Here is a 72,089-nt window from a genome sequence, read left to right as displayed (position 1 = left end):
GTGGATTGTGGGTCTGATTACATCATGTGTTGTTCAAATTCAGATATGAACCCAGACATATTCCATTTATAAATTAGTACATATGGGACATATTAGAGTTCAGATCTGAACCTGGACAACTTGAAATTTATGAAATGAGTCGTAATTTAAAATGAGGTATTAGAAGGTATTTTCACCAAAAATTGGGTTTTTACAAAATACCTCAGCCCGCAAGCCCACGTCAAGGGTCCTCAATCTCTTGCGAGTCCCTAATCTAAACTAACAACCGGGGATCTAACTAAACTAATATTTTTTAAATGTTGGAATAATTTTAACCAGATTCCAGCTGAAATCAACGTCTGCCACGGATGGCATCCACCTGCCACGATAATGCCCCCTCAGGGCTGCAGAAGTAGTCGGCATAGAGTTCCCGAACAGCTAGTCCAGCTGTTCCAGGTCGTCCAGGCCGGCTCAGGTCTAAACTGACAGGAGAAGTCATATTTAGGCCCAATTCTGCATCTGTGGAGGCATCATGGATCCTGGTGAAGTTGTGTAGCAGTACACAAGCCTGTATCACCAGGGTGGCATTCTCCGGATTCATCTGTATAGATGACAAGAATACTCTCCACTTACTGGACAGTATTCCAAAAGCGCACTCCACATATCGACGGGCGCGAGTCAAGCGATAGTTGAAGATGCGCTTCCTGTCATCTAGATCGCGTCTAGGGAAGGGCCGCATCATGTGGGGTGACAATGCGAATCCTTCGTCTGCCACGATCACAAATGGAGCCGGCGGACCTGCAGATCCGGGCAGTCTACTGGGCTCTGGCAGGGCAAGCTGGTTTGTCTGAAGCCGTTCACCCATTCTGGAAGAACTAAAGATGCGGGCGTCTGCAGTGCTCCCATAGGCCCCGATATCCACAATTACAAACCTGTAGTTACTGTCTGCAAGGGCCATCAGAACTACAGAAAAATATTGCTTGTAATTGAAGAACCGGGACCCTGAGTGAGGCGGCTTCTTCACACGGATATGCTTACCGTCCAGTGCCCCAATGCAGTTAGGAAACTGCGCTGATTGGTAAAATCCCTCGGCGATCCGTAGCCAATCTTCCGCCTTGGGGGTGGGCATCACCGCTTCTCTGAGACGCTGCCATATAACTTTACAGGTATGACAGACAATCCCAGAGATTGTAGAGATTCCTAGTAGAAACTCAAAGTGCAGAGAAGCAAATGAGTTACCAGTAGCAAGGAATCTGAAAGAAAAAAAAAAAAAAAAAAAATTTGTTTGCTAACAATCATTTGTAAAAATTATTATATTAGATATTAGATATATTCATTTTAATAAGAAAAATACACTTACCTCAAGGTGACTATCAACCTTTGCTCTGGAGATATACAGCGCCGCATACTTGTGTCCTGGAAACTGAGGTCAGGGTGGAGAGAGACCAGAAGATGGTCAAAAGCCTCCATGGACATACGGCAGTAAGATTTGAACTTATAGGGGTCCTGTCGCAGGTCATTAAATAATGTGTGGAATTGACCTTTCTGAAGTCTCTGAGCAATAATCGGATGGACCCAGTGTCGTCTCCTCTTTGTCCCCGGCTCTTCGTCCAACATAGCTGATTGCCGTCCGAATCGCCGAGAAATAAGCCAGTGAAGGAGTACATTATTCAAGTCTTCAGACATGACGATCGGTGAGATAACTGTCGAAAACTAAGCGAGCAAGGCAGAGATTTCTAACACAGCTCCTACTACACCAATAGCACAATAAAATGGCACCTGTTCTAGAAGATGTCCTCTGTTTTCACCACTTTTTTTTTTTTGGTACCCTAGCAACATCTTTTCCTCCTCCTCTTTTTTGTTTTGAGAAAAAAAAAAAAAAAAACGGAATCACGGAAACACGGAACGGATTCGGAAGCACTTTATTAAAAAAACGGAAGGTTGTACTGAAAAACGGATCCGCAAAAAACAGGAACGTTTATCTGGAAAGGTAAAAATACTGACGTGTGAATGCACCCTTATGTAACTTACCCCCTCTAGCTGACCTGTCCATTACAGTTAATAGCACAATGCTTTCTCCAGTCTCACAGGCCCACTGCCTGGGAATAACATTGGATTCTGCCCTGTCCTTTAAGCCACACTTACAAACCCTCACCCCCAGCTGCCGCTTTCAACTTAAGAACATCTGTTATATTTGCGCCCTCCTCACCCCTAAGTCAACTAACATACTAGTGCATGCTCTCGTCATCTCCCACCTGGACTACTGCAACATCCTCCTGTGTTACCTCCCATCCACCACTCTCGTTCTCCTCCAATCTATTCTCAACTCCACTGCCTGGTTAATCCACCTATCCACTCATTTCTCCTCTGCCTCCCCCCTCTGCCAATCCCTTCACTGGCTCCACATTGCCCAGCGAATTCAGTTTAAAATACTTACAACTACATATAAGGCCATCCACAACCTGTCCCCTCCTTATATCTCTGACCTGCTTTCTTGATACATCCCCACACATAATCTCAGATCCTCACACGACCTCCTCCTCTGTTCTCCTTTTATCTATTCTTTACACCATCGACTACAAAATTTCACCCATACCTCTCCCTTACTGTAGAACTCACTACCCCAACACATCAGACTCTCCCCCAACATCCAAACTATCAAGAGTAACCTGAAAACCCACCTATTCAGGAAAGCCTACCATCTGCAATGAGCATGCTGCCACCACACACTCACCTATTGTGTTCTCCCCTTCCCTTATAGATTGTAAGCTCTAGTGGGCAGGGTCCTCTACCCCTCTGTACTAGTTTGTTAATAGTTTCTTGTTTATTGTATTTTTATGTTTGTGTAACCCATCTGGATGTAAAGCGCAATGGAATTAATAGAATAATGAATAATAATAGTAATAATAATTAGTACTGGGGTCCTACTGGGGTCAGGGGCTATGGGGCTACATAACTATTGGGGCACTATAGGGGTCAGGAGTTGCATAACTACTGGGGTGCTATAGTGGTCATTGGCTCTATTGGGGCACTATAACTACTGGGGCACTAAAGTGGGCAATATTATTACTAGGGGCAGTATAGAGCACCTAATTTCTACTGAGGCACTATAGAAATGCCTTATTACTACTAGATGCACTATGGTGGCATTATTATTGGGAACACAATGGAGTGCACTACAACTTAGGGCCCACTTTTGGGGACAGTATTATTATTATTTGGGATATTCTAGAGAGAATTCATTACTAATGAGGGAACTCAGGTAGAAAATTATTGCCATTAGTGGGAATTTTGAATTACTAAAGCAAAGATATCTATATGGTATTGTTTTTTGGTAAGCTTAGCATTTGGGGGCATTGGGGAGCACAGTGAGCACAGTACTGAGGGTAGCATTAGGATAACACTTTTAGGGTATTAGAGTGGGGAGGATGGTAGGAAAGAGAGGAATCTAAGATGTCTGTTTGGCAAACTCTACAGAGACGAGAAGCAGCTGGAAGAAGTTGCCATGGGAGGAATGGAGAAGATGGGGAAAGAGATCTACATTAGGCACTGAGGCACTGGATGTAAGAGGTATTTGGTGCTGAATAGTCCTGCGTGTTTGGTAGTTCTCAATGTAGTATTCATCTAGCAACTAAATTATGTCTTTAGTGCTAGGACAAGTGGTGGTGGGGAAACGGTTGATTCAAGATTATGGCATTGGGGCTTGTACCTCAGATTTTTTGGGACCCTGGCAACACCCCTGGCAAGCGCTGTATTTTCTATCCATGCTGGCGGACACATCAGAGATCAGACTGTGTTTTACATAGACATTTTAGTGTAAAAATTTAATTGTTGAACAAGTTATTATATGCCTAGTTGAAAGACAATTTGCTGCAAACACTATATTGTTGTATCCGTGTTAGTGGATGCATCAGAGATCAGACCATGTACAATTTGCTGCATTCACTAAATTGTATATCCTCTCTGTATTAGCGGATGCATCAGAGAACAAACCATGTTTTTCATAGCCATTTTAGTACAATAATTTAATTGTTGAACAAGTGATATTACAAGCGTAAGCTACATAGCCAATGACTTGCTATAGTGCATCAAGCTTCAAAAATCCCATTGGATGTCGCCTTGCCAACTCGAACTGGGCTAGTTGGTCAGCAACAATGGTAATGGGGGGGGGGGGGGTGGAGACATTATAGATGCTCCCTGCATGGTGTACTTGATGAATTTATTCATATAACTCTTTCTGAAAAAGTACAGTGTGTGCTGTCCATGTTCCAGGATACTGCCTTCGTATTTGAGCTATTCTTATGCTGGAAAAAATGCCCTCCTGGACATGCAGCAATAGAACAGTCTGCCATTGCACTGCTTGATCCATGACATTCCAACTCCCTGGAATTCCACTTTGCAGATCATAGAGCATCTGCATGAGCAGCATAAGGCCATAAATGATTTTGTCATGCATCAGACCACCTCATCAGGGAGCATCTGAAGTTTTGAGGTATGGCTGTGGCAGCTTATCAGAGACACGTGTCACATAGTTAGGCCATTTGAGGAGGCCACTAGATTTGTCATAAGGGATAATTGTGGCATCACCGCCCTTGCCCCCTGATATTTATTTTTTGGAGCAGACTCTCACGCTGATGCAACAAGAGATGGTGGAAGAATAAAAGCTTACTTATTTTGCTTGCTGCCCTGTAGCTGTTCATTCCCTATAGCCACTACTATTAACACTACACATCTTCTACTACTACCACTACCACTAATACTACTATTACTACTACTACTAATACTACTAACACCAATAGACAGCCAATCTACTGCCTTGTATGTTCCATGCTACGCTGCTATCTTTAATATCCTACCCTTTCCACATCCACACTGCACTGCTGCTCCCAGTTAAATGGCAGAATTCTTCTAGGCTCATTCATGAGCAACTTTTTCCTCTGACAATGAACACTTGTGCATGTCGTATGGGCAAGCATTCTGACCTCGTCCATTAACGCCATCAAACATGAGTCTACACATAGCTATGTATGTCATTGTTAATCACACATGCATTACTATTGCTGTCATTGCTATCATCCTGGAGCTATATTTTTTATTTTTCTGTTGACATATGAGGGCTTGTTTTTTGTGGGATAAGTTGTATTTTTTAATACCACCATTTAATATTTCATAGAATGTAGTGGGAAGTGGGAAAAACATGCACTTATGCCACACTTTTTAATGGGTTTTGTCCCTATGGTGCTCTGTATGTGGAAAAACGAACCTATGCCCTTTACTCTCTTCCCTGTGCCCTTCACTCAGTATGATTACAATGATAACACATGTGTAGGTTTTTTGTGTTTTAATACTGAAAAAGTAATAAAAACATATATTTTAAATATTAAATAAAAAAATTTAATCACCATATTCTGACCACATAACTTTTTTATAGTTATGTCTACTGAGCTGTGTGGGGGCTCAGTTTTTGCAGGATGATCTGTAGTTTTTATTGATACCATTTTGGAGTGTGTGACTTTCTAATCATATTTTATTTAATGTTTGGGGGTAAAAGAAGTGATGAAAAAAATGTTGAATCGGCCATTTTGAGATATATATTTTTTTCCATAATGCCATTCGCCGTTTGGGATAAGATTTTTATATTTTAATAGTACAGACACATGCTGGCTAACATAGGAACTGCAGCTATAATACGCTGGATCTCTTCAGAGAGACTCAGCATATTAGCATTATTGACCGGCATTCCCAATCGCCGCATTTAACCCAGAAGCGCATCCGGGTTTTTTGCTATTTATTGACCATAGCATCTATATGCTTAAATGCCAGCGATCGGAATCATTGCCAGTCACATACATTAGTCATGTTTTAAACAGCAGAGACCCACCGGCTTAGACGCCCGCTGCACACGCTAGCCGGCACCATGTTTAAAAAACCTCCTAGCATTGTACATGTACAACGCTGGGAGTCAAAGGGTTAAAACATCATTTTTCTAAGCAACTATGGCATATATGAACATGGGACCAAAAAAGATGCCTTCAGCTGCCAAGCTCACTTCCAATAGGTCAGCCAGTTACATAGGTACAAATCTGCTGACAAATGCCTTTTAAGGAAAGCCTACAATAAACTCTTATACCCCTATACTAACATCTGAGTACTTTAAGCCCTTGCCAACTTCTCATTTCTCCTTCCAGAATCCTCTCCCTCCTCTGTACCAGTCTGTCACTCAGTAAGCTCATGTTTACTGTGCTTTTTACTGTACTATATTGTATTTGCAATCCTTTTCATATATCATTCACTTTGTTGCTACTGTAAATGCTACATATTTTCTGCACTCAGTTCTTCTCTATGTCACATGTAAAAAAAGAAAAAAAAAAGTAGAATATATAGGAAATTAAATATCAAAGGACTGTATGATATTCCTATTCCTTAGAAAAGTATCAAACTATTTGCATAAATTATTCAAAAGGGAGTTTCTAATTAAAAGTACATGGAGAATTGTGAATGTTGTAATCAAAGTGAACTTAATCCTATTGTAAGCTCACCAGCTTTGTTGAAAGAAATTCCAAACAACCTTGTTACTTTTGATAACTGTAAACCACTGACTCATGGCCCCTTGACAGCTTGCTGAGCATGTAATAACACTTCTCTGTATTTGGGGACTGGCTTAGCTGGCTTTACAATAGATTATTGTGGAGGCTAAAGTGAAATGTTATTCTTTTCTCTGCCTCTCAGTAATTAAGGTTGCATTAATGGCACTAAACACAATGCTGCCCCAAAGAGAAATACTGTATATAATGCTTACATAAATATACTGATTTGTGTTATTGTGATGATCTTACCATTATTTATTTTCTGCAAATATTATTATTTTATTAATTGGAAAGACCTTGACACTGAATGTATCTTAATCATTAATCTAAACATGTTGCCAGATCTGTTAAAGTGAACTTGTCATCATGAAAATGTAATGTAAGTTACATGCATCAAGCAAGCAGATTGTTTTATAAGTGTATAGAGTTAGCCAGCTCACCTCATGTGGGTGTGAAGGATTCAGGCCACTTCAGCCTTCCAGGAAATTTAGATGAGAGCAAAACCAACACTCCATAAAAATGTAATAAAATATAACATTTATTCCATACTTGCATTTAGGACTCCTCCAGGTCCTTAGTCATCTATGTTTTAAGGACCTAAAGGGGTCAGAAATACGTCAGATGGTGTGCTACCTCTGAACTTGGACATGATGTATTGCAATTTTAACAAGTATGAAATAAAATATTTTATTACATTTTTCTGGAGTTCTGGATTTGGTTCCTAGTTACAGATTGTTATATATTTTTGTGGGAAAAGATTCAGTTTAACTTGTATCTTATACACTTAAATTCCTCCTTTTGAAGTAAAGTAAGCTGTCCTTTCAGTGATTGACAGGTATCTCTGTATGCATAGTCATATAGGGTAGGCTGTCAGTCAGTGATAGGACCATTTCCTTGACTTCAAAGCAGGAATTTAAGCATAAAAAAGAAAATGTATACTGAATATTTTGCCACAAAACTATATATCAATCTACTTAGCTCCCCCTAGCTCTATAATATGCTGCCTGCAGCTCAAACACTGTTCAACGTGACAGGTTCCCTTTAAAGCATTATATGATTATTTGGGTTTCCTTGTTCTTTTAGAACAAGGACTAGACTTTTGTGTTGCATCATTTTCATATTGTGGATTGGCAGAGATACTTTCCAGCCTTTTCAATAGGCTTATGTAGTAGCACAGCTAGAAAAAGAGATAAACCAGCCTCACATCTGCAACTAGTTCTTTAAAGACAAAAGTCCTTAATCAGAGAAAGGTGGATAAGAACATTTCTAGGTACAAAGCCTTAGGGGGAACCTGTGATGAGTAGATTCTATTTCTATTGTGGAGACCAGTTGACATTTACATGATGACTGTTGAAGGCTAGACAACACTCCTCTTGTTTTCTGGGTAAAACATATGCAAGCTATCATGCATAACATCTGCCAATGTATAATTTCCAGAAAGCTAATTTAAGTATCTTTCCCAGAAACCCAGAGGGGCATCGCCTGGTCTGGTCTGGTCATCGCTGCGTACCATGGGCTCTCCATATTGAAAAAGACTACCACTTAGACAATGCATATATATATATTGTTGATAAAAACACATTTGTGTACTAGACTCTCCCTCTCTCTAAAAAAAATACAAATTTGATTTCATTGAATTTGATCTTTTGGAGAAGTTTGGGCTGAATCCCAAGTCAGTAGAACCAGTTCGCTGATCATCTTATCAATATTAATTACCTATTTATACAGGTTTAGTACGAGTTAATCCCTGAAGGAGCTGCTTTACAGTGATATGCGTGGTGTGTTTTCTGCCCCCACAGCACATGTTTTACAAGACTTTATTTATTGTTTATGGATGTGTCCTGTTGTAGATACTTTTCAATTGTTTTTAATGTTTGTCTTTATATCTTTTCTTTGCAACCTTAATAAACTATTGAGATTTTGTAAATAATTTTGGTGTGCTTTCAGTACCTGTGTACTTTGTATTTTTGTGTGGAAATTACTGTTTTACACAAGGCAGCACCCTACAATTATTTGAGGGGTGCCCACTTTTTTTGTATAATGAGTTATTCTTACGGTAAGTTCACACATAGCAGATTTAGAGTACACATGTATGTGTCTGAAAATACTCTCAATATAGCATCCATATATCATATGCATCAATTTCTACAAAATCCATTCAGTTCAACAGGACAGAATGTATCAAATATGCCGTGTGTGAATATATCCTTATTGAAAGCACATTGAAAAAAGCCGGGTGCACAGCTTACCACCTCAAACACCACTCCTTGTTTAATGCAGAGCTCCACGGAAACTCTGGATCAACTCCCAGATGCAGGGAATCCAGTAGTTGCACAAGCAAAATATTCAGCAGCCGTAAGAAGTAGTAAAATCATGTACGTTTTATTTCTTCAATAACTAAAAGCCAGGTGTGCACATAATCTCTAATGCATTTTGGATAGGGATGAGCGAACCCGAACTGCAAAGTTCGGGTTCGTACTGAATTTTGCGAGTTCGGGTACCCAGACCCGAACCCGGACACTTTCACTGAAGTCTGGGTTCGGTGTTTGGGTGATTTTATTATTTTGCGTTATAACATGGTTATATCGGAAAAGGATAGCATTCTTAAGACAGAATACAAAAGAGTATGGCCATTTAGGGGTTAAAAATAAATAAATCAACTCCCCTTATCCACTTTATCTTGCAGCAGTCTCTTCTCTCTTCATTTAGCAGGACCTGCCAAAGGAACTGCAATATGCGTGATCACTAGTGTTGAGCGAGCACCAAAGTGCTTGTGTAGAACACTTTGCGATGCTCAGGTGTTCTACCGAGCATTCGATCACAATCAAAGTCAATGGGAGAACCCCAGGCAACCCCTGCTCTGAAGAGGGGAGGGTGTCGGGACTCTAGTTCGGCTTAAGGAGTCCCTGCTCTGACTCCATATATAGCTATATCCATATATGGAGTAAGTGCTTGGGGACACCCCAGTGTATTTAAATCTAATTTCTGAAAAGGTTCTGCTGGGATTGGAACTCCCAATGCTGTATATTAGAGGCAAGGAGCTTATCCACTCAGCTATAAAGCTGAATGCTAAACTGTGTCAGAAAAACCTCATAGTAGTTTCTGATTTAGTGAGCATTCCTATTCAGCAGAAGACTTATTTTATATTTCTGTGCAGGTTAACATGTAGCTATATAGTGTAGTGATTAATGTCCTTGCTTCTAATGTACAAGCTTGGGTGTTTGAATCCTGGCAGAAACATTTCAGAAAAAGTTTTATATATATATATATGAGTTTTAGACATAATGTATTTACATATATTATATATTTAGAATATATAATATATTATAATATATGTAAATATATTATGGCTAAAAACATCAGTGGTAGTTTGCCACATATTATGCATTCATATATATCAGAATTACGATTTTATATACAGTACAGACCAAAAGTTTGGACACACCTTCTCATTCAAAGAGTTTTCTTTATTTTCATGACTATGAAAATTGTAGATTCACACTGAAGGCATCAAAACTATGAATTAACACATGTGGAATTATATACATAACAAACAAGTGTGAAACAACTGAAAATATGTCATATTCTAGGTTCTTCAAAGTAGCCACCTTTTGCTTTGATTACTGCTTTGCACACTCTTGGCATTCTCTTGATGAGCTTCAAGAGGTAGTCCCCTGAAATGGTTTTCACTTCACAGGTGTACCCTGTCAGGTTTAATAAGTGGGATTTCTTGTCTTATAAATGGGGTTGGGACCATCAGTGGCGTTGAGGAGAAGTCAGGTGGATACACAGCTGATAGTCCAACTGAATAGACTGTTCGAATTTGTATTATGGCAAGAAAAAAGCAGTTAAGTAAAGAAAAACAAGTGGCCATCATTACTTTATGAAATGAAGGTCAGTCAGTCAGCTGAAAAATTGGGAAAACTTTGAAAGTAAGGGCTATTTGACTATGAAGGAGAGTGATGGGTTGCTGCGCCAGATGACCTGGCCTCCACAGTCACCGGACCTGAACCCAATCGAGATGGTTTGGGGTGAGCTGGACTGCAGAGTGAAGGCAAAAGGGCCAACAAGTGCTAAGCATCTCTGGGAACTCCTTCAAGACTGGAAGACCATTTCAGGGGACTACCTCTTGAAGCTCGCCAAGAGTGTGTAAAGCAGTAATCAAAGCAAAAGGTGGCTACTTTGAAGAACCTAGAATATGACATATTTTCAGTTGTTTCACACTTGTTTGTTATGTATATAATTCCACATGTGTTAATTCATAGTTTTGATGCCTTCATAGTCATGAAAATAAAGAAAACTCTTTGAATGAGAAGGTGTGTCCAAACTTTTGGGCTGTACTGTATATATATATATATATATATATATATATATATATATAATAGCTTGAAAAAGGCCTCATTGAGTAGGCCGAAACGTTGCTGGGAATAAAGTTTTGGGGTCGTCACCCTGTCACCAAAAGCTGGAAGTGCTGCCTCGTCATTTGTTGAGTACGTATCGTGGAGGAGAAGCCTACCTCTGTGAGGAATTGCACCCAGTGCACGTGGTCTGACTGTGCTTCTGCGGTATTTGTGATTTTATATATATATATACAGTGGGATGCGAAAGTTTGGGCAACCTTGTTAATCGTCATGATTTTCCTGTATAAATCGTTGGTTGTTACGATAAAAAATGTTAGTTAAATATATCATATAGGAGACACACACAGTGATATTTGAGAAGGGAAATGAAGTTTATTGGATTTACAGAAAGTGTGCTATAATTGTTTAAACAAAATTAGGCAGGTGCATAAATTTGGGCACTGTTGTCATTTTATTGATTCCAAAACCTTTAGAACTAATTATTGGAACTCAAATTGGCTTGGTAAGCTCAGTGACCCCTGACCTACATACACAGGTGAATCCAATTATGAGAAAGAGCATTTAAGGGGGTCAATTGTAAGTTTCCCTCCTCTTTTAATTTTCTCTGAAGAGTAGCAACATGGGGGTCTCAAAACAACTCTCAAATGACCTGAAGACAAAGATTGTTCACCATCATGGTTTAGGGGAAGGATACAGAAAGCTGTCTCAGAGATTTCAGCTGTCTGTTTCCACAGTTAGGAACATATTGAGGAAATGGACCACAGGCTCAGTTCAAGTTAAGGCTCGAAGTGGCAGACCAAGAAAAATCTCGGATAGACAGAAGCGACGAATGGTGAGAACAGTCAGAGTCAACCCACAGACCAGCACCAAAGACCTACAACATCATCTTGCTGCAGATGGAGTCACTGTGCATCGTTCAACCATTCGGCGCACTTTACACAAGGAGATGCTGTATGCGAGAGTGATGCAGAGGAAGCCTTTTCTCCGCCCACAGCACAAAAAGTGCCGCTTGAGGTGGGCTAAAGCACATTTGGACGAGCCGGCTTCATTTTGGAATAAGGTGCTGTGGACTGATAAAACTAAAATTGAGTTATTTGGCCATAACAAGGGGCGTTATGCATGGAGGAAAAAGAACACAGCATTCCAAGAAAAACACCAACTACCTACAGTAAAATATAGTGGTGGTTCCATCATGCTGTGGGGCTGTGTGGCCAGTGCAGGGACTGGGAATCTTGTCAAAGTTGAGGGACGCATGGATTCCACTCAGTATCAGCAGTTTCTGGAGACCAATGTCCAGGAATCAGTGACAAAGCTGAAGTTGCGCCGGGGCTGGATCTTTCAACAAGACAACGACCCTAAACACTGCTCAAAATCCACTAAGGCATTTATGCAGAGGAACAAGTACAATGTTCTGGAATGGCCATCTCAGTCCCCAGACCTAAATATAATTGAAAATCTGTGGTGTGACTTAAAGAGAGCTGTCCATGCTCGGAAGCCATCAAACGAATGAACTAAAGATGTTTTGTAAAGAGGAATGGTCCAAAATACCTTCAACCAGAATCCAGACTCTCATTGGAACCTACAGGAAGTGTTTAGAGGCTGTAATTTCTGCAAAAGGAGGATCTACTAAATATTGATTTCATTTCTTTTTTGTGGTGCCCAAATTTATGCACCTGCCTAATTTTGTTTAAACAATTATAGCACACTTTCTGTAAATCCAATAAACTTCATTTCACTTCTAAAATATCACTGTGTGTGTCTCCGATATGATATATTTAACTGACATTTTTTATCGTAACAACCAACGATTTATACAGGAAAATCATGACGATTAACAAGGTTGCCCAAACTTTTGCATTCCACTGTATATATATATATATATATATTATTTTTTTTAGTAACTACATATTTAATTTGTGCCATACATTTTTTAACAATTACTAAAAAATTTATAAATTGAATCACTATTTCTGAAATGTTTCTGCCAGGATTCAAACTCCCAAGCTTGTATATTAGAGGAAAGGACATTAACCACTACACTATACAGTTATATGTCAACCTGCACAGAAATATAAAATAAGTCTTCTGCTGAATAGGAATACTCAATAAATCAGAAACTACTATGGTTTTTAGGTTTTTCTGACACAGTTAACCCCTTAAGGACTCAGCCCTATTTCACCTTAAAGAGGCAGCCATTTTTTGAAAATATGACCAGTGTCACTTTAAGTGCTGATAGGAGGAGAGAGAGGATTCTGGAAGGAGGAATGAGAAGTTGGCAAGGGCTTAAAATACTCAGATGTTAGTATAGGGGCATAAGAGTTTATTGTAGGCTTTCCTTAACTCCTTAAGGACACAGCCTTATTTCACCTTAAGGACCAGGCCATTGTTTGCAAATCTGACCAGTGTCATTTTAAGTGGTGATAACTTTAAAACGCTTTGACTTATCTAGACCATTCTGAGATTGTTTTTTTCATCACATATTGTACTTCATGACACTGGTAAAATGAAGTCCAAAAAATTATTTTTTATTTATAAAAAAATACCAAATTTACCCAAAATTTGTAAAAAATTGCAAATTTCCAAGCTTCAATTTCTCTACTTCTATAATACATAGTAATAGCTCCAAAAATAGTAATTACTTTACATTCTCCACATGTCTACTTCATGTTTGGATCATTTTGGGAAGGATATTTTATGGGGATGTTACAAGGCTTTGAAGTTTAGAAGCAAATCTTGAAATTTTTCAGAAATTTTCAAAAACCCAATTTTTAGGGACCAGTTCAGGTCTGAAGTCACTTTGCGAGGCTTACATAATAGAAACCACCCAAAAATGACCCCATTCTAGAAACTACACCCCTCAAGGTATTCAAAACTGATACAAACTTTGTTAACCCTTTAGGTGTTCCACAAGAATTAATGGAAAATAGAGATACAATTTCAAAATTTCACTTTTTGGCAGATTTTCCATTATAATTATTTTTTTTCCAGTTACAAAGCAAGGGTTAACAGCCAAACCAAACTCAATATTTATGGCCCAAATTCTGTTGTTTACAGAAACACCCCATATGTGGTCGTAAACCGCTGTACGGGCACACGGCAGGGCGCAGAAGGAAAAGAATGCCGTACAGTTTTTGGAAGGCAGATTTTGCTGGACTGTTTTTTTTGACACCATGTCCCATTTGAAGCCCCCCTGATGCACTCCTAGAGTAGAAACTCCAAAAAAGTGACCCCATTTTAGAAACTACGGGATAGGGTGGCAGAATTGGCTGTACTAGTTTAGGGTACATATGATTTTTGGTTGCTCTATATTACACCTTTTGTGAGGCAAGATAGCAAGAAATAGCTGTTTTGGTACCGTTTTTATTTTTTGTTATTTACAACATTCATCTGACAGGTTAGATCATGTGATATTTTTATAGACTAGGTTGTCACGAATGCAGTGATACCTAATACGTATACTTTTTTTTATTTATGTAAGTTTTACACAATGATTTCTTTTTTGAAGCAAAAAAAATCATGTTTTAGTGTTTCCATAGTCTGAGAGCCATAAATTTTTCAGTTTTTGGGCGATTACCTTGGGTAGGGTATGATTTTTGCTTGATGAGATGACTGTTTTATTGGCACTATTTTGGGGTGCGTGTGACTTTTTGATTGCTTGCTATTACACTTTTTGTGATGTAAGGTGACAAAAAATGGTTTATTTAGCACAGTTTTTATTTTAAATTTTATACGGTGTTCATCTGAGGGGTTAGGTCATGTGTTATTTTTATAGAGCCAGTCAATACGGATGTGGCGATACCTAATATGTATACTTTTTTTTTTATTTATGTAAGTTTTACACAATAATATAATTTTTGAAACAAAAAATAATCATGTTTTAGTGTCTCCATATTCTGAGAGCCATAGTTTTTTCAATTTTTGGGTGATTATCTTAGGTAGGGTCTCATTTTTTGCGGGATGAGATGATGGTTTGATTGGCACTATTTTGGGGTGCATATGACTTTTTGATCGCTTGCTATTACACTTTTTGTGATGTAAGGTGAAAAAAAAATGTTTATTTAGCACAGTTTTTATTTTTAATTTTTTACGGTGTTCATCTGAGGGGTTAGGTCATGTGATATTTTTATAAAGCCAGTCGATACGAACGCGGTGATACCAAATATGTATACTTTTTTATTTATTTATCAAGTTTTACACAATAACAGCTATTTTAAAACAAAAAAAATGATGTTTTAGTGTCTCCATATTCTGAGCCATAGTTTTTTTTTATTTTTTGGTTGATTGTCTCAGGTAGGGGCTCATTTTTTGTGGGATGAGGTGACGGTTAGATTGGTACTATTTTGGTCGGCAAACGCCTTTTTGATCGCTTGCTGTTGTACTTTTTGTGATGTAAGGTGACAAAAAAATGGTTTATTTAGCACAGTTTTTATTTTTATTTTTTTACGGTGTTCATATGAGGGGTTAGGTCATGTGATATGTTTATAGAGCCAGTCGATATGGATGCGGCGATACCTAATATGTATACTTTTCTTTTTTCCCCTATTTCCCCTATGTTTTTGTTTATTTTTACTTGAAACTTTAAATTTTTTGGGGAAAAACTTAATTTTTTCAACTTTTTTCACTTTATTTTTTGTCCCACTTTGGGACTTGAACTTTTGGGGGACTAATCCTTTACAATGCATTCCAATACAGAAGTATTGGAATGCATTGGCTGTATGAGCAATACTGTGTGTATTACTCATACAGCTTCCGGCCTCTGAGATCCAGGGGCGCTGGATCTCACAGGCTCGTCACCGGAAGGCAGCGCAATGCCTTCCTTAGGCATCGCACTGCCTTCCATGCCATCGGGTCCCCCCTACAGCCGCATGCGGACCTGATGGCACCGCCGCCAGCAGCCGCAAACCGCAGGTAAAGCCGCAAACCACAGGTCTGAATTGACCTGTGGACAGCGGCGATCACCGACACGGGGCGTCACGGCACCCCCCAGCGCATTTTGCAAAGGTGCCTCCTCAATGATTTGAGCAGGCCCCCGGGTTCCGATCACCGGCCGCCGGGCGGCGGTGATTGGAAAAACACATGACTTACCGGTACGTCATGGGTCCTTAAGGACTCAGGAAACATGCCGTACTGGTACGTCCTAAGTCCTTAAGCGGTTAAGCATTCAGCTTTATAGGTGAGTGGATAATGTCTTTGCCTCTATTGTCTTAAGAATGCTATTATTTTCTGATCTAACCATGTTATATCGCAAAATAATAAAGTGAAGTTCGGGTCCCCATTGACTTAAATAGGGTTCAGGGTCAAGTTTTGGTAAAGTTCGGGTCCCGAAACCGAACTTTGACCTAAAGTCGCTTATAACTAGTTTTGGACTGTAGCATAGTCCTTAGCTACAGCATATACAGTATTGTGCAAATTAATGTGAACACGTCCAGATAATGAGTATTTTGGTTATGGCAACATTGTTATGTCCATTCTGATTGTTTTGATGGTAACCTTATAATCGCCATTACTTACCTCCAAAAACACATACAATTAATACAAATTTTTAGGTTATGTTTGAGCGGTTGGGGTGAAAATCCATGACTCTACAGTACACAGAAGATTCTTGGAAGGTGGAACAAAAGCGATGAGGCCACAGAAAAAAAAAAAAAAAACTCTTGATTGCCCCTATGATGAAAAAGAGACTGAATTGGGTCCAAAAATATGCTAATTGTACCAAAAATGACTGGAGGAAGGTGCTGTTCTCAGACAAGACACTTTCTAGTGCAAGGCCAGTGATCAAAATTTGTTCGTAAGAGGGTGGATTAAAAACTTAACTGCAGCCCATATTGTTCAATCTGTCCAACATACAGTTAAGAAGATGTTCTGCGGCTTTTTTTCATACTCGGGACCTGCCAAACTTATTTCTGTAGAAGGAATGATGAATAGTGAAAAATATAAAGCAATGTTAGATCAATGTTTGGCTCAGGAGCTGGAGAAAGTTCAAGCCAACGGCAACGCAATGTTCCAACAAGACTCAGCTCCATGCCATATTTCTAAGACTATGGTGAAATGTTTCAAGGACAAGAAGATTAGCATTTTGGACTGGCCTGGAGATTCGTCAGATCTCAATCCTATTGATAATTTATGGGCGATCTGCAAGGTGAAATTACAAAAGATGGACAGTAGTGTTGAGCGCGAATATTCGAATAGCTAAAATTTTTAGCAAATATCGTCACTTTTTTTATTGTTACCCTAGCTTTTCCAAAAACAGTACTTTTGAGAGGATTCCCTGCTCCCTGCCCGCTCAAGTCAGTGCCCGTTGCCGCCTCTATCTACTTCCCGTGCGCATGGAGCGTCCCCATCACCATGGGAAGGCCTCCATGCTAGAATGTACTGTCGGATTTGAGAATCAAGTTGCAATCGCAATGCAAATAATATAACTTGAATAAATCGCATAACGATTTTAACTTGTACCTGGTTTACAATGGTTTGCTTTCTTTAATTAGCGAAGATGGAGAATATTTCGTTTTGACTAATAAATATATTCGTCATCCTCGCTAATTTAAAATAATTTAGTAAACCAGGTCTAAGTTGAAATCCCAATGCGATTAATTCAAGTTATATTAATCGCATTGCGATTTTAACTTGTAGCTGCTGCTGGGTCTCTAATGGAATGGGTCAGCTTGTTAGAATTAACAAAGTTAACGAATATGGAATCTAGCAGCGCTAATTTGTAATCGCAATGCGATAATATTTGCTTTTATTATTAACCGCATTGCGAATCCAACTTTTATAATCCACTATTCTTAGATATAGTACTATATTCGTTATATCCGACCGATAATTCTCCCAATACCACCATTTTCAAAAACGCCTAAGTTGTAATCGCAATGCAATAATATTTGCTATTATTAACCGCATTGCAAATCCAACTTTTATAATGCACTATTCTGACATACAGTACTATATTTGTTTTATTAGTTAATTCTACCAATACCATTTTATTACTGACGGTCACGGACATTAGCCGTGGGTGTATGCAGCCACACAAAGCAGGTGGTCACGGCGCCCGCATAAGGATTGATCCATGTTTAATTATTCTGCTGGATGAGGTATAGCTACGTCATTGGGTGTGAAGCGGTAAATGATTATGGCACAAATTACAGTGGTTACATCACACTACAATGTCTGTAACATGTATGTATGGATAGCAGACAAATATCTCTCATATGCACATAGCACCTCTATTTACGTGCTACACACTGTATATCCCACGCTATAAAACCCACGCCAGAGCCCCTCTCCCCCCTTAAACCCTCCACCACCTTAAACCCCCCTCCATCAACTCCCCCCCGCCTCCTCACTCACACACAGTTTATGAGAAGTAATGTTTGATCTCCAGTATTTAAGTATTGGCTGGTTCTTTTACCATAACCCAGGGTGCATCACGTGGAGGCGAACCAGCTGTACACCCCATACCGTACCGTCACCTCACTACACAGGTACACCTCTCCTCAGATTGCCATTGGCCAATACCACATTGCTCATACCCCACACACATACAATTTAAATACAATATAATGTTATAACGGTAACCTAAAATCAAATATTTTCCATTTATAGCCATAATTATTATAATATTTTTGGTGACATGATCACATTAATTGCTAATACTTGTATTTTTTAAAGTTTTGGATTACATGTATGCATGTTGTACAAGGTCTATGATTGGACCTGGTCCCGTCACGAGTGCTGCTAAGAGCGCCACAGTCCACAGTATTCGGTTTAAATTGTGGCACACACATGACCACCGGCACAGGAAAATAGTCATAGTGAATAAGTGGTGTGACCATAAGCGGCGCCATGTCTATTACCCTGTTTCCATGCAACGGCGGCTGCTGTATGTAATGATAATGAATTATTACTTTGGCCCAGACTATTTTTACATATACCCATGCTGGGGGAGAGAAATATCTCTGTAAATTGACAACTTTGTATAAAAAAAATGTAAAAAGTTGTCATTTACAGAGATATTTCTCACACACAGGATGGGTATGTGTGAAAAGACATCCCAAAACACATTGCCCTACTTCTCCTGAGTACGGCGATACCACATGTGACACTTTTTTGCAGCCTAGGTGCGCAAAGGGGCCCAAATTCCAATGAGTACCTTTTAGGAGGGCAATTTTAGACATTTGGATTTCAGACTTCTTCTCACGCTTTAGGGCCCCTAAAATGCCAGGGCAGTATAAATACCCCACATGTGACCCCATTTTGGAAAGAAGACACCCAAAGGTATTCCGTGAGGGGCATGGCGAGTTCATAGAAGATTTTTTTTCTTGGCACAAGTTAGCGGAAATTGATTTTTATATATTTTTTTCTCACAAAGTCTCCCTTTCCGCTAACTTGTGACAAAAAGTTCAATCTTTCATGGACTCAATATGCCCCTCAGCGAATACCTTGGGGTGTCTTCTTTCCAAAATGGGGTAATTTGTGGGGTAGAGTTGTTGCGAACATAAAATTTCCGCAAATGTTCGCGAACCGCCATAGACTTCAATAGACAGGCGAATTTTAAAACCCACAGGGTCTCTTTCTGGCCACAATAGTGATGGAAAAGTTGTTTCAAGGGGACTAACACCTGGACTGTGGCATGCCGAAGGGGGATCCATGGCAAAACTCCCAAGGAAAATTACGTAGTTGACGCAGAGTGTGGTAAGTTGAATTCGCAATGCGATTAATATAACCTGCATTGATCGCAATGTGATTACAACTTAGATCTGAGTTCCTAATGGTTGTATTGCTAGAATTGACAAATATAGCACTATATTCTCAATCTTCGTTATATTCTAGCAATACAACCATTAGGAACCCAGCTCTAAGTTGAATTCGAAATGCGATTAATATAACCTGTATTAATCGCATTGCGATTACAACTTAGATCTGAGTTCCTAATGGTTGTATTGCTAGAATTGACGAATATAACGAATAGAGGTGGGACGAATCCAATTTTTTTCGAATCCGAATCCGAAAAGGTTCTCGAATCTTTCGAATCTCGAATCCTACGAATCCTGTACATAATTGTGTGAACGCACGGTGTAAGAAACAAAGTCAGACCGTGTCAGTTTGTCTGAACCTCCACCTCCCAGTCACGGTCGCACCCTATATGACCGCGATGACCCCTGCTCCTATCACTACAGAACATACAGGGTAATACAGCGCCACATACCTCTTACATCCAGTGACGTCTCCTTTGATGTAGATGTTCTCTTTCCTCATCTTCTCCTTTCAGACCTTCAGACCAGACACCATTTTTTATCTCTGCAGTTTGACCAAAAAAAAATCTTAGTTTACTACTTTTCCATCATCCTCCCATCTTCTAGACAAATCATCCTAACACCCCCAATACTGTTCCGCTGTGCTCCCCAATACTATACTGCAGAAACAGATAATACCCCTGAAAATACGAGTACCACACAGAGCCCTCCATATAAAATACCCCTTCTTTGTGGCCTCAGTAGATGCCCCCATAGTGCCCCCCAATAATGTGCCAATAAGAAGTGGCCCCACAGTGCCACCCAATAATGTGCCAGTAAGTGTCCCCATAGATGCCCCCCTAATCATATGCCAGTATCAAATGCCTCTCTCCTCCCCCCATGTGCCAGTATCAAGTGCGGAGTGCCTCTCTCCTCCCCCCCATGTGCCGGTATCATAGTGCCATCTCCCCCCCAATGTGTCAGTGTCATAGTGCCATCTCCCCCCCAATGTGCCAGTATCATAGTTCCACGCCCCCAATGTGCCAGTATCAAGTGCGGAGTGCCTCTCTCCTCCCCCCCATGTGCCGGTATCATAGTGCCATCTCCCCCCCCAATGTGCCAGTATTATAGTGTCATCTCCCCCCATATTGTGCCGGTATCATAGTGCCATCTCCCCCCATAATGTGCCAGTATTATAGTGCCATCTCCCCCCATAATGTGTCAGTATCATAGTGCCATCTCCCCCCATAATGTGCCAGTATCATAGTGCCATCTCCCCCCATAATGTGCCAGTATCATAGTGCCTCCCCCCCAATGTGCCAGTATCATAGTGCCTCTCACCTCTCCCCTTGGCATCCACAGACCCCCCCACCCCATAACAGTGCCACCCACAGACCCCCCACCCCATAACAGTGCCATCCACAGACCCCCCCATAACAGTGCCATCCACAGACCCCCCCACCCCATAACAGTGCCATCCACAGACCCCCCCACCCCATAACAGTGCCATCCACAGACACCCCCACCCCATAACAGTGCCATCCACAGACCCCCCCACCCCATAACAGTGCCATCCACAGACCCCCCCACCCCATAACAGTGCCATCCACAGACCCCCCCACCCCATAACAGTGCCATCCACAGACCCCCCCACCCCATAACAGTGCCATCCACAGACTTCCCCCCACCCCATAACAGTGCCATCCACAGATCCCCCCACCCCATAACAGTGCCATCCACAGACCCCCCCACCCCATAACAGTACCATCCACAGACCTCCCCCCCCACCCCTTAACAGTGTAATCCACAGACCCCCCATTGCCGCTCCAGTACAGTTATAAAATGTGTAATTGAATTAATAATGAATGATTTATGCTGCCCCCTCTGTCTGTAGTACATTCAATATATCCAACTTACAGGGCTCCTGATATTGTAATGCAGGCCGGCCGGGCAGACGAGCGGCAGAGTGACTGACTGACATCACCTGCCTGTGCCGCCTGCTTTATGAATGAAGCAGGCGGCGCAGGCAGGTGACATCAGTCAGTCACTCTGCCGCTCGTCTGCTCGGCCGGCCTGCATTACAATATCAGGAGCCCTGTAAGTTGGATATATTGAACGTACTACAACGGGGACAGCATGAATTATTATTAATACTTAGAATTACACATTTTATAACTGTACTGGAGCTGAGGGGCCGGAGCACAGTGAACGCACCGGCCCCCAGCCCCTCCTCCCAGTCCCTCCCACCGGGATTCGTCGGATTCGTTTCAGGCAAATTACGTCGGGATTCGAGTCCACAAATCCCACGAATCCAGCAAGATTCGAGGGATTCGTGGATTCGACGAATCCCCCGTCCCATCTCTAATAACGAATATAGCACTAATTCTCCATCTTCGTTATATTCTAGCAATACAACCATTAGGAACCCAGCTCTAAGTTGAATTCGCAATGCGATTAATGTCACCTATATTAATCGCATTGCGATTACAACTTAGATCTGAGTTCCTAATGGTTGTATTGCTAGAATTGACGCATATAACCAATATAGCACTATATTCTCAATCATCATTATATTCTACCAATACAACCATTAGGGGCCCAGCTCTAAGTTGAATTCGCAATGCGATTAATATAACCTAATAGTCAAATTTGTGACACTGCAGCTTTCAGAATGAATCTAAGATGGATGCTGTCCTTGCTTTTTGATAGGAGGTGGGAGGGTCTGGGAGGGAGGGTATGCTGCTGATTGGCTGGAATGTGTCTGCTGACTGTGAGGTACAGGGTCATTAGGAACCCAGCTCTAAGTTGAATTCGCAATGCAATAAATATAACCTGTATTAATCGCATTGTGATTACAACTTAGATCTGAGTTCCTAATGGTTGTATTGCTATAATTGACGAATATAACGAATATAGCACTATATTCTCAATCTTCGTTATATTCTAGCAATACAACCATTAGGAACCCAGCTCTAAGTTGAATTCGCAATGCGATTAATATAACCTGTATTAATCGCATTGCGATTACAAGTTAGTCAAATTTGTGACACTGCAGCTTCCGAATAAATCTAAGATGGATGCTGTCCTTGCTTTTTGATAGGAGGTGGGAGGGTCTGGGAGGGAGGGTATGCTGATTGGCTGGAATGTGTCTGCTGACTGGGAGGTACAGGGTCAAAGTTTGCACAATGATAATGTATAGGGGGCGGACCGAACATCGCATATGTTCGCCAGCTGCGGCGAACGCGAACATGCGATGTTCGCCGGGAACTGTTCGCCGGCAAATAGTTCGGGACATGTCTATTGTGGGGTGTTTGTACTGCCCTGGCATTTGAGGGTCTCCACAATCATTACATGTATGGCCAGCATTAGGAGTTTCTGCTATTCTCCTTATATTGAGCATACGGGTAAAGAGATTTTTTTTTCCGTTCAGCCTCTGGGCTGAAAGAAAAAATTAACAGCACAGATTTCTTCATTCGCATCGATCAATGTGGATGAAAAAATCTCTGCCAAAAAATGTGCAAAAAAAAAAGAGGGGAAAGGCGTCTGACAGGACATAGGAGCTCCGCCCAACATCCAAACCCACTTCAGCTCGTATGCCCTGGCAAACCCGATTTCTCCATTCACATCAATCGATGTGGATGAATAAATCATTGCCAGAATTTTTTATTTTTTTTTATAAAAAATGTTTGCCAAAGCATATGAACACCGCCCCTCAGCTCATAAGCCTCGGCAAATGTATCTTTTTTACTGCAGAGGAGAAATCTCGTCTTGCAGCGCCGCATACACCGACTTTGTGTAATCTGAAAGCTGCGCAATGCTTCTTTCAGAATGCACATCAGTGCTGCAGCTGGTTGATCACTTGGTCCACCTAGAAGGTAAAAAAAAAAAAAAAACAGACCGCAACGCAATAAATTTATTAACATCAACTTTTATAAACTTTATATAACATTTGAAACAGAACATTAACTTTTTTGCTTACCTGTGATTTTTTTTTATTTTTTTTTACCTTTAGAGCAGTGGTCCCCAACCTTTTTTGCACCAAGGACCGGTTTCATGCAAGACAATTTTCCCAGGGACCGGTTGGGGGGGGGAAGGGGGCGGAGTTCTGGGGTGGGGCTTAGGGGGTGGGTGGGACCGACTGATTCACGCGCATAACAAAACACAAAGGTGCATATTAAAATATATAACACTATATAATGACTATATAAACTGACTATGGTCTCTGCTGCACTGGTCTCTGCTGCACTGTACCGTATTTTTCGCCCTATAAGATGCACCTAGGTTTTAGAGGAGAACAATAAGAAAAAAATATTTTTCATTACACCTCAGGTCAGACCAGCAATCAGACCCCCAATGTTAATCAGACCTCAGATTAGACCCCCAATGGCTCAGATCAACCACCAAACCTTTAGCCATCTATCAGCCCCCAATGTCAGCCATACACCCCCCCCCAATGTCAGCCATAACCCCCCAATGTCAGCCATAAGCCCCCCATTAGCCCCTCATGTCAGCCATAAGCCCCCATTAGCCCTTCATGTCAGCCATAAGCCCCCATTAGCCCTTAATGTCAGCCATAAGCCCCCCATTAGCCCTTCATGTCAGCCATAAGTCACCCATTAGCCCTTTATGTCAGCCATAAGCCACCCATTAGCCCTTCATGTCAGCCATTAGCGCCTCATGTCAGCCATAAGCCCCTATTAGCTCCTCATGTCAGCCATAAGCCCCCATTAGCCCCTCATGTCAGCCATAAGCCCCCCATTAGCCCTTCATGTCAGCCATAAGCCCTTCATTAGCCCCTCATGTCAGCCATAAGCCCCCATTAGCCCTTCATGTCAGCCATAAGCCCCCCATTAGCCCCTCATGTCAGCCATAAGCCCCCATTAGCCCTTCATGTCAGCCATAATCCCCCCATTAGCCCCACATGTCAGCCAGCCCATAAGCCCCCCATGTCAGCCAGCCCATAAGCCCCCCATGTCAGCCAGCCCATAAGCCCCCCATGTCAGCCAGCCCATAAGCCCCCCATGTCAGCCAGCCCATAAGCCCCCCATGTCAGCCAGCCCATAATCCCCCCATGTCAGCCAGCTCATAAGCCCCCCATGTCAGCCAGCCCATAAGCCCCCCATGTCAGCCAGCCCATAAGCCCCCCATGTCAGCCAGCCCATAAGCCCCCCATGTCAGCCAGCCCATAAGCGCCCCATGTCAGCCAGCCCATAAGCCCCCCATGTCAGCCAGCCTATAAGCCCCCCATGTCAGCCAGCTCATAGGCCCCCCATGTCAGCCAGCCCATAAGCCCCCCATGTCAGCCAGCCCATAAGCCCCCCATGTCAGCCAGCCCATAAGCCCCCCATGTCAGCCAGCCCATAAGCCCCCCATGTCAGCCAGCCCATAAGCCCCCCATGTCAGCCAGCCCATAAGCCCCCATGTCAGCCAGCCCATAAGCCCCCCATGTCAGCCAGCCCATAAGCCCCCAATGTCAGCCAGCCCATAAGCCCCCCATGTCAGCCAGCCCATAAGCCCCCCATGTCAGCCCCATGTCTCCCAGGTCAGCCATCAGTGCAAATCAAATCAAATAAAATAAAATAAAAAAACACTTACCTCTCCTGCTCCTGGTCACCATCGCGATCCTCTTCATTCTGCTGTCGGCTCTGGCTGTGTATAGCGGCGCACAGTGTGAGGTCACAGAGCGACCTCACGCTGTGCGCAGCCCTGCACAGCCGATAGCCGAGCCGAGGACCAGGAAGCGGTGAGTACAGATCCTTCACTGCTCCCTGGTCCCCATGGGACAATGTGCAAAGCGCAAATCGCCCAGAGATGTGGCGAAGTACATTATGCACTTTGTCCCAGGTGAAAGGAGAGGTTTGTAGCAGCTCTGTGTGAAAGGGCCCTAAGAACCCTGTGTGCCTGTCCTGTGTCACACAATCCCTACACTAATAGTGTACCTGTGTGTGGTACTTGCAGAAACACTCCCCTATGCATAGGGCAGGGTGGTCAGGGCAGTCAGGACAAAAAAAGGTGGTGTCACGCCTTATTCCAGCCCTGCTACAGACACAAAATCTTTTTCTTGGGGAACGCTGAGATGAGGTACCAGGATAGACACTCGGGAAGTGTCTGCCATGTAGCCAGCTAACTACATCAGGGACTTGGTGCACGGACCCTCCTGGATACAGGAGTTCCGAAATGATCTCTTCCTGGAATTTTAGGAAGGATCCCGTTCTTCCAGCCTTACTGTAGAGAACAAAACTATTATACAGAGCCAATTGAATTAAATAAACAGACACTTTCTTATACCAGCATCTGGTGCGGCGGGACACTAAATAGGGAGCCAACATCTGGTCATTGAAGTCCACCCCTCCCATGTGAAGGTTATAGTCGTGGACAGAGAGGGGTTTCTCAATGACTCCAGTTGCCCTTTCAATTTGTACTGTCGTGTCTGCGTGAATGGTGGACAGAAGGTAAACGTCCCTCTTGTCCCTCCACTTCACCGCGAGCAGTTCTTGGTCACACAAGGCAGCCCTCTCCCCCCCATGCAAGTCGGGTATTAACGAGCTGTTGGGAGAAGCCCCGGCGACTAGGTCGCGCGGTGCCACAGCATTGAATTCCGACACCAAGTCCCAGACAATCTTGCCACTGCTCCCCAGGTAGTCAGGGCATCCGACCGGCTCCAGTTTTGAGTCTTTTCCCTCATAGACCCTAAAACGATATGTATAGCCTGTGGCTCTTTCACAGAGCTTATACAGTTTGACCCCATATCGGGCGCGCTTGCTGGGGATGTACTGTTTGATGCCAAGGTGCCCGGTAAAATGTACAAGGGACTCGTCTATGCAGATGTTCTGATTGGGGGTATACACATCTGCAAACCTATGAGGGGCCAAATTTTGTGGAGCCGGTCATAAGCATGGTGGCCTCTTGGATGACAGGTTTTATTGTCAGTGAAATGCATAAAGCGCATGATGACCTCAAAACGTGCCCTGGACATAGCAGCAGAGAACATGGGCATGTAATGTATTGGGTCTTTAGTTAGACCCATGCTGAGGATAAGGCCCAAAAATATTTTAAATTTGGAAACTGTGACTGGTTTCCACCAGTAAGGCTGGGCATATAAGCTTTCCGGATTGGCGGTTATATACTGTGTGGCATAGTGGTTGGTTTCTGCCACAACTAAGTCATAAAGATCCGCGGTGAAGAACAGCTCAAAAAACTCGAGGGCTGATCCTAAATGAGCTGTCTCCACGCAAACTCCAGACTGGGCGGTGAAAGGGGGCAATACGGGTGCGGCAGAAGCAGGGGAGTGCCAATTTGGGTTTGCCAGCACCTCTGGGAGACTAAGGGCTCTACGGGCCTGTGAACGTGGTGGCTGCGATGGGGGAGTTACTGCACGTGCCACCGTACCAGCTTGAACTGCCCTTCTGGTGCTCGCCACTTCACCAGGGAATACGGCAGTGCTGGTAGAAGGTCCAGGATGTGCTGCGCTGCTGGTGTATGCCACACCATAAAAAAGATCAGCACTAGCACCACTCTGCTGCAAATGAGGCTCATCACGCGGGGTATGCAGAACACTGACATGGGATCGGGTACACCTGACTATAGCAGGGACCACAACCTCATCATTTTCACTAGCGGTTAGAGTGCCACTGCTGTCTACAGGTTCATATTCTGAACCACTGGATTCAGCGGGTGAGGCGTCCCCATCGCTTTCATCCATCACGGCCAGAATCCTGTAGGCCTCTTCAGTGGAATACACCTTGTTTGACATTTTGGGCTAACTAAATTTAGGGGGTATTCCTCTGAGACTACCCAGGAAAAAGAGCACATCTGCCTAGTAAAAAGTAGTGCTTGCGAAGTAAAGCTACGATCGCTAATAAAGATCCAGAAAGCTCAAAAGTGATCTTTTATAGCGCCGCAGCGATTTTAATGTTGTTTTTGCAGTGATCAGAAAAAAAAATTCTGCCACTGCGGTGGGGCGGACTGAACGCAAGTGTGCGCACAAGATCAGGCCTGATTGGGCGAACACTGCGTTTTTTGTAGAGCCTAAGGTGACCCTAATGTACTGATATAGATCTGATTGCGATCAGTCTTGATCACTTACAGATACTATATAGTACTAATGCTGATTAGCGACAGCGATGACGCTAATCAGCGACTAATCAGTGACTGCTGTGCGGTGGGCTGGGCGCTAACTACTTACAGGGGGGTGATCAATGACAGGGGGGTGATCAGGGAGTTTATATGGGGTGATCAGGGGTTAATAAGGGGTTAATAAGTGACAGGGGGGTGTAATGTGTGTGTGTGGTGATTGGTGCTACTTACAGAGCTGCCTGTGTCCTCTGGTGGTCGATCCAAGCAAAAGGGACCACCAGAGGAGCAGGTAGCAGGTATATCAGACGCTACAGTGGGATGCAAAAGTTTGGGCCACCTTGTTAATCGTCATGATTTTCCTGTATAAATCGTTGGTTGTTACGATAAAAAATGTCAGTTAAATATATCATATAGGAGACACACACAGTGATATTTGAGAAGTGAAATGAAATTTATTGAATTTACAGAAAATGTGCTATAATTGTTTAAACAAAATAAGGCAGGTGCATAAATTTGGGCACTGTTGTCATTTTATTGATTCCAAAACCTTTAGAACTAACTATTGGAACTCAAATTGGCTTGGTAAGCTCAGTGACCCCTGACCTACATACACAGGTGAATCCAATTATGAGAAAGAGTATTTAACCACCTCAGCCCCCAGTACTTAAACACCCTGAAAGACCAGGCCACTTTTTACACTTCTGACCTACACTACTTTCACCGTTTATTGCTCGGTCATGCAACTTACCACCCAAATGAATTTTACCTCCTTTTCTTCTCACTAATAGAGCTTTCATTTTGGTGGTATTTCATTGCTGCTGACATTTTTACTTTTTTTGTTATTAATCGAAATTTAACGATTTTTTTGCAAAAAAATGACATTTTTCACTTTCAGTTGTAAAATTTAGCAAAAAAAAACGAGATCCATATATAAATTTTGCTCTAAATTTATTGTTCTACATGTCTTTGATAAAAAAAAAATGTTTGGGTAAAAAAAAATGCTTTGGGTAAAAGTTATAGTATTTACAAACTATGGTACAAAAATGTGAATTTCCGCTTTTTGAAGCAGCTCTGACTTTCTGAGCACCTGTCATGTTTCCTGAGGTTCTACAATGGCCAGACAGTACAAACACCCCACAAATGACCCCATTTCGGAAAGTACACACCCTAAGGTATTCGCTGATGGGCATAGTGAGTTCATAGAACTTTTTATTTTTTGTCACAAGTTAGCGGAAAATGATGATTTTTTTTTTTTTTCCTTACAAAGTCTCATATTCCACTAACTTGTGACGAAAAATAAAAACTTCTATGAACTCACTATGCCCATCACGAAATACCTTGGGGTCTCTTCTTTCCAAAATGGGGTCACTTGTGGGGTAGTTATACTGCCCTGGCATTCTAGGGGCCCAAATGTGTGGTAAGGAGTTTGAAATCAAATTCTGTAAAAAATGACCTGTGAAATCCGAAAGGTGCTCTTTGGAATGTGGGCCCCTTTGCCCACCTAGGCTGCAAAAAAGTGTCACACATCTGGTATCTCTGTATTCATGATTAGTTGAGGAATGTGTTTTGGGGTGTCATTTTACATATACCCATGCTGGGTGAGATAAATATCTTGGTCAAATGCCAACTTTGTATAAAAAAATGGGAAAAGTTGTCTTTTGCCAAGATATTTCTCTCACCCAGCATGGGTATATGTAAAATGACACCCCAAAACACATTCCCCAACTTCTCCTGAGTACGGAGATACCAGATGTGTGACACTTTTTTGCAGCCTAGGTGGGCAAAGGGGCCCACATTCCAAAGAGCACCTTTCGGATTTCACAGGTCATTTTTTACAGAATTTGATTTCAAACTCCTTACCACACATTTGGGCCCCTAGAATGCCAGGGCAGTATAACTACCCCACAAGTGACCCCATTTTGGAAAGAAGACAACCCAAGGTATTCCGTGAGGGGCATGGCAAGTTCCTAGAGTTTTTTATTTTTTGTCACAAGTTAGTGGAAAATGATGATTTTTTTTAAATTTTTTTTCTTACAAAGTCTCATATTCCACTAACTTGTGACAAAAAATAAAAACTTCCATGAACTCACTATGCCCATCAGCGAATACCTTGGGGTCTCTTCTTTCCAAAATGGGGTCACTTGTGGGGTAGTTATACTGCCCTGGCATTCTAGGGGCCCAAATGTGTGGTAAGGAGTTTGAAATCAAATTCTGTAAAAAATGACCTGCGAAATCCGAAAGGTGCTCTTTGGAATATGGGCCCCTTTGCCCACATAGGCTGCAAAAAAGTGTCACACATCTGAAATCTCTGTATTCAGGAGAAGTTGAGGAATGTGTTTTGGGGTGTCTTTTTACATATACCCATGCTGGGTGAGATAAATATCTTTGTCAAATGCCAACTTTGAATAAAAAAATGGGAAAAGTTGTCTTTTGCCAAGATATTTCTCTCACCCAGCATGGGTATATGTAAAATGACACCCCAAAACACATTCCCCAACTTCTCCTGAGTACGGAGATACCAGATGTGTGACACTTTTTTGCAGCCTAGGTGGGCAAAGGGGCCCATATTCCAAAGAGCACCTTTCGGATTTCACTGGTCATTTTATACAGAATTTGATTTCAAACTCCTTACCACACATTTGGGCCCCTAGAATGCCAGGGCAGTATAACTACCCCACAAGTGACCCCATTTTGGAAAGAAGAGACCCCAAGGTATTCGCTGATGGGCATAGTGAGTTCATGGAACTTTTTATTTTTTGTCACAAGTTAGTGGAATATGAGACTTTGTATGAAAAAAAAATAAAAAAATCAGCATTTTCCACTAACTTGTGACAAAAAATAAAAAATTCTAGGAACTCGCCATGCCCCTCACGGAATACCTTGGGGTGTCTTCTTTCCAAAATGGGGTCACTTGTGGGGTAGTTATACTGCCCTGGCATTTTCCAGGGGCCCTAATGTGTGGTAAGTAGGTAAATGACCTGTGAAATCCTAAAGGTGCTCTTTGGAATATGGGCCCCTTTGCCCACCTAGGCTGCAAAAAAGTGTCACACATGTGGTATCGCCGTATTCAGGAGAAGTTGGGGAATGTGTTTTGGGGTGTCATTTTACATATACCCTTGCTGGGTGAGAGAAATATCTTGGCAAAAGACAACTTTTCCCATTTTTCTATACAAAGTTGGCATTTGACCAAGATATTTCTCTCACCCAGCATGGGTATATGTAAAATGACACCCCAAAACACATTCCCCAACTTCTCCTGAGTACGGCGATACCAGATGTGTGACACTTTTTTGCAGCCTAGATGCGCAAAGGTGCCCAAATTCCTTTTAGGAGGACATTTTTAGACATTTGGATACCAGACTTCTTCTCACGCTTTGGGGCCCCTAGAATGCCAGTACAGTATAAATACCCCACATGTGACCCCATTTTGGAAAGAAGACACCCCAAGGTATTCAATGAGGGGCATGGCGAGTTCATAGAAATTTTTTTTTTTTGGCACAAGTTAGCGGAAATTGATATTTTTAATTTTTTTCTCACAAAGTCTCCCGTTCCGCTAACTTGGGACAAAAATTTCAATCTTTCATGGACTCAATATGCCCCTCACGTAATACCTGGGGGTGTCTTCTTTCCGAAATGGGGTCACATGTGGGGTATTTATACTGCCCTGGCATTCTAGGGGCCCTAAAGCGTGAGAAGAAGTCTGGAATATAAATGTCTAAAAATTTTACGCATTTGGATTCCGTGAGGTGAGTTCATGTGAGATTTTATTTTTTGACACAAGTTAGTGGAATATGAGACTTTGTAAGAAAAAAAAAAATAATTCCGCTAACTTGGGCTAAAAAAATGTCTGAATGGAGCCTTACAGAGGGTGATCAATGACAGGGGGGTGATCAATGACAGGGGGAGTGATCAATGACAGGGGTGGTGATCAATGACAGGGGGGTGATCAGGGAGTCTATATGGGGTGATCACCACAGTCATTGATCACCCCCCCTGGAAGGCTCCAGGGAGACCCCTGTATGTGTTTTGCGGATCCGATCCATCTATCAGTGGATCCGTAAAAATCATGCGGACATCTGAATGGAGCTTTACAGGGGGTTGATCAATGACAGGGGTGTAATCAATGACAGGGGGGTGATCAGGGAGTCTATATGGGGTGATAACCACAGTCATTGATCACGCCCCTGTAAGGCTTCATTCAGACGTCCGTATGCGTTTTGCGGATCCGATCCATCTATCAGTGGATCCGTAAAAATCATGCAAACATCTGAATGGAGCTTTACAGGGGGTTGATCAATGACAGGGTTGTAATCAATGACAGGGGGGTGATCAGGGAGTCTATATGGGGTGATAACCACAGTCATTGATCACGCCCCTGTAAGGCTTCATTCAGACGTCCGGATGCGTTTTGCGGATCCGATCCATCTATCAGTGGATCCGTAAAAATCATGCGGACATCTGAATGGAGCTTTACAGGGGGTTGATCAATGACAGGGGTGTAATCAATGACAGGGGGGTGATCAATGACAGGGGGGGTGATCAGGGAGTCTATATGGGGTGATAACCACAGTCATTGATCACGCCCCTGTAAGGCTTCATTCAGACGTCCGTATGCATTTTGCGGATCCGATCCATCTATCAGTGAATCCGTAAAAATCATGCGGACATCTGAATGGAGCTTTACAGGGGGTTGATCAATGACAGGGGTGTAATCAATGACAGGGGGGTGATCAGGGAGTCTATATGGGGTGATAACCACAGTCATTGATCACGCCCCTGTAAGGCTTCATTCAGACGTCCGTATGCGTTTTGCGGATCCGATCCATCTATCAGTGCATCCGTAAAAATCATGCGGACATCTGAATGGAGCTTTACAGGGGGGTAATCAATGACAGGGGGGTGATCAGGGAGTCTATATGGGGTGATAACCACAGTCATTGATCATGCCCCTGTAAGGCTTCATTCAGACGTCCGGATGCGTTTTGCGGATCCGATCCATCTATCAGTGCATCCGTAAAAATCATGCGGACATCTGAATGGAGCTTTACAGGGGGGTAATCAATGACAGGGGGGTGATCAGGGAGTCTATATGGGGTGATAACCACAGTCATTGATCATGCCCCTGTAAGGCTTCATTCAGACGTCCGGATGCGTTTTGCGGATCCGATCCATCTATCAGTGGATCCGTAAAAATCATGCGGACGTCTGAATGGAGCTTTACAGGGGGGTAATCAATGACAGGGGGGTAATCAATGACAGGGGGGTGATCAGGGAGTCTCGATGGGGTGATCACCACAGTCATTGATCACGCCCCTGTAAGGCTTCATTCAGACGTCCGGATGCGTTTTGCGGATCCGATCCATCTATGAGTGGATCCGTAAAAATCATGCAGACGTCTGAATGGAGCTTTACAGGGGGTTGATCAATGACAGGGGGGTAATCAATGACAGGGGGGTGATCAGGGAGTCTATATGGGGTGATCAGGGGTGATCAGGGGCTAATAAGGGGTTAATAAGTGACGGGGGGGGGGGTGTAGTGTAGTGTAGTGGTGCTTGGTGCTACTTTACTGAGCTACCTGTGTCCTCTGGTGGTCGATCCAAACAAAGGGGACCACCAGAGGACCAGGTAGCAGGTATATTAGACGCTGTTATCAAAACAGCGTCTAATATACCTGTTAGGGGTTAAAAAAAACACATCTCCAGCCTGCCAGCGAACGATCGCCGCTGGCAGGCTGGAGATCAACTCTCTTACCTTCCGTTCCTGTGAGCGCGCGCGCCTGTGTGCGCGCGTTCACAGGAAGTCTTGCGTCTCGCGAGATGACGCATATATGCGTGACTGCGCGCAGCGCTGCCACCTCCGGAACGCGATCCTGCGTTAGGCGGTCCGGAGGTGGTTAAGGTGGTCAATTGTAAGTTTCCCTCCTCTTTTAATTTTCTCTGAAGAGTAGCAACAAGATTTACAAAATAGCATCTGACATACCCATTTTATTGGTCATTTTAAAAATCTACAGCCTGCCAGCCAATAATTGCTGCTGGCAGGCTGTAGTTGAACTTGTGACCTACGCGATCCTGTGAACGTGCGCTCCTGTGAGCGCACTTTCACAGGAAATCTAGGGTCTCACGAGATGACGCCAATAGGCGTCGCTGAGACCTGAGAGTGCCGCCGCACTGACGCCTATCGGCGTTAGTGTGACGACAAGCGGTTAAAAAATCTGTAAATATTATGAACAGATGCAAAGCAATAACTGAAATGAGCTCCTTTAAAACTCTAGAGTGTAATCCATATTGGTTCACTTTTAATTTTTGCTAGCATATTAAGTATCATATCTACAGTCAGCCAGTTAAGTATGTTATTTGAGGTATTTGAACCAGTGGCACCACCCTCATGAGACGCCCTCTCTTCTTTTGTATATGCAGTACAAAACAAAAAAAAACTCATTTAGGAGCTTTGCTTTCTCTTGATACCCAGTGTCACAAACTTTCCCATTAAAGGTGCCAGGAGATCAGTGAGACTGACAATATGTGGTTTAATCTGACAGGTTCCTTGTGGATCAATTTGTGTCTGTGATGTTTCTGGTAATGGCCACACCCCTTGTTACAGGTGTTGCTTATGTGGTCATTTAACCTTCCCTATTTATTGTGGCTTCTCCCACCTTGCTGTGCGATTTATAGCTTTAGTCGTTGTGGATTGCTGGTGTTTGGATCTCGGTGGAGTTCCTATGCTTCCATAGACATTTGAAGTTAAGTATCTTCTTCCCCTTTTGTTTATTGTGTGGGTTTACTTGTGTTGCTCTGTTCCCTGTCATTTCTGTTTAGGCCTGAGGGAGACTCCTGTTCGTCCTACAGATTGGAGGAACAGGTTGTCTCTTGTCCTGGCATTAGTACTACAGGGTGAATTAGGACTTTAGGTTCCTGTGTATGAACTCACCTACCTCTGGAGTCAGTTCATACTTGCAGTCAGGCAGGACTTTGATTAGGGTTTCTCTAGGAGGTGACCTGCTACTTCCCCTAGTTTCCAGGCCTTTTCCACTCACCCCTTTCCCTCCTACGTTCGCTGCGGGTTTCCCTCCCACACCGAAGTGTGACACACAGTGACCAACACCCTGTTGCCATCATTTAGGGATCCTACATGTTCTGACCTTGGGTTTTTTGCATTTAAAGAATGTTTTGGGGTTGGTCTTACTTTCTTTGTCCATCTGAATTTCATTGTGTATTTTCACTGATTTTATTACTCCCTTACTTAATTTATTTAGTTCTTTGTACTTTTTAAAGACTACAGCTTACCTCTCAGATTTGTATTTCTTAAAGGCCCTCTTTTTGTCATTTATCGTTTTACACAGTTTGTAAGCTACAGTATGTGGAGTTAATTTTTTTCCCTTGTACTTGTTACCTCTAGGGATGTGTTTAACAATATACAATATATCCAATTTAAAACACTTAAAAAAAGTTTAAACAGATTTAAAACATTCCCATTTAGTATTAGTGTCATTATGTGACAATAGTTGCTACCAGTCTCTGTCCTGAAGTGCAGCACTCAACCCTGGGAAATTAGTCTTTTCATGGACAGTGACATTTTTCACAAGCTCTGCATTGTTAGAAATTACTATATCCAGAAAATTATCCTGCAAAAAGCTGAGGAATTTTCTCACTTTTGCATCAGAGGTAGAACCATGTTCCCAATCTATTTTTCGATAGTTAAAATCTGCAATTATCACTAGGGATGGGCAAATCGACTTCTGATGTAACATCCAAAGTTGATTTGCATAAAACTTTGTTTCAATACTGTGCGGACGAGCGCTCCGTATAGTATTAGAATGAATTGGCTCCAATGAACTCCCGAACTAGTGTTCAGTTCCAAGGTACCACTTGGAACCGAACCAGAGTTCGGGAAATGTTTTTTTTTTATAGTAGAAATCAATTTATGAAGTTATTACGCAAAGTCTAGCAAGACTTTGCGAAGTAATAACTTTGGCTCATCGGAGCCAATGCATTCTAATACTATACTAAAACAAAGTTTTATGCAAATCGACTTCGGATGTTTAATCCAAAGACAATTCGCTCATCCTGTAATTCCAACCAAAGGTTTCAACATCCTCAACATTCATCCACAATTGTTTCTTTCACACTTAATTTCATATCACTCCTACCATACAGATATACACATTTGTGTTTAGCACTATCATTTCTACAAAGTATAAAACCTTAAAGGTTTACAGCCTAATCATGAGAAGAGTCCAGCAATGTCTCAGCAACACCAACTACATCAATATGTATCTCCAGTTTCTCCCATTTTGCTTGCTAGACTTCTAGAATTTGTGAATATACATTTTAAGTTGTCATGAATTTTTTCACTTTTAGGAAATATATATTTTGGCTATTTATGTTTTTTTTTTCCTTCTTCAAAATTGGTTTGTAACTGACGAATCTCCTTATCCACTTTTCTAATCCTCCCCCCACCATTCATTCCCCCCACCAATATATTCTGACCCCTCTCTCTAACCTCCATATTTATATTCATATCCTCCCCTTCATCCCTAGTTTAAATGCATTGCCATCAAAGCCAGAATTCTCTCCCACAGAAGCTCCCCTTACATTAAGGTGCAAATTATCTGTGGAAAACAGGTCGTACCCCAGTGAAAAGTCAGCCCAGTGGTCTAGGAACCCAAACCCTTTTGCTGTACACCAAGACTAAGCCATGCATTTAAATCCCTAAGCCTCAACTGATGGCCCTCTGTAGAGAATGGCACAGGCAGTATTCCAGAGAAAACTGCCTTGGAGATCCTTCCCTTCAGCTTGGAGGCTAGTTCTTTAGAATGATTCTTAAGGACCTTCCACTTACCATTTATTTTGTCATTGGTATCAACATGGACTAAGACAGCTGGGTCATTCCCAGACCCTCCGAGTAATTTATCCACCCGTTCCAGCACATGCTAAATCCTGGCACCAGGGAGACAGCAAACCATTCGGTTGAGGGAGTCTTGGCGACAAATTATTCTATCCGTCTTCCTGATTATAGAATCCCCTATAACCACTAACTTTCATGGCCTGACCTGCACTAGACTCCCCCCTCACTACTAGCTGGGCTGTTCTCTTGGCTATTAGGGACAACAGTATCCGCTAGGGCTGCCATTTCTGAAACTGACATCCTTCCATCAACGCCCAACTTGGCAATTTTACTTGGAAGTGATACCTTTCTACTCCCTCTAAATACATTAACCCAGCTACTTGCCTGTTCCTGTTGACCCACCACCTGATCTCCAACTTTCATATCTACCCCACTAACTACTTACTCAGTGAGCAGCATGCTCCTCTCAAGATTGTCAATCACCCTCAGTGTTTTATTTTGCACTTCCAGATCTCTAACAGGAGCTTCCAGAGAGGCAACATGCTCATAGCTTTCACAGCTGTATTCACCCTGGAACACCTGCTCCAGTTGTGCATACATATGGCAGACTGCGCACTGAATGAAACCTCCAATGTTGCTAGCCATTATCCCAGTTGCAAAAAACAAAACAAAAAACAATGAAGATGAAGATGAAAAAAGATTGCTTACAGGCTCTTTGTTCCTTGTATTTAGCTCCTTGTCTTAAACTCTGGTTCTTTAACTCCACTTATTCACAAGCCACTTAACCTCATAAAGGTTCAAAATGTCCAGACACAAGTGGCCATAAAAAATAATGAGGTATTCCCATCTTGAACACTTGCATATTAAAAGGATATTCCTTAAATGCCTATGAGAATAACATGATTCCTCTGCCTCCCCATTTGCTAATTCAATAAATGGAGAGGTGACCATAAAAGTCAATGAGGTCCCCTTCTGTCCATTGTGTCTATGGCTCATGGTGAATGCTGTAATGCATATCTCTAAATTCTGTTAACAACATCTCAGGCTAGATCCCAGCCCTCATAATCATATTCTGAAAATAGAATTAAAAAGTCTGCTACAAGCAAATAAGAAAAAAAGGATATGTGTCACTGGCTTTACCTGGCAGAAAAATAAATGGTGACACATTCTACTTAAGTCACTACATAAAGTGCATTTGGGACATCAGAGAAGTAAGGAATTTTGGCATCAAGTTTCAGACAAAGAACAATTTACTTATTATACACACTTACATAGTGTTGCTATATTCAACAGCACTTTAAGAACATTAGCATCAAGCTGTCCCCAATGGGATTCACAATCTAAGTTCCCTATCAGTATGTCTTTGGCGTGTGGGAGGAAATCCAACTAAACACAGGGAGAACATACAAACTCCAAGCAGATGTTGTCCTTGGTCAGATTCAAATCTAGGACCCCAGCGTTACAAGGCACCAGTGCTAACCACTGAGTCACTGTGCTGCCCCAGTATATTAATTGTTTTATTATGGAAAAAGCCCTATGAAAAGTATTTGCATTTTCTTTGTGCTACCGTTCCTTTACAGTATGTGATAGAGTCATGTTACCTGAAGATAGTTGATGCTCCAAATTTGCCCTAGGGAAAATGCCCTTTTCACTCTCCCTATAATCTGCCCTTGTTAACATGTATGCAGGTGAATTAACAGGTTGTCATAAGGCTCAATATTTTCAAAAGCTTCTCTATAACTTCTTTTTGTGACCTCAAATATGATAAAGTCATTTGATTTATGATGCTCTTGTAAACCTTGAAACCTTGTTCTATATATTTGTCCTACAAAGTGATATCTTATTCATATGAATGCATTGTATTACTTTATTAAGTGTAATTTAAAGTCAATTAACTTGAGATGAGTGATGTTAACTCCAAAGGAGACAACATAATCTAATAACATACAATACAATGTCTGTGGAATGAAAACATAATATGTTTTTAGCCTATTATCATCAGTCACTGTCAGAACACTGTTGGACAATAGACTTCTATTCTATAGACTTTATTTCTGACATTTGTAAAAAAAAAAGGACTATGTGGAAAGTCTCTTTGATAATGTAAAAAATATATAAAAGTTGTAGTTGATTTTCAATGACGATTTTAAATGAATAAGAGTGCTACTTAATATTAGTTATTTAACAATTATTTCATAAGAAATTAGAATGAATTAGTATTAGTAATTAGAGTTGAGCGAACACCTGGATGTTCGGGTTCGACGAGTTCGGCCGAACTTTCGAAAAATGTTCGGGTTCGGGATCCGAACTCGACCCGAACTTCATCCCGAACCCGAACCCCATAGAAGTCAATGGGGACCCGAACTTTTGGGCACTAAAAAGGCTGTAAAACACACCCGGAAAGGGCTAGAGGGCTGCAAAAGGCAGCAAAATGTAGTTAAATCCCCTGCAAACAAATGTAGATAGGGAAATGATGAGTTAACATAAAATAAATAAAAATTAAACAATATTAATTGGAGTGAGGTCCCATAGCACAGAATCAGGCTTCAAGTCACCCACCAATGGAGAAGGTCACTTACTATTATTTTGACCACAGCACCCAGACAAAGGAGAGAGGTCCCACAGCAGAGAACCAGGCATCATATCACCCACCACAGGAGTAGGCCACCATTTAGTTACTTTGACCCCTACACCCAGACGGAGGAGAGAGGTTACACAGCAGAGAATCAGGCATTTAGATCACCCACCACAGGAGTAGGCCACCATTGAATCAGACCCCGGCAACCATGTCAGATGGCACAAGCATAAGCTTTATATCAATCAGCACAGGAGAAGGCGACTTTGACAGACTTTGACCCCTACACCCGGACGGAGGAGAGAGGTTTCAAAGCAGAGAATCAGGCATTTAGATCACCCACCACAGGAGTAGGCCCCAATTTAATGGGACCCCGGCAACCATGTCAGATGGCACAACCATCAGCTTCATATCAATCAGCACAGGAGAAGGCGACTTTGAAAGACTTTGACCCCTACACCCAGACGGAGGAGAGAGGTTTCACAGCAGAGAATCAGGCATTTTGATCACCCACCACAGGAGTAGGCCCCCATTGAATCAGACCCTGGCAACCATGTCAGATGGCACAACCATCAGCTTTATATCAATCAGCACAGGAGAAGGCGACTTTGAAAGACTTTGACCCCTACACCCAGATGGAGGAGAGAGGTTTCACAGCAGAGAATCAGGCATCATATCAACCACCACAGGAGAAGCCACCATTTAGTTACTTTGACCCCTGCACCCAGGAAGAGGAGAGAGGCACCACAGCACATATTCTGGCATCATATCAGCCACCACAGGAGAAGCCACCATTGAGTTACTTTGACCCCCGCACCCAGGAAGAGGAGAGAGGCACCACAGCACATATTCTGGCATCATATCAGCCACCACAGGAGAAGCCACCATTGAGTTACTTTGACCCCCGCACCCAGGAAGAGGAGAGAGGCACCACAGCACATATTCTGGCATCATATCAGCCACCACAGGAGAAGCCACCATTGAGTTACTTTGACCCCTGCACCCAGGAAGAGGAGAGAGGCCCCACAGCACATATTCTGGCATCATACTAACCACCACAGGAGAAGCCAACATTGAGTTACTTTGACCCCTGCACCCAGGAAGAGGAGAGAGGCACCACAGCACATATTCTGGCATCATATCAGCCACCACAGGAGAAGCCACCATTGAGTTACTTTGACCCCTGCACCCAGGAAGAGGAGAGAGGCCCCACAGCACATATTCTGGCATCATATCAGTCACCACAGGAGAAGCCACCATTGAGTTACTTTGACCCCTGCACCCAGGAAGAGGAGAGAGGCCCCACAGCACATATTCTGGCATCATACTAACCACCACAGGAGAAGCCACCATTGAGTTACTTTGACCCCTGCACCCAGGAAGAGGAGAGAGGCCCCACAGCACATATTCTGGCATCATATCAGCCACCACAGGAGAAGCCACCATTGAGTTACTTTGACCCCCGCACCCAGGAAGAGGAGAGAGGCACCACAGCACATATTCTGGCATCATATCAGCCACCACAGGAGAAGCCACCATTGAGTTACTTTGACCCCTGCACCCAGGAAGAGGAGAGAGGCCCCACAGCACATATTCTGGCATCATACTAACCACCACAGGAGAAGCCACCATTGAGTTACTTTGACCCCTGCACCCAGGAAGAGGAGAGAGGCCCCACAGCACATATTCTGGCATCATATCAGCCACCACAGGAGAAGCCACCATTGAGTTACTTTGACCCCCGCACCCAGGAAGAGGAGAGAGGCACCACAGCACATATTCTGGCATCATATCAGCCACCACAGGAGAAGCCACCATTGAGTTACTTTGACCCCCGCACCCAGGAAGAGGAGAGAGGCACCACAGCACATATTCAGGCATCATATCACACACCACAGGAGAAGGCCTCTTTCAGTGATTTAGGCCTTTGGACCCAGACAGAGGAGAGAGGCACCACAGCACATATTCTGGCATCATATCAGCCACCACAGGAGAAGCCACCATTGAGTTACTTTGACCCCTGCACCCAGGAAGAGGAGAGAGGCCCCACAGCACATATTCTGGCATCATATCAGCCACCACAGGAGAAGCCACCATTTAGTTACTTTGACCCCTGCACCCAGGAAGAGGAGAGAGGCACCACAGCACATATTCTGGCATCATATCAGCCACCACAGGAGAAGCCACCATTTAGTTACTTTGACCCCTTCACCCAAACAGAGGAGAGAGGTTCCACATCAGAGAATCAGGCATCATATCAACCACCACAGGAGTAGGCCACAATTTAGTTTATTTGACCCCTGCACCCAGGAAGAGGAGAGAGGCCCCACAGCACATATTCTGGCATCATATCACACACCACAGGAGAAGGCCTCTTTCAGTGATTTAGGCCTTTGGACCCAGACAGAGGAGAGAGGTCAGAGATTAGCTTCATATCCCCCAGCACAGCAGAAGACCGCTTTATTTGACTTAGGCCTCAGCACCCAGACAGAAGACAGAGGTAGCATGGCAGAGGTTATGGCTTCATGTCACCCGTTAGTTTAACCGGCCACTTTCATCTGGTTAGGCCCCGGCGCCCAGACAGAGAAGAGTTTCATTCAACTGTGGGTTTCATAAAATTTGTATCAAATAAAGAAGTGGCCCGTAGCACAACAAGACATGTTTTAGGCAGTTAATAAGGACTACTCTGCACAAGGGAGGGACAGGTCCTGTGGGATCCATGCCTGGTTCATCTTTATGAAGGTCAGCTTGTCCACGTTGGCTGTGGACAGGCGGCTGCGCTTGTCAGTAATGACGCCCCCTGCCGTGCTGAATACGCGTTCAGATAAAACGCTGGCCGCCGGGCAGGAAAGCACCTCCAAGGCATAACATGCTAACTCTGGCCACGTGGACAATTTCGAAACCCAGTAGTTGAATGGGGCCGAACCATCCGTCAGGATGTGGAGGGGTGTGCAGACATACTGTTCAACCATGTTAGTGAAATGCTGCCTCCTGCTAACACGTTCCGTATCAGGTGTCGGTGCAGATAGCTGTGGCGTGGAGACAAAACTTTTCCACATTTCTGCCATGCTAACCCTGCCCTCAGATGAGCTGGCCGTGACACAGCTGCGTTGGCGACCTCTTGCCACTCCTCTGCCTTCACCTTCCACCTGTTCCCCTGTGACATGTGGGAATGCTCTCAAGAGCGCCTCTATCAGCGTGCGCTTGTACTCGCGCATCTTACGGTCGCGCTCCAGTTCAGGAAATAAAGTGGGCACATTGTCTTTATACCGGGGATCCAGCAGGGTGGCCACCCAGTAGTCTGCACACGTTAAAACGTGGGCAACTCTGCTGTCGTTGCGCAGGCATTGGAGCATATATTCGCTCATGTGGGCCAGGCTACCCATGGGTAAGGACAAGCTGTCCTCTGTGGGAGGCGTATCGTCATCGTCCACCGTATCCCCCCAGCCACGCACCAGTGATGGGCCTGGGCTGCCACCCCGCTGTGAACTTGCGTCATCCTCGTCCCCCTCCACCTCCTCCTCCTCATCCTCCTCGTCCTCCAGTACAGTGCCTTGGCTGGCGACTTGTGAACCTGTCCTCTGCTGCTTAAACAAACCTCCCTCTGAGCCACTTCGAACAGACTGGCCCGAAAGTGTTAGAAACGAGCCCTCATCCTCCTCCTCCTCCTCCACCTGGGCCACCTCCTCTAACATCATTGCCCTAAGTGTTTTCTCAAGGAGACATAGAAGTGGTATTGTAACGCTGATAACAGTGTCATCGCCACTGGCCATGTTGGTGGAGTACTCGAAACAGCGCAGCAGGGCACACAGGTCTCGCATGGAGGCCCAATCATTGGTGGTGAAGTGGTGCTGTTCGGCAGTACGACTGACGCGAGCGTGCTGCAGCTGAAACTCCACTATGGCCTGCTGCTGCTCGCACAGTCTCTCCAGCATGTGCAAGGTGGAGTTCCACCGGGTGGGCACGTCGCATATGAGGCGGTGAGCGGGAAGGCCGAAGTTCCGCTGTAGCGCAGACAGGCGAGCAGCGGCAGGATGTGAACGGCGGAAGCGCGCACAGACGGCCCGCACTTTATGCAGCAGCTCTGACATGTTGGGGTAGTGGTGAATGAACCTCTGCACCACCAAGTTCAGCACATGCGCCAGGCAAGGGATGTGCGTCAAACCGGCTAGTCCCAGAGCTGCCACGAGATTTCGCCCATTATCGCATACCACCAGGCCTGGCTTGAGGCCCACCGGCAGAAACCACTCGTCGGTCTGTTGTTCAATACCCCGCCACAACTCCTTTGCGCTGTGGGGCCTGTCCCCCAAACATATGAGTTTCAGAATGGCCTGCTGACGTTTACCCCGTGCTGTGCTGAAGTTGGTGGTGAAGGTGTGTGGCTGACCGGATGAGCTGGTGGAAGCAGTGGAGGAGGAAGCCGAGTAGGAGGAGGAGGCTACAGGAGGCAGAGAATGATGCCCTGCGATCCTAGGGGGCGGAAGGACGTGCGCCAAGGAACTGTCCGCCGGGGGCCCAGCCGCCACTACATTCATCCAGTGTGCAGTTAGTGAGATATAGCGTCCCTGGCCGTGCTTACTGGTCCACGTATCTGTGGTTAGGTGGACCTTGCCACAAATGGCGTTGCGCAGTGCACACTTGATTTTATCGGACACTTGCATGTGCAGGGAAGGCACGGCTGTCTTGGAGAAGTAGTGGCGGCTGGGAACCACATACTGCGGGACAGCCATGGCCATCAGCTGTTTGAAGCTGTCTGTGTCCACCAGCCGGAATGACAGCATTTCAAAGGCCAGCAGTTTAGAAATGCTGGCGTTCAGGCCAAGGGCTCGAGGGTGACTCGGGGGGAATTTGCGCTTCCTCTCTAAGGTTTGAGATATTGAGAGCTGAACGCTGCTGTGTGATATAGTGGAGACGCTAGTTGACGGTGGCGGTGGTGGTGGTGTCGGTGGCACATCCTCTGTTTGCTGCTCGGCAGGTGGCAACATTCCTCTCGAGGCGGAAGCCGAGGCAGCAGCGGTAGAGGGAGCAGGGGGAGCCTCAGCGAGTGCCTGGTTTTTAAGGTGTGTACCCCACTGCAGTTCATGCTTTGCATGTAGATGCCTGGTCATGCAGGTTGTGCTGAGGTTCAGAACGTTAATGCCTCGCCTCAGGCTCTGATGGCAGAGCGTGCAAGTCACTCGGGTCTTGTCGGTAGGACATTGTTTAAAGAAGTGCCATGCCAGGGAACTCTTTGAAGCTGCCTTTGTGGGGCTGGGTCCCTGTTGGCGATGTCCAGTAGCAGGCGAACTCTGGGGGCGGCGGCTCGTCTGCTTTGGCCCCCTGCTCCCTCTTTGGCTTCGCTGTTGTCTCGGTCTCACCACTACCTCTTCCTCTGAACTGTGAAAGTCATCGCCACGACCTTCAGTCCATGTGGGGTCTAAGACCTCATCGTCCTCTGCATCGTCTTCCACCCAGTCTCCCTCCCTGACCTCCTCCTGTTCAGTCTGCACACTGCAAAAAGACGCGGCAGTGGGCACCTGTGTTTCGTCATCATCAGAGAGTCGGTGACTCTGCTGTGGTGGTATTCCCATGTCCTCTTCATCTGGAGACATAAGTGGTTGTGCGTCAGTGCATGGTATGTCTTCCTCCACTGGGGAAGGGCTAGGTGGACGCCCCTGGGAAACCCTGGAAGCAGAGTCTTCAAACAGAAGAAGAGACTGCTGCATAACTTGTGGCTCAGACCGTTTCCCTGATATACAGAAAATGCTAAGCAGGTGGCTCACTCTGATTTGTCACGACAGGTGCACAGGTTCAAAAAAACACCCCTTAGTTCTGGTAGATAGATATAGATTTGGATAGAACCGGCACTCAAAACAATTGGAATAAGCGTGGAAGTAAATTAAAATTATTTATTAAACAGTAAGCATTAGTTATGCTATATTCTGTGTACATCAGAGTAAAAATTCATAAAAATGACATAAAAAACATATAAAACATAAAAATATATATACCAAATATATATCTCCAATATAGAGGGGTCTCAAATGCTGGGCACAGCAGACTGCATCCGTGTCCCTCCCACTGAGGAAGAGATAAGGTATCTCGAAACGCGTCTGGGCGTATTACCTGTGAAAGAATCATCTCAGCAGTACATGGCCATGTACTAAAAGGACGGAGAGAATACATCCACCTATAGAAGATCTGCAAGTGTTGTAAGACTCACTGAAGTGTAACAGCTGAAATAGCTAACACAGGTCCAACACAGGTCTCTTGCGAGAGTAGAGACGGGATCCTACTACTAACCGGATCCAACACAAACACAGCGGAGAAAAAGCTGAAGCGTGGGACGCCACGGTAGAAACTCCGCCGCAGATCCAATTGAGTGATCCTATACGGAGACACAGTGAGTAACACTTAGTTCAGAGGAACTACACCGATTCTCTGCATGAGAGACAGCACAGGCACTGTGATTACAGACGTGCTGGACAAGTGACTTTGAATCTGAGACTGTTACAGGTGCTGGACGATCCATTCATGGTCCAAAATATAGACCACATCTGACTATCTTAGATTCCCTACCCTACACGTTGGAGCAATTTATGCAATTAGGATTATGTGGGATACCTGCCATTGAATCCCCTCAAATATAGTATTTTATGCTATGTACCACGGTGTATATCTCAAATATTCTGCTCTGGCATAGACGCCTGCGATCTAATAGCCCTACCCAACTGGGAGGGACACGGATGCAGTCTGCTGTGCCCAGCATTTGAGACCCCTCTATATTGGAGATATATATTTGGTATATATATTTTTATGTTTTATATGTTTTTTATGTCATTTTTATGAATTTTTACTCTGATGTACACAGAATATAACATAACTAATGCTTACTGTTTAATAAATAATTTTAATTTACTTCCACGCTTATTCCAATTGTTTTGAGTGCCGTTTCCCTGATATGCTTGGGGGTGATGTGACAGACTGATGGGCTTGGTTTTCAGGTGCCACCTGTGCGCTTTCCGCAGAAGACTGGGTGGAAGACCATGTGGTGAACGTGCTGGAAGCACTGTCGGCCACCCAATCGATTAATGCCTGTACCTGCTCAGGCCTTACCATCCTAAGAGCGGCATTGGGCCCCACGAGATATTGCGGTACATTCTGCCGGCTAGTTGAGGGAGTTCGTTCCCTACTGTGTGCGCCTGGGGCCGAACGGCCACGTCCTCTACCAGCAACAGAGGCTCCACGGACACCACCACGACCGCGTCCTCGTCCCTTAATAGTATTTTTCTTCATTGTTGCGATTCAACTCGCACCACAATGAAATATATTATTTTTTATAAGCAAAATCCCCTCACTGGAATACTTTCAATCTTTTGACTGTATGGATTACAGATGGAATGACTGTTATATGTGAGTACCGCTTTCTTTGACAGATTCTAGTATGGGTACATATATGTTTTCCCAACCCCAGCACATTAGTTTGCTAATTCCAGATGTATGAAACGCAGGCCTAACTGTATCTAGTATATTGAACGCCAGATAAACTAACTTGGCCTTTTTTAAATAAAAAAAAAATTCCCTCACTGGAATACTTTCAGTCTTTTGACTGTATGGATTACAGATGGAATGACTGTTATATGTGAGTACCGCTTTCTTTGACAGATTCTAGTATGGGTACATATATGTTTTCCCAACCCCAGCACATTAGTTTGCTAATTCCAGATGTATGAAACGCAGGCCTAACTGTATCTAGTATATTGAACGCCAGATAAACTAACTTGGCCTTTTTTAAATAAAAAAAATCCCCTCACTGGAATACTTTCAGTCTTTTGACTGTATGGATTACAGATGGAATGACTGTTATATGTGAGTACCGCTTTCTTTGACAGATTCTAGTATGGGTACATATATGTTTTCCCAACCCCAGCACATTAGTTTGCTAATTCCAGATGTATGAAACGCAGGCCTAACTGTATCTAGTATATTGAACGCCAGATAAACTAACTTGGCCTTTTTTAAATAAAAAAAATTCCCTCACTGGAATACTTTCAGTCTTTTGACTGTATGGATTACAGATGGAATGACTGTTATATGTGAGTACCGCTTTCTTTGACAGATTCTAGTATGGGTACATATATGTTTTCCCAACCCCAGCACATTAGTTTGCTAATTCCAGATGTATGAAACGCAGGCCTAACTGTATCTAGTATATTGAACGCCAGATAAACTAACTTGGCCTTTTTTAAATAAAAAAAAAATTCCCTCACTGGAATACTTTCAGTCTTTTGACTGTATGGATTACAGATGGAATGACTGTTATATGTGAGTACCGCTTTCTTTGACAGATTCTAGTATGGGTACATATATGTTTTCCCAACCCCAGCACATTAGTTTGCTAATTCCAGATGTATGAAACGCAGGCCTAACTGTATCTAGTATATTGAACGCCAGATAAACTAACTTGGCCTTTTTTAAATAAAAAAAAAATTCCCTCACTGGAATACTTTATGGCTTTTCACTGTATGGATTACAGGTGGACTGGTATTAGTAGGGGTGACACAAGCACACCCAAGTCCCTGATGTAGGATTTCTATGGCACAGACCACTATTACAAGTGATTAATGGACGTTGGGAGAGATTGTGCTGCAGCACTAGTCCCAAGATGGCCGCCGCCTATCAGCCCAGTAACATGTGCCACAAAATGGTCTGCACAACCTTTAAAAAAAATAGCCTTGGACTGTGCTGCTAAATCGCTATTGGTCTGAATCCCAGGTGTAGATGTCTGACTTGTTTGGAGCTTTGGAATGCACACTGTGGCAGCTTCTGCTGCAGCACTACAAGTCGCAAAATGGCGGCCGGCGGTCAGCCCAGGTACATGTGGATGGAAAAATCACTCTGGCCACTCTAAAAATAGCCAATCCCTATCAAAAAAGCAGCTCAGCTGCAGTTGTTCAGATGAATCACAGGTGGAGGAGAGAAATTTGCTTCCAGTTATTCAATTATCCCTGCCTATTCTCGCCCTAGCATCAGCTGCGTCTATCCCTGTTCTATTCACATCGGGAGTGAGCACGTCCCGACGTGCGCACAAGCTTATAAAGAGGCTGAGTCACATGCTGCACTTGGCCAATCACAGCCTTGCCAATAGTAGGCATGGCTGCGATGGCATCTTAGGGCAAGTAGTATGATGCATGTTGATTGGCTGCTTTGCAGCCTTTCAAAATGCGCCAAAATACATGCCGAACGACGAACCCGAACCCGAACTTTTACGAAAAAGTTCGGGTTCGGGTCCGTGTCACGAACACCCCAAAATTCGGTACGGACCCGAACTATGCTCGAACTGTTCGCTCAACACTATTAGTAATGTAAGAATTTAAAAGTACATATTTTATTGCGATTGTGCGAGGAGAGTTACAATTGAGCAGGTTCTATAGAAGCAGCAATTTTCCTGCACCGATTTCCACCCCGATCCTTTGCAAATGGATTTATCTTAAAGAGGTTGTCTCATCTCGCCATTACTAAGGAAAGATGAGACACAGTTCTGACTGATGCCTGCCAGGAAGCAGCAGAGCGCTCACTGTTTCAGTAGCTCCCATTGCGGTAGATGAGAATTACGGAAACAGCGTAGAACAGCAAACTATGCTGTTTCTGAGTAGTGATGAACGGCAGGGGCAATATTCGATTTCGCAATATTTCGCTAATATATGGGCGAATATTCGCCATATAATCGCAAATTTGCCTTCTTTGTTCAATTTTTTTTTTCATTGCGAAAATCGCTATGTAAAATTTGCTTAATGCGCATTCGCAAAAAGGGGTGTGGCCTAGCAACTGTTTTCGAACTACCCGAAGTTTGAGGTGATTGGAAAAGATGGTCGGAAGCAATTTTCGCGACAGTGAGGAAGAACTTTACACATGCATGTCAGACCAATCGCTTTATATGCATATAGAGCGTTATAAAATATTTGTGATTGTGAAAATCGCCACTTATGATTCAAATGTTTTTTTTGCAATACATACAATTTCACTTTTTATCAGGTCTAAGTAGATATTACTGATTGGTGCACTAATTATTGTTGTAACATCACAGCACTATGTCTGTAGCATGTACGTATAGACAGCATAGAAATATCTTTCACATGCACATTGCACATCCATTTTCCTGCCGCACACTATATACCCCACACACACACACACACAAACACAGTCTATAGATTAGAGTTTGTGCCCTGTTGGTCAGGATTTAGGAGAAGCGTTCTTTGTCTTACCTGCCAGTATTTGCTGGTTCATTTAGAGTTACCTGGGGTGCACCACGGGGAGGCGAACCAGCTTTACACCTCATACCGTTCTGTCACTTCACTAGACAGGTACATTTCTGCTCAGCTGGCCAATATCCGATTGCTCAGAACCCACACACATACAATCGCAATGCAATCCGATCTTATAACGGTAACATTAAATCTAATATTTCCCCTTCGAAGACAAAATACTTTTTGATGTTTTGCTGAGGACATTATTTTCATTGCTTGTATTAAAAAAAATTGGGATTATATGCTTGCATCTTTATCCTGCAGCGCATGTTGGAGCGGGGCTATGACCGCATCCGGGTCCATGCCGAGAAGCAGCGTATCGTTCGTGAGATTCATTATGAACTTTGGAGAAAGTTCAACGGCAGGCACCTGAGGATGGCCATATAAAAAAAGTGGTCTGATTTGAAGTGGAGGAAATCTGAGCAGATCAGAGAGTTCCGGGACAGAACATGCCCAGGTACAAAGCTTACATTACTTTTGTATCTCTCGCCAACACTCTGTAATGTATATATACAGTTATAAAAATAAGTATTTCATCCCTTTACAAATGATTACTTAGTAACTGGTGTGACATGTAGCAAATCAGCAGGTTATATCATACATCTCTACCTCGCCATGAGTATATATTGTTCGGATTTGCTCTGATAGGCAGGGTAACTGGATGCAGTACAGAGGCAAAACAAGTTCGTAAATCTAAATGTCAGTGTTTATTCACACAAAAGGCAAAAGAAAAACAACTCTTCACAGCCTTAGTGTTAATTCACACAATGAAAAAGTCCATAGAACAGACACGTCACCTTGCTAGCCGTTTTATCCCCGGCAGTCCACACTGCAGCAGGCTTTAGGGGGCCTGTTTCCCAGCATGCAGCCCTTTATGCGGCTCTCAACCTTCCAGCACAGCACCATGCTTCAGATCCCAAAACAGAGACTCAGCTGCTGAGCCCAGCTGCCTATTTAAAGGACAGCCAGGTGCTGCCAAAACCCGGACCGGCACTTAAACTCCGGTCCGGAATTTGATCTCACCTGGCTGGAAATCAGCCCAGCCGCCCATGTTGGGAGAAAAATACCTGTCTTCCCAAACAAAACCCCATGCTATGTCACATACCCCTCCCCCTTTGTGCAACCCTGAGGGGATGAACACACGCCAGACAGTGTACCTGGGACAGGGAATCCGCGCTTCCCTGTAACCGGCCTGCCCTGTGTTCTACTGTAAACTTAAAGTTTTGCAAGGACAAGAACCATCTGGTGACCCGAGCATTCCTCTCTTTGGCCTGGCTCATCCACTTGAGAGGAGATTGGTCAGTCACCAGACTGAACTTTCTCCCCAACAGATAATAGCAGAGAGACTCAGGTGCCCACTTGATGGCCAGGCACTCTCTCTCCACTATACTGTACCTGGTTTCGGCTGGAGTGAGCTTACGAGGAAGCTCCTCTCGTTGACTTCCTTTGACAGTACAGCACCGAGGCCAACTTCGGAGGCATTAGTTTGTACTATAAACTCCCTTTTGAAGTCGGGCGCCACCAAAATCGGGGACCCACACAGGGCCGACTTCAAAGCGGAAAAAGTGCCTGGTCATTTCAGCGGACCATCACGGACCTCTGTCCCTTCAAGAGCCCTGTCAATGGAGCTGCTAAAGTGGCAAAATGGGGAAAAAACCTCATATAATAGCTAGAGATGTCGCAAACATAAAATTTTTCATTCGCGAACGGCGAACGCGAATTTCCGCAAATGTTCGCGAATGGGCGAACCGGGCAAACCGCCATAGACTTCAATAGGCAGGCGAATTTTAAAACCCACAGGGACTCTTTATGGCCACAATAGTGATGGAAAAGTTGTTTTAAGGGGACTAACACCTGGACTGTGGCATGCCGGAGGGGGATCCATGGCAAAACTCCCATGGAAAATTACGTAATTGACTCAGAGTCGGGTTTAAATCCATAAAGGGCATAAATCACCTAGCATTCCTAAATTGTTTAAAATAACGTGCTTTAAAACATCAGGTATGATGTTGTATCGATCAGGTAGTGTAAGGGTTACGCCCGCTTCACAGTGGCATACCAAACTCTGACAGACCAAACTCCCCGTTTAACGCACCGCAAACAACCGCAAACAGTCCATTTGCACAACCGCAAACTCCCCATTTGCACAAGGTTGGATACCAAGCTAGCCATGTCCCGTTCCTTGTCCTCACTGACGTCATTGAAGGTCTCTTCCTCCACCCAGCCACGTACAACAACACCAAGGGTCCCCGAAAGGTGACAACAAGCCCCCTGGGACGCCTGCTGTGGTTGGTCTTCCACCTCCTCAAAGCCACCTTCCTCTTCTGAATCCTCTTCTTCAGACTCCTCTTTCTGCGTTGCCGCAGGTCCAGCAATTGATGACGACAAGGCTGCTTCTGGTGGTGATGGTGACCACAACTCTTCCTCTTCATGCTCATCTACGGCCTGATCCAGCACTCTTCGCAGGGCACGCTCCAGAAAAAACACATATGGGATGAGGTCGATGATGTTGCCTTGGGTTTGTCTGACCAGGTTTGTCACCTCCGCAAAAGGACGCATGAGCCTACAGCCATTGTGCATGAGCGTTCAGTAACGCGGCCAAAAAATACCCAGCTCTGTTATTAACAGTTTAATCTCTGTTTTGTCTTCTATCAGGGGCCGGTGTATGGAATAGATTTTAGGAGATTGAAAAAGTTGCTTGGTCGGTCCTCTTACTTCCAATCTGGGGCACTGCGCGTACGACTTGAAATGTACTGTGCCACAAGATATGAGTGGTGTGTTTAAGTAGTACTATTCCTATCAGTTTAATCCCTGTTACGTCCCCTATCAGAATAGAATAGATAGAATAGAATGTATAGAATAGATTTTAGGAACCGGGAGATGGAAAAAGATGCTTGGTCGGTCCTCTTACTTCCAATTTCCAAAATTAATGTTTTTTCTATGCAAAATTATCCAGCCGATCGCTTTTGGTCTGTTCACAATGAAGCAACAACCTTATCATCTGGGGTGTGCCAACATTGCCATTGCCAACACACTCATAGAGGTGATCGCTTCATTGTGATACGCAAGCCCCTTCACCACAACAAGGTAACGATCACGAAGGGGAATTGACACATGTACTGTATGTGCCTTTTTTTTTTTTTTGCAGCCACAGTGCAGCACCAGAGGCCAGAAAAATTAGGCAGGTACACATGCCTGAAAAACTAGGTATTGTTGCATAGAAAAATTGATGTTTTCCAGACAGAAAGTGCACTAAAACATTGTGGCTTGAACCCTAGTTGGTGGCGGAGAAGTCACGCAAGTCATCCGGCATGCAGAAATTAAATACAGCAGCGTGTGGACCATTTTTAGCCCAAGGCATCTCATCAGGCCTTTTTTAGTCAAATGCATCCCCCACTGTCAGTCCCTTCGGGATCCATGCCTCATTCATCTTAATAAAGGTGAGGTAATCTAGACTTTTTTGACCTAGGCGACTTCTCTTCTCAGTGACAATACCTCCTGCTGCGCTGAAGGTCCTTTCTGACAGGACACTTGAAGAGGGGCAGGCCAGAAGTTCTATCGCAAATTGGGATAGCTCAGGCCACAGGTCAAGCCTGCACACCCAATAGTCAAAGGGTTCATCGCTCCTCAGAGTGTCGATATCTGCAGTTAAGGCGAGGTAGTCTGCTACCTGTCGGTCGAGTCGTTCTCTGAGGGTGGACCCCGAAGGGCTGTGGCGATGCATAGGACTTAAAAAGCTCTGCATGTCCTCCATCATCAACACGTCTGTAAAGCGTCCTGTCCTTGCCGCGTGGTCGTGGTAGGAGGAGGATTACTTTCACCTCTTCCCCTGTTAGATTCCCATTGTGCTGTGACATCACCCTTATACGCTGTGTAAAGCGTACTTTTTAACTTATTTTGGAACTGCTGCATCCTTTCCAACTTCCGGTAATTCGTTAACATTTCAGCCACTTTCTGCTTATACCGGGGGTCTAGTAGCGTGGCCACCCAGTACAGGTCGTGCTCCTTCAGCCTTTTTATACGAGGGTCCCTCAACAGGCATTACAGCATGAAAGACCCCATTTGCACAAGGTTGGATGCCGAGCTACTCATGTCCCGTTCCTCGTCCTCATTGATCTCATTGAAGGTCTGTTCTTCCCCCAGCCACGTACAACACCACGGGTACCAGATAGGTGACAACAAGCACCCTGGGATGCCTGCTGTGGTTGGTATTCCTCCTCCTCAAAGCCACATTCCTCCTCTGACTCCTCTTCCTCAGACTCCTCTTCCAGCGTTGCCGCAGGTCCAGCAAGCGATGCTGATAAGCCTGTTTCTGGTGATGATGGTGACCACAACTCTTCCTCTTCACGCTCATCTACAGTCTGATCCAGCACTCTTCGCAGGGCACGCTTTAGGAAGAAAACAAATGGGATGATGTCGCTGATGTAGCCTTCGGTGCGACTGACTAGGTTTGTCACCTCCTCAAAAGGACGCATGAGCCTACAGGCATTGCGCATGAGCGTCCAGTAACGTGGCAAAAAAATACCAAGCTCCACAGAGGCTGTCCTAGCACCCTGGTCATACAAATACTCGTTGATGACTTTTTCTTGTTGGAGCAGGCGGTCGAACATTAGGAGTGTTGAATTCCAACGTGTCGGGCTGTCGCAAATCAAGCGCCTCACTGGCATGTTGTTTCGCCGCTGAATATCTGAAAAGTGCGCAATGGCCATGTAGGAACGCCTGAAATGGCCACACACCTTCCTGGCCTGCTTGAGGACGTCCTGTAAGCCTGGGTACTTATGTACAAAGCGTTGTACGATCAGATTCAACACATGTGCCAACTTGCCCAAATTCAATGCCGCCAACAAATTGCTTCCGTTGTCACACACCACTTTGCCGATCTCCAGTTGGTGCGGGGTCAGCCACTGATCCACCTGTGCGTTCAGGGCGACCAGGAGTGCTGGTCTGGTGTGACTCTCTGCTTTCAGGCAAGTCAACCCCAAGATGGCGTGACACTGTCGTATCCGGGATGTGGAATAGCCCCTGGGGAGCTGGGGGGGTGCAGTTGATGTGGAGCAAGACACAGCAGCAGAAGAGGACTCAGCCGAGGAGGTTAGCGAAGAGGATGGAGTAGGAGGAGTAGAGGAGGTGGCAGCAGGCCTGCCTGCAAGTCGTGGCGGTGTCACCAACTCCTCTGCATTCCATGCTTGGCAGCCGTCAGCGGTTTACCCAATGCGCAGTGTACGTGAAATACCTGCCCTGACCGTGCTTTGCAGACCAGGTATCAGTGGTCAGATGGACCCTTGACCCAACACTGTGTGCCAGACATGCAATGACTTCCTTTTCCACAATAGAGTACAGGTTGGGGATTGCCTTTTGTGAAAAAAAAATTTGCCCAGGTACCTTCCACTGCGGTGTCCCAATAGCTACAAATTTTTTGAAGGCCTCAGATTTCATTAGCTTGTATGGTAAAAGCTGGCGGGCTAAGAGTTCCGACAAGCCAGTTGTCAGAAGCCGGGCAAGGGGGTGACTCTGTGACATTGGCTTCTTACGCTCAAACATTTCCTTGACAGACACCTGACTTTGGGCAGATGAGCAGGAACTGCTGAAGGTGAGAGGCGGAGTGGCGGGTGGTTGAGAGGGGGCAAGGAGGACAGCAGTCGTTGACGTGGCTGAAGATGCTGGACCAGGAGGAGGATGGTGGCTTTGAGTTTGTGTGCTGCTTGTACTCATCATGTGTTGATCCTATAGGTTGCAAATGGCATCGCTGTTATCAGAGGCAGACACACAAGAAAATGTCACACTGCTGAGCTTTGCAATGACGGCATTCTGGTGGTGGCAACAGCATGCGTTGATTGGCGTGCTGTCTGGCTGACCCCGGGTGCCGATACATGCTGTCTGACTGTGCCACTAGCTACTTGCGACGACCTCCCCCTGCTTCCAACTCGTCTCCTCCTCCTCTCTGTCTCCCCATCTGAACTTTCCCCCTGTTCTTCTTCTCTTCGAGCGGGCACCCACGTGACATCCACGGACACATCGTCATCATCAACTTCACTTGTATCTGACAACTTAGCAAAGGAAGCAGCAGTGGGTGCAACATCATCATCATCATCACACCGTACGTCCATGCGTGTAATGCTGCCTGACTGAGACATATTCCTGTTATCTACCTCCTCTGGCAATAATGGTTGTGCATCACTCATTTCTTCCAACTGATGTGTAAATAACTCCTCTGACAGATCAAGTGAAGCGGCTGTGGTGCTAGTGTTGATGGTGGTGGCAGGCGGGCGAGTGGTAACTTGAGAGGTGCCCGAAGCTGAGCTGGAGGAGGATGGTGTGTCAAGGTTCCGAGCGGAAGCTGTAGAAGATTGGGTGTTCTGTGTTAGCCAGTCAACTATGTCCTCAGAACTTTTTGAGTTCAGGGTACGTGGCCTCTGAACACTGGGCATTAGTCTAGGGCCAAAGGAAATCACAGCACCACGACCACGACGGCCCCTGCGGAGTGGCCTGCCTCTGCCTGTCATTATTTTTTAGATTAGTGGTACTATGCATGCAAGGTACTGTGCCACCCAATATGAGTGGTGGGTAGTGGGCACAGTACGCTCTGTGGGCCTGACACACACGCTGGCAGGCAACTGCAATTATATTACAGAGAAAAAATAGTTTTACTGTTTTAAATGCAAGCTACTGTGCCACCAGATATGAGTGGTGGGCACTGGCAGTGGTCACAGTACACTCTGTGGGCCTGACACACACGCTGGCAGGCAACTGCAATTATATTACAGAGAAAAAAAAAAGCAGACTGATGTACTAGCCCTAAAAAGGGCTTTTTGGGGTGCTGTCAGGACGCTGTCCTCACAGAAGATCAGATGAATCTTTGAGGACTGGAGTGGACACAGAACACTGGCCTAGCTAACGATTTCCCTATTAAATCATCAGCAGCAGCACTGTCCCTGCTCTCACTAACACTGCAGCTTCAGAATGAATCTAAGATGGATGCTGTCCTTGCTTTTTGTTAGGAGGTGGGAGGGTCTGGGAGGGAGGGTATGCTGCTGATTGGCTGGAATGTGTCTGCTGACTGTGAGGTACAGGGTCAAAGTTTGCTCAATGATGACGTTTAGGGGGCGGACCGAACATCGCATATGTTCGCCGGCTCCGGCGAACGCGAACAAGCGATGTTCACCGGGAACTGTTCGCCGGCGAATAGTTCGGGACATCTCTAATAATAGCCCACCATTCCCAGGAATGACTTTACTTGCCTAGAGGTGACAGGTCAGGGCCAATTCCTTATCGCCTCTATTTTGTTTACTTGGGGTTTGATCACTCTGCGAAGGGAGTCCACTACGGCCTGTACTTTGGGCAGGTGACTTTCCCAGTTGGTACTGTGAATGACAATATTATCCAGGCATGGGATATGCATTGAATTTAGATATTTCGTTCAGCTTACGAAAATCGTTACAAAACCGTGACGTCACATCCTTCTTGGGTATTAAGACTATAGGACTGGCCCACTCACTTTTAGACTCCTTGATGATGTCTAGCCGCAGCATGAGCTGCGCTTCCTCCGAGATGGCTTGTCGCCGAGCCTCAGGTACCCGGTATGGCTTTAACCAGACTTTTGCCTGAGGTTCAGTGGCAATGTCATGCTGGATTGCGGAAGTGCGTCCAGGGAGGTCTGAGAACACGTCCGTGTTCCGACTAACGAACTCCCTGGTCTCCTGAGCCTGTTTAGAGGAGAGGCTGTCAGCAATTTTTACTGTGGCAACCGCTTCCCTTGCATCAGACATAGGAGCCGGAACCTCTTCCCCTAGAAAACCCGGCCGCGGGCTTTCTTCAGTACAGGTCTCCCTATCTTTCCAAGGTTTAAGTAAATTAACATGTTAAACCTGCTCCAGCTTCCGCCGCCCTGGCTGGTGTACCTTGTAATTTACCTCTCCAACTATCTCGAGTACCTTGAAGTGCCCCTGCCATCTAGCCAGGAACTTACTGTCCATGGTTGGTATCAGAACCAAAACCCAATCACCCGGGTTAAAGATCCGGACCCGTGACTGCCGACTAGGATCCGACTCTGGGCTTGCTGAGCGGCCTCCATATGCTCCCTGACAAGAGGCAAAACGGTCTCTATACGCTGTTGCATCTTGATTACATACTCCAGGACACTTTTATATGGAGTGGGTTACTGTTCCCACACCTCTTGGGCCACATCCAACAGACCACAAGGATGTCTGCCATAAAGCAATTCGATGGGCGAACACCCATCTTTAGACACCACCCTTTTTAACATAGTTTTTAGATTATTGTTAAACCTTTCAACCAGACCGTCCGTTTGCGGATGGTACATGGACGTCCGTAACTGTCTGATATGCAGCAACTTACAGAGTTCCCTTATGACCTTGGACATAAAAGGGGTCCCCTGGTCAGTAAGAACCTCTTTATGTAGCCCCGCTCGGGAGAACACCTCCATTAGCTCCTTAGCTATAACCTTTGCTGATGTATGTCGCAGTGGCACCACCTCCGGGAACCGAGTGGTGTAGTCCAGGATGACCAAGATGTGTTGGTGTCCTCTAGCGGACTTCGGTACTGGGCCTACGAGGTCCATAGCGATTCACTCAAACGGCACCTTGATGATCGGGAGAGGTACCAAGGGACTGGGTAAAATGTGCTGGGGGCTAGTTGCCTGGCAGTTCGGGCAAGACTTACAGAATTCTTACACCTCCCTAAACACACTCGGCCAGTAAAACCGTTGTAGTATCCGGTCCTGTGTCTTCTGCATTCCCAGATGACCCCTGAGAACATGCTGGTGGGCTAACTCTAACAGGAGTTTGCGATAAGCCTGGGGCACCACCAACTGTTCAATGGATTCCCCTAGCAGCTGGTTTGTCACAGGAGACAATGAGGTCTGCCAGCTCAGGACCTGGCGGCAAGTCCTCAATGTCCCCCAACTATCACACTTAGCGGCGTTGTCTCCCCCTCTTCCACCAAAGTGTCGGTCTCACCCCTACCACTGGCCCTTCAGACTCAGGTTCCCAGGGTTCTGGTCTCCCCCCTAAGCCTGGCCACTCTGCTAGGGTTACCCCGTCTCATGGGTATCAGTCACTCTCATAGCAGGCCACAGTGCCGGGAAGCCCGGGAATTCTCGCCCTGTTATAAGTTCGTAGTGTAGATTGGTGGCGACTGCCACCTCGTGGGTCCACCTGCCGGCAACCGTGGATAGAGACACAATAGCAGTTGGGTAGTCTTTTAAGTCTCCATGAATACACATGATCCCAACTTTCCAGCCAGTATACTCAGTGGACCGTACCACGGGAGCCCTTACCAGGGTCACTAGACTCCAACAGAGCCTTTGCTGGAGTGTCTCCCACCTCCACCTGGCACAGGTGATTCAGAGTCTCTGGGGCACCCGCTGCACACAGCTTCCTAGCATATAAAGACTGACGGAAGCAAAAGTTTGTGTCCATGGGTTCCACCTAATGTGGACAGTCAGCTCGTACATGGCCAGTCTCCCGACACCACCAGCAGACTATCGGAGCTGGGTCCACAGGGGGTACATCCCGGGTGGGTTTGGTGGGCAAAAATCGCCGGGTCTGGGGTGGAGAGTTACGGGATTTGACTACCCCCCTCCCAAAAGTACCCCCCTGTAGATTCTGGGTAGCCTTATAGCGCTCCACCAGGTCGACCATCTCGAGAGCATTAACTGGAGAGACCTGGCCGATCTATTGCTGGAGAGGGGGTGACAAAGCCCTTCAGAACATATCAGCCAACAGACGGTCCAGCATAGCAGTGGGACTCAGCACGTCAGGCTGTAGCCACTTTTGCCAGAGGTTAAGTAAGTTATAATACTGGGGTCTTATGGGCACCCCCACTGATGCACCTGCTGGGCCCGGACCAACACATTCACCCCCAGTCTTGCCAGAATCTCACCCTTGACTTTCTGGAAGTCGGCCGCTTGATCGTCCGGCAAGTTGAAATGCACCCGGTGCGTAGCAGCCAACAAACGTGCGGGGAGGAGACTCGAGCATCACGCTTGAGCACACGTGATAGAACGAGCATTGAAGCCGCTTACTGATTGGCTACGAAACAAGAAAATCCTGTACAACTGGCTATTCCCTTTTGGATTATCTTTTCTAAATGACGGTCAGCGCATCTCCATTTCCTCATTCAATGACTTACCTAAGGCATTGGACATTCTACAAATCAACCAACTTCCTATTGAAAACTGGGACATCATTCAAAGCAATATGTCACCACCAAATTTACCAACAATTGTCCCCTGGGAGACACCAGTCTAATTTTCTGAGATCTTAACCTTCTCAAGCATGAAAGTTACCACAATCTTTCCCAAGTAAGTAGCAATATATAGAAAAGCATCTACCTGGTTTGGTGTTTAGCCTAGTGTAATTTTCGAGTTTTGCCTTATCCAATGCTAGTCTATGTCCCTAGCTAAGTGCTATTATTTAGAATTATACGAGGATGATACTCTATGTCACAATAATGTTGTGCACTAATTCCCCCCTTTACTACTATTGGAGCAGAAGAGCTATAGTTTTCAAGGTTTACATATCCGTTTTATGTTTTGTTCTTAAAAATATGTTTCATTCCTTTTTTTGGTCATATGACAGGTATCACCAGATATCTTCGCTACATTCTCAGAGGAGGGGGCCTCTCTGGAACTTCGCTGCTCTGCCTTGGAAAGTTAAGTACTTACAATGGCTAGTCACACAGGTCATAGTAAAACCTCAAAGCTGTACATGATTAGACATCCCATTGATAGATGGCTGATTTGTGCATAGCATCCTTTAGATCGCCTTGATGTGCGGCAGACGGGCTCAAATAATTTTGTACAAAACGATTTGCCAAGCATCTCTAACTTATTAGTATAGCATTTGCAATTATGATGCAATTTGGTACTTTATTTGGTTTGCAGTGAGCTGTTGCATTGCATGTTTTGTTTAACAGTCTTGTTCTCAGCAGGGCCATCTTTAATATTGATTGGACCCTGGGCAAAAATTTAGTTGGGCCCCCTGGATCCCGCCTTCCCACACCTTAGCAGGCAATCACGCCCTTCACCACAACACACACACAAAAAATCCACATATATGGTAGAGTACAGTGAATGACTGTAAATACTTCCAGTTCTGAAGACTCCAGCGGCTCAGGATCAGTGCTCTGGGCAGCTTGGCTCAGGCTGGAAGCGGGCACCGCTCTGCAGAAAGGAGACCAGGGCTCGGCTCACCCTAGCATTACAGTGCACCCCAGAACCCCACAGTATGCAGTATAGCACCCTATAGTATACAGCAACCCACAGTATGCAGTATATCACCCTATAGTATACAGCACCACACAGTATGCAGTATAGCACCCCACACTATACAGTACCCCACAGTATATAGTAGAGCAGTAGAGCAGCCCACAGTATACAACACCTCACAGTATACAGTAGAGCAGTATAGCACTCCACAATATACAGCACCCACAGTATACAGTATACAGCCCCCCACAGTATACAGGCCCCCACAGTATACAGGCCCCCATAGTATACAGCCCCTCACAGTATACAGGCCCCCACAGTATACAGGCCCCCACAGTATACAGCCCCCCACAGTATCCAGCACCCCACTATACAGTAGTTTACAGTATATTAGCATAACAGCCCCTGTCACCTTTTTATGATGTAATCTTCACAAAAAAAGCTCCACAGTTAAGGCAAACTTCTGCAACAACACTCTTAGTAGAAAGGACCTTGATGACCTCATAGCCATGTGACCAGTAATATTGCTAGGTTACTTGTCACATGGTGATGATGTCATCTAAGTTCCTAGAGAATCACAGCTCTCACAGTACGCTGCCTGGAGTGCCGGCATGGCAGCACCCCCTGTGTAGCTGACAGCCTGACACCCGGGGCAGTGACTAGCAGGGCTCAAGAGGCAGCTGCCTTGGGCCCCCCAGGAGCAACTGGGCCCGGGGCAGCTGCCCATTTTGCCCCTTGTTAAAGACGGCCCTGGTTCTCAGCCATAGCAACGTGCCCCTGCGCTTTGGGATGTGCTGACTGACCCCCTTTTTCTTTGCAGCTTGTGCTGGAGGTGTGGCTGCCTCCTTAGTCGTGCACTCCTGACCAGCTCGGCTGCCCCATTGGCTGATTTTAATTAGTGTTAGTATATAGCTTGGCCTGCTCCCCCTCACTCACTGAAGCCATCTGGCACCAGGAGAGAGATAGTGTGTGGACTCTCATTGCAGTCTTTGGTGACCTTTTGGCGCCAGGGGTGGTGTGGAGTGGGCCCGGCATGCATGCTGGTAACTGCTTTCCGTTGATATAATGGAGGCCATTTTGGCACCAAAAATGACAGAAATTCAGGCAGATCCAGCATGCATGTGGAACCTGCACTTTCTGAATTATATGGTAGCCGTCATGGCACATAACAGGTAAAATTTAGTGTTAGGAACCCGTCTAACTAGAGATCGCCTTGACGTGCGGCAGACGGGCTCAAATACTTTTGTACAAAACGATTTGCCAAGCATTACAGTTGAGCGAACACCTGGATGTTCGGGTTCGAGAAGTTCGGCCGAACTTCCCGGAAATGTTCGGGTTCGGGATCCGAACCCGACCCGAACTTCGTCCCGAACCCGAACCCCATTGAAGTCAATGGGGACCCGAACTTTTCGGCACTAAAAAGGCTGTAAAACAGCCCAGGAAAAAAAATAAAAATTAACCAATATCAATTGGACAGAGGTCCCATAGCAGAGAATCGGGCTTCACATCAGCAGAGAATCAGTCTCTTCATGCCATAGCAGAGAATCTGGCTTCATGTCAGCAGAGAATCAGTCTTCATGTCATAGCAGAGAATCAGGCTTCACGTCACCCACCACTGGAACAGGCCACTGTCACATATTTAGGCCCCGGCACCCAGACAGAGAAGAGAGGTCCCGTAACAGAGAATCTGGCTTCATGTCAGCACAGAATCAGTCTTCATGTCATAGCAGAGAATCAGGCTTCACGTCACCCACCACTGGAAGAGGCCACTGTCACACATTTAGGTCCTGGCACCCAGACAGAGGAGAGAGGTCCCGTAACAAAAAATCTGGCTTCATGTCAGCACAGAATCAGTCTTCATGTCATAGCAGAGAATCAGGCTTCACGTCACCCACCACTGGAACAGGCCACTGTCACATATTTAGGCCCCGGCACCCAGACAGAGGAGAGAGGTCCCGTAACAGAGAATCTGGCTTCATGTCAGCACAGAATCAGTCTTCATGTCATAGAAGAGAATCAGGCTTCACGTCACCCACCACTGGAACAGGCCACTGTCACATATTTATGCCCCGGCACCCAGACAGAGGAGAGAGGTCCCGTAACAGAGAATCTGGCTTCTTGTCAGCACAGAATCAGTCTTCATGTCATAGCAGAGAATCAGGCTTCACGTCACCCACCACTGGAAGAGGCCACTGTCACACATTTAGGTCCTGGCACCCAGACAGAGGAGAGAGGTCCCGTAACAGAGAATCTGGCTTCATGTCAACACAGAATCAGTCTTCATGTCATAGCAAAGAATCAGGCTTCACGTCACCCACCACTGGAACAGGCCACTGTCACATATTTAGGCCCCGGCACCCAGACAAAGGAGAGAGGTCCCGTAACAGAGAATCTGGCTTCATGTCAGCACAGAATCAGTCTTCATGTCATAGCAGAGAATCAGGCTTCACGTCACCCACCACTGGAAGAGGCCACTGTCACACATTTAGGCCCTGGCACCCAGACAGAGGAGAGAGGTCCCGTAACAGAGAATCTGGCTTCATGTCAGCACAGAATCAGTCTTCATGTCATAGCAGAGAATCAGGCTTCACGTCACCCACCACTGGAACAGGCCACTGTCACACATTTAGGCCCAGGCAGCCAGGCAGAGGAGAGAGGTCCCGTAACAGAGAATCTGGCTTCATGTCAGCACAGAATCAGTCTTCATGTCATAGCAGAGAATCAGGCTTCACGTCACCCACCACTGGAACAGGCCACTGTCACATATTTAGGCCCCGGCACCCAGACAGAGGAGAGGTTCATTTAACTTTGGGTTGCCCTGCAATATAATGGTAAAATGAAAATAAAAATAGGATTGAATGAGGAAGTGCCCTGGAGAACAATAATATATGGTTAAGGGGAGGTAGTTAATGTCTAATCTGCACAAGGGATGGACAGGTCCTGTGGTATCCATGCCTGGTTCATTTTTATGAACGTCAGCTTGTCCACATTGGCTGTAGACAGGCGGCTGCGTTTGTCTGTAATGACACCCCCTGCCGTGCTGAATACACGTTCAGACAAAACGCTGGCCGCCGGGCAGGCCAGCACCTCCAAGGCATAAAAGGCTAGCTCTGGCCACGTGGACAATTTGGAGACCCAGAAGTTGAATGGGGCCGAACCATCAGTCAGTACGTGGAGGGGTGTGCACAGGTACTGTTCCACCATGTTAGTGAAATGTTACCTCCTGCTAACACGTTCCGTATCAGGTGGTGGTGCAGTTAGCTGTGGCGTGGTGACAAAACTTTTCCACATCTCTGCCATGCTAACCCTGCCCTCAGAGGAGCTCGCCGTGATACAGCTGCGTTGGCGACCTCTTGCTCCTCCTCTGCCTTCGCCTTGGGCTTCCACTGGTTCCCCTGTGACATTTGGGAATGCTCTCAGTAGCTCGTCTACCAATGTGCGCTTGTACTCGCACATCTTCCTATCACGCTCCAGTGTAGGAAGTAAGGTGGGCACATTGTCTTTGTACCGGGGATCCAGCAGGGTGGCAACCCAGTAGTCCGCACACGTTAAAATGTGGGCAACTCTGCTGTCGTTGCGCAGGCACTGCAGCATGTAGTCGCTCATGTGTGCCAGGCTGCCCAGAGGTAAGGACAAGCTGTCCTCTGTGGGAGGCGTATCGTCATCGTCCTGTGTTTCCCCCCAGCCACGCACCAGTGATGGGCCCGAGCTGCTTTGGGTGCCACCCCGCTGTAAACATGCTTCATCCTCATCCTCCACCACCTCCTCCTCATCCTCGTCCTCCTCGTCCTCCAGTAGTGGGCCCTGTCTGGCCACATTTGTACCTGGCCTCTGCTGTTGCAAAAAACCTCCCTCTGAGTCACTTCGAAGAGACTGGCCTGAAAGTGCTAAAAATGACCCCTCTTCCTCCTCTTCCTCCTGGGCCACCTCCTCTTCCATCATCGCCCTAAATGTTTTCTCAAGGAGACATAGAAGTGGTATTGTAACGCTGATAACGGCGTCATCGCCACTGGCCATGTTGGTGTAGTACTCGAAACAGCGCAACAGGGCACACAGGTCTTGCATGGAGGCCCAGTCATTGGTGGTGAAGTGGTGCGGTTCCGCAGTGCGACTGACCGGTGCGTGCTGCAGCTGAAACTCCACTATGGCCTGCTGCTGCTCGCACAGTCTGTCCAGCATGTGCAAGGTGGAGTTCCACCTGGTGGGCATGTCGCATATGAGGCGGTGACCGGGAGGCCGAAGTTACGCTGTAGCGCAGACAGGCGAGCAGCGGCAGGGTGTGAACGCCGGAAGCGCGAACAGACGGCCCGCACTTTATGCAGCAGCTCTGACATGTCGGGGTAGTTGCGAATGAACTTCTGCACCACCAAATTCAGCACATGCGCCAGGCAAGGGATGTGCGTCAAACTGGCTACCGGCTCACCAGCAGCAACCACTCGTCGGTCTGTTGTTCTATACCCCGCCACAACTCCTGTGCGGTGTGGGGCCTGTCCCCCAAACATATGAGTTTCAGAACGGCCTGCTGACATTTACCCCGGGCTGTGCTGAAGTTGGTGGTGAAGGTGTGTGGCTGACTGGATGAGCAGGTGGAAGAAGAGGAGGAGGAAGCTGAGTAGGAGGAGGAGGAGACAGGAGGCAAAGAATGTTGCCCTGCGATCCTTGGCGGCGGAAGGACGTGCGCCAAACAGCTCTCCGCCTGGGGCCCAGCCGCCACTACATTTACCCAGTGTGCAGTTATGGAGATATAGCGTCCCTGACCGTGCTTACTGGTCTACGTATCTGTGGTTAGGTGGACCTTGCCACAGATGGCGTTGCGCAGTGCACACTTGATTTTAGCGGACAGTTGGTTGTGCAGGGAAGGCACGGCTCTCTTGGAGAAGTAGTGGCGGCTGGGAACAGAATACTGTGGGACAGCAAGCGACATGAGCTGTTTGAAGCTGTGTGTGTCCACCAGCCTAAATGACAGCATTTCCTAGGCCAGTAGTTTAGAAATGCTGGCATTCAGGGCCAGGGATCGAGGGTGGCTAGGTGGGAATTTACGCTTTCTCTCAAATGTTTGTGAGATGGAGAGCTGAACGCTGCCGTGTGACATGGTTGAGATGCTTGGTGACGCAGGTGGTGGTGTTGGTGGTACATCCCATGTTTGCTGGGCGGCAGGTGCCAACGTTCCTCCAGAGGCGGAGGAAGAGGCTGAGGCGGCGGCAGCAGCAGAAGAGGCCGAGGCGGCAGCAGCAGAAGAGGTAGCAGGGGGAGCCTGAGTGACTTCCTTGTTTTTAAGGTGTTTACTCCACTGCAGTTCATGCTTTGCATGCAGGTGCCTGGTCATGCAGGTTGTGCTAAGGTTCAGAACGTTAATGCCTTGCTTCAGGCTCTGATGGCACAGCGTGCAAACCACTCGGGTCTTGTCGTCAGCACATTGTTTGAAGAAGTGCCATGCCAGGGAACTCCTTGAAGCTGCCTTTGGGGTGCTCGGTCCCAGATGGCAGCTGTCAGTAGCAGGCGGAGTCTCTTGGCAGGCGGGTGTTCTGCTTTTGCCCATTGCTCCCTCTTTTGCTACGCTGTTGGTTCGGTCTCACCACTGCCTCTTCCTCCGAACTGTGAAAGTCAGTGGCACGACCTTCATTCCATGTGGGGTCTAGGACCTCATCGTCCCCTGCATCGTCTTCCACCCAGTCTTGATCCCTGACCTCCTGTTCAGTCTGCACACTGCAGAAAGACGCAGCAGTTGGCACCTGTGTTTCGTCATCATCAGAGACGTGCTGAGGTGGTATTCCCATGTCCTCATCATCAGGAAACATAAGTGGTTGTGCGTTAGTGCATTCTATCTCTTCCACCCCTGGGGAAGGGCTAGGTGGATGCCCTTGTGAAACCCTGGCAGCAGAGTCTTCAAATAGCATAAGAGACTGCTGCATAACTTGAGGCTCAGACAGTTTCCCTGATATGCATGGGGGTGATGTGACAGACTGATGGGCTTGGTTTTCATGCGCCATCTGTGCGCTTTCTGCAAAAGACTGGGTGGGAGATAATGTGAACGTGCTGGATGCACTGTCGGCCACCCAATTGACTAATGCCTGTACCTGCTCAGGCCTTACCATCCTTAGAACGGCATTGGGCCCCACCAAATATCCCTGTAAATTCTGGCGGCTACTGGGACCTGAGGTAGTTGGTACACTAGGACGTGTGGCTGTGGCAGAACGGCCACGTCCTCTCCCAGCACCAGAGGGTCCACTAACACCACCACGACCATGTCCATGTCCGCGTCCCTTACTAGATGTTTTCCTCATTGTTCCCGTTCACCACAATAAGAAAAATATTAATCTGGCCAATGTATTGAATTAAAATTCAGGCCTTTTTTTACAGACACCTAACACTGTCTGGCTATCTATTTAGGTACCGTATTACACTAATACAGGCACATCCGTAATGACAGATTTAGCTGAATATAAATGTGAGGCCTATTTTTTAGGCGCTGTGTGACAGGTATACGTTTAATCACAGAATTAGACTTGTATCTGCACTGTAGCGTGTGTGTTAAGTTTTTCAGAATGACACTATCAGCACCTTGAATCTAATATACCCTTTTTGGGATAGATTTAAAGTAGGCCTGATATAGCAGAAACTACTAATTATGAGAATGGCAAATTTGGGAATAGTTTTTCAACCCAGAACAAAAACTGTGCTTTTACGGTCACTACAAATAATTTGACCAGCTAAAACAGTACTGATTTGGAGGAATATAAATGTCAGGCCTATTTTTTAGGCGCTGTGTGACAGGTATACCTTTAATCACAGAATTAGACTTGTATCTGCACTGTAGCGTGTGTGTTACGTTTTTCAGAATGACACTATCAGCACCTTGAATCTAATATACCCTTTTTGGGATAGATTTAAAGTAGGCCTGATATAGCAGAAACTACTAATTTTGAGAATGGCAAATTTGGGAATAGTTTTTCAACCCAGAACAAAAACTGTGCTTTTACGGTCACTACAAATAATTTGACCAGCTAAAACAGTACTGATTTGGAGGAATATAAATGTCAGGGCTATTTTTTAGGCGCTGTGTGACAGGTATACCTTTAATCACAGAATTAGACTTGTATCTGCACTGTAGCGTGTGTGTTAAGTTTTTCAGAATGACACTATCAGCACCTTGAGTCTAATATACCCTTTTTGGGATAGATTTAAAGTAGGCCTGATATAGCAGAAACTACTAATTTTGAGAATGGCAAATTTGGGAATAGTTTTTTTAACCCAGAACAAAAACTGTGCTTTTACGGTCACTACAAATAATTTGACCAGCTAAAACAGTACTGATTTGGAGGAATATAAATGTCAGGCCTATTTTTTAGGCGCTGTGTGACAGGTATACCTTTAATCACAGAATTAGACTTGTATCTGCACTGTAGCGTGTGTGTTAAGTTTTTCAGAATGACACTATCAGCACCTTGAATCTAATATACCCTTTTTGGGATAGATTTAAAGTAGGCCTGATATAGCAGAAACTACTAATTATGAGAATGGCAAATTTGGGAATAGTTTTTCAACCCAGAACAAAAACTGTGCTTTTAGGGTCACTACAAATAATTTGACCAGCTAAAACAGTACTGATTTGGAGGAATATAAATGTCAGGCCTATTTTTTAGGCGCTGTGTGACAGGTATACCTTTAATCACAGAATTAGACTTGTATCTGCACTGTAGCGTGTGTGTTACGTTTTTCAGAATGACACTATCAGCACCTTGAATCTAATATACCCTTTTTGGGATAGATTTAAAGTAGGCCTGATATAGCAGAAACTACTAATTTTGAGAATGGCAAATTTGGGAATAGTTTTTCAACCCAGAACAAAAACTGTGCTTTTACGGTCACTACAAATAATTTGACCAGCTAAAACAGTACTGATTTGGAGGAATATAAATGTCAGGGCTATTTTTTAGGCGCTGTGTGACAGGTATACCTTTAATCACAGAATTAGACTTGTATCTGCACTGTAGCGTGTGTAAGTTTTTCAGAATGACACTATCAGCACCTTGAGTCTAATATACCCTTTTTGGGATAGATTTAAAGTAGGCCTGATATAGCAGAAACTACTAATTTTGAGAATGGCAAATTTGGGAATAGTTTTTTTAACCCAGAACAAAAACTGTGCTTTTACGGTCACTACAAATAATTTGACCAGCTAAAACAGTACTGATTTGGAGGAATATAAATGTCAGGGCTATTTTTTAGGCGCTGTGTGACAGGTATACCTTTAATCACAGAATTAGACTTGTATCTGCACTGTAGCGTGTGTGTTAAGTTTTTCAGAATGACACTATTAGCACCTTGAATCTAATATACCCTTTTTGGGATAGATTTAAAGTAGGCCTGATATAGCAAAAAATAACCACACTATTGATGGTTAAATGCACTTGGGTGACACAGGCTCAGCCTGCACCTGATGTAGTATATGGCCAAAAAATAACCACACTATTGATGGTTAAATGCACTTGGGTGACACAGGCTCAGCCTGCACCTGATGTAGGATATAGCAAAAAATAACCACACTATTGATGGTTAAATGCACTTGGTGGTAGCTTGTGCTGGCGCACCACAAGCCACAAAATGGCCACCGATCATCCCAGAAAAAAGTGATATAAAAATGCTCTGGGTAGCCTAAAAAAAGTGAGCAATTCAATATCAGCACTTCAATGATCCACAGCTGGAGATCGATCACTGAATTAAGTCTTTTGGAGGAGTTAATCTGCCTAATCTCGCCCTAACGTCGCAACAGCAACCTCTCCCTACGCTTGTATCAGCAGAGTGACGTGCAGCGCTACGCGACCCAAGTTTATATAGAGGCTGGGTCACATGATGCACAGGCCAATCACAGCCATGCCAATAGTAGGTAAGGCTGTGATGGCCTCTTGGGGCAAGTAGTATGACGCTTGTTGATTGGCTGCTTTGCAGCCTTTCAAAAAGCGCCAAGAAAGCGCCGAACACCGAACCCGAACCCGGACTTTTACGAAAATGTTCGGGTCCGTGTCACGGACACCCCAAAATTCGGTACGAACCCGAACTATACAGTTCGGGTTCGCTCATCCCTACCAAGCATCTCTAACTTATTAGTATAGCATTTGCAATTATGATGCAATTTTGTACTTTATTTGGTTTGCAGTGAGCTGTTGTATTGCATGTTTCGTTTAACAGTCTTGTTCTCAGCCATAGCAACGTGCCCCTGTGCTTTGGGATGTGCTGACTGACCCCCTTTTTCTTTGTGATTTGTGCATAGCATCCTTTAATGTTATGGGTTTTCATGCCCCATCTAAACGCAGTCAAATATTCACTTATATAAAAAATAAAAAAATAAAAAAATGTTCAGTCCTGATGCTTCAGGAGACACATTTCAAATTCAACAAAAATCCTACCCTCTCCAGATCATTATTCCCACAATGGTACCACTGTGGCTCAAATTCTGCTGCCTCTAGAGGCGTCAGCTTCGGATTCCAGAGGGGCCTTCCTTTCACATATATATCACACATCCAAGATGTGGAGGGCAGATATATTCTGCTAAAGGGAACTATTGCTAATCAAATATACACTTTTGCAAATTTATATGCCCCCAATGTTAATCAGATGTCGTGGTTGGACGAGGTACTATCTCTTTTGGAAACGTATAAGGAAGGTGTGGTGGTGCTTGGAAGAGACTTAAATATTACATTAGATCCTATATTGAACTCTACATCGAAGAAATCTGCAATATATACCAAAGCACTTAGACATCTTAAGAACAAATTCCAACAAAGTGCTATTTTCGATGTTTGGCGTCTTCTAAATCCCTCCACGCAAATTTGGGAATAGTTTTTCAACCCAGAACAAAAACTGTGCTTTTACGGTCACTACAAATAATTTGACCAGCTAAAACAGTACTGATTTGGAGGAATATAAATGTCAGGGCTATTTTTTAGGCGCTGTGTGACAGGTATACCTTTAATCACAGAATTAGACTTGTATCTGCACTGTAGCGTGTGTTTTAAGTTTTTCAGAATGACACTATCAGCATCTTGAATCTAATATACCCTTTTTGGGATAGATTTAAAGTAGGCCTGATATAGCAGAAACTACTAATTTTGAGAATGGCAAATTTGGGAATAGTTTTTTTTAACCCAGAACAAAAACTGTGCTTTTACGGTCACTACAAATAATTTGAACAGCTAAAACAGTACTGATTTGGAGGAATATAAATGTCAGGGCTATTTTTTAGGCGCTGTGTGACAGGTATACCTTTAATCACAGAATTAGACTTGTATCTGCACTGTAGCGTGTGTGTTAAGTTTTTCAGAATGACACTATTAGCACCTTGAATCTAATATACCCTTTTTGGGATAGATTTAAAGTAGGCCTGATATAGCAGAAACTACTAATTTTGAGAATGGCAAATTTGGGAATTGTTTTTCAACCCAGAACAAAAACTGTGCTTTTACGGTCACTAAAAATAACTTGACCAGCTAAAACAGTACTGATTTGGAGGAATAGAAATGTCAGGCAATTTTTTAGGCGCTGGGTGACAGGCTCAACTTGCCCCTGATGTAGTATATGGCCAAAAAATAACCACACTATTGATGGTTAAATGCACTTGGGTGACACAGACTCAGCCTGCACCTGATGTAGTATATGGCCAAAAAATAACCACACTATTGATGGTTAAATGCACTTGATGAAAGCTTGAGCCTGATGTAGGATATAGCAAAAAATAACCACACTATTTATGGTTAAATGCACTTGGGTGACACAGGCTCAGCCTGCACCTGATGTAGTATATGTCCAAAAAATAACCACACTATTGATGGTTAAATGCACTTGGGTGACATAGGCTCAGCCTGCACCTGATGTAGGATATAGCAAAAAATAACCACACTATTGATGGTTAAATGCACTTGGTGGTAGCTTGTGCTGGCGCACCACAAGCCACAAAATGGCCGCCGATCACCCCAGAAAAAAGTGATATAAAAATGCTCTGGGTAGCCTAAAAAAGTGAGCAATTCAATATCAGCACTTCAATGATCCACAGCTGGAGATCGATCATGTATTAAGTCTTTTGGAGGAGTTAATCTGCCTAATCTCGCCCTAACGTCGCAGCAGCAACCTCTCCCTACGCTTGTATCAGCAGAGTGACGTGCAGCGCTACGTGACCCAAGCTTATATAGAGGCTGGGTCACATGATGCACTGGCCAATCACAGCCATGCCAATAGTAGGTAAGGCTGTGATGGCCTCTTGGGGCAAGTAGTATGACGCTTGTTGATTGGCTGCTTTGCAGCCTTTCAAAAAGCGCCAAGAAAGCGCCGAACATCGAACCCGAACCCGGACTTTTACGAAAATGTTCGGGTTCGGGTCCGTGTCACGGACACCCCAAAATTCGGTACGAACCCGAACTATACAGTT

The sequence above is a fragment of the Bufo bufo genome, chromosome 3, assembly GCF_905171765.1.
Source record: "Bufo bufo chromosome 3, aBufBuf1.1, whole genome shotgun sequence".
NCBI classification, from domain to species: Eukaryota; Metazoa; Chordata; class Amphibia; order Anura; family Bufonidae; genus Bufo; species Bufo bufo.
This window is presented reverse-complemented; position numbering follows the sequence as displayed.